This window comes from Sminthopsis crassicaudata, chromosome 1 (assembly GCF_048593235.1).
Source record: "Sminthopsis crassicaudata isolate SCR6 chromosome 1, ASM4859323v1, whole genome shotgun sequence".
NCBI classification, from domain to species: domain Eukaryota; kingdom Metazoa; phylum Chordata; class Mammalia; order Dasyuromorphia; family Dasyuridae; genus Sminthopsis; species Sminthopsis crassicaudata.
In genome coordinates, this window is record NC_133617.1 from 397,478,450 (window position 1) to 397,550,538 (window position 72,089).

Consider the following 72,089-nt stretch of genomic DNA (forward strand, 5'->3'; position numbering starts at 1 on the left):
CAAAGAGTCACTTGGCATTAAGGAATTAGCAGGTCCTTGGTGGGTCACTTAACTGCTTTCTGTCTCAGTTTCCTCAATTGTAAAATTAGGATAACAATAGAACCCACTTCCAAGAGTTATTGGGAAGATAAAATGAGATTATTTATTTATGTGTATATATATATATATATACATATATATATATATATATGTATATGTATGTATCTATATATATAATTTCCCCAAATATTTGGGTTTTCTATAATAGGTTTTTAATTTTCCAAATGGAAAGACAGTTTTCAACATTCACCTTCACAAAACCTTGCATTCCAAAATTTTCTCTCTGTCCTTCCACCACCTCCCCTAGACAACAAGTAATCAGGTTAAACATGTGCAATTCCATATTCATCACACTGCACAAAAAAAATTAGATCAAAAAGGAAAAAAAATGACAAAGAAAAACAAGCAAACAAATCACAACAAATGGGAAAATACTATGCTTTGATCCACATTCACTTTCCATAGTTCCCCTTCACCAATGAAATTGCCCTGAATCACCTCTTTGTTGAAAAGAGCCAACTCCAAAGAGGTTTTAGTTGTAAGTGCTTAATAACAGTAGATGCTTTGATCTAAAACTTTATTATAAAGGAGTGGTCACCAAAACCATTTGGTACTGGCTAAGAAATAGATTAGTTGATCAGTGAAATAGGTTACGATCACAGGACAAAATAGTCAATAACTATAGCAACCTAGTGTTTGACTAATCCAAAGATCCCAACTTTTAGGATAAAGAATTCATTATTTGACAAAAACTGCTGGAAAAACTGAAAATTAGTATGGCAGAAATTAGGTTTGGACCCATACTTAACACCATATTCCAAGATAAGATCAAAATGGGTCCATGATTTAGACATAAAGAATGAGATTATAAATAAATTAGAGGGGGCAGCTAGGTGGAACAGTGGATAGAGCACCAGCCCTGAATTCAGGAGGACCTGAGTTCAAATCTGTTCCCAGAGACTTAACACTTCCTAGCTGTGTGACCCTGGGCAAGTCACTTAACCCCAGCCTCAGAAATAAATAAATAAATGAATTAGAGGAACATAGAATAGTTTAACCTCTCAGACCTGTGGAGGAGGAAGGAATTTGTGACCAAAGAACTAAAGATGATATTGATCATAAAATAGAAAATTTTGATTATATCAAATTAAAAAGCCTTTGTACAAACAAAACTAATGCAAACAAGATTAGAAGGGAAGCAACAAACTGGGAAAACATTTTTACAGTTAAAGGTTCTGATAAAGGCCTCATTTCCAAAATATATAGAGAATTGACTCTAATTTATAGGAAATCAAGCCATTCTCCAATTGATAAATGATCAAAGAATATGGACAATTTTCAGATGATGAAATTGAAACTATTTCCACTAATATGAAAGTGTTCCAAATCACTATTGATCAGATAAATGCAAATTAAGACAACTCTGAGATACCACTATATACCTGTCAGATTGGCTAAGATGACAGGAACAAATGATGAATGTTGGAGGGGATGTGGGAAAACTGGGACACTGATGTATTGTTGGTGGAGTTGTGAAAGAATCCAACCATTCTGGAGAGCAATCTGGAATTATCCCCCAAAAGTTATCAAACTGTGCATACCCTTTGATCCCAATGAAATACTGAGGAGGGGAAAGGGACCTGTATGTGCCAAAATGTTTGTGGCAGCCCTTTTTGTAGTGGCTAGAAACTGGAAAATGATTGGATGCCCATCAGTTGGAGAATGGTTGGGTAAATTGTGGCATATGAATGTTATGGAATATTATTGTTCTGTAAGAAATGACCAGCAGGATGAATACAGAGACTTGGAAAGACATAAACTGATGCTGAGTGAAATGAGCAGAACCAAGAGATCATTATACACTTCAACAACAATACTGTATGAGGATGTATTCTGTTGGAAGTGGATATCTTCAACAAAGAGAAGAGCTAATCCAATTCCAAATGATCAATGATGGACAGAATCAGTTATACCCAAAGAAGGAACACTGGGAAATGAATGTGGACTACTTGCATTTTTGTTTTTCTTCCCTACATCCCTGAAAAGTGCTACCAAGAGAGCAATGGGGAAGGCCCAGCTCTAGGAGGGGACAAACTTGGACCAGAACTAGAACTCATTGCTCCCCAGGTTATCCTTCCCATCAAAAAAACATACACATGTGAAGACTGTGGCAAAGGTTTCAGCTGGCACTCTCATCTGGTGACCCACCAGTGCATTCATACAAGAGAGAAGCCCTATATGTGTTCAGACTGTGGCAAGTGCTTCGCTTCCACCTCCTCCAGCACTGGATCATCCACACTGGGGAGAAGTCCTATATCTGCCCTGTCTGCTGGAAAAGCTCTAGCCATCACTCCACACTGATACAACACCAGCACATTTACACTCGGGAGAAGCCTTATTTGTGTGACTGATGTGCCAAATGCTTCACCTGGCATTCAGACTTGGTGACCCATCAGGGTACCCACACAAGTGTCAAGCCTCATCGATGCCCAGAATGCAACAAGTGTTTCACCCAGAGCTCAGCCCTGGTCACCCACCAGCAGACTCATATGAGAGTTAAGCCCTACCCCTGTCCAGCGTGTGGCAAGCACTTCAGCCAGCACTCAAATCTCACTGCTCACCAGCGTACCATACAGGAAAAAAGCCCTACTCTTGTGATTGTGGCAAGAGTTTCAGTTATAGCTCCCACCTCACTGCACACCAGTGAACTCATGGTGTCCGGCCCTATCCCTGTCCCCTGTGCCACAAGAGCTTTAGTCGGTGTTTTAATCTTCTTCGACATCAGAAAATTCGCACAGGTCTCAAGGCCTGGTTGTGCTGATGTTGGAGAAAAGGGAGACTCTCACCTGCCCCAACCCCACTCATCCCTAATGGACCAAGGGATGAATGGTGTGAGAATATGGAATCCAGAGCAAGTGCTGATGAGCTTATTCTCAAGATAGGCTTAATCCAAGGGCCAGAAGCAGCGAGAGAGGGAAAAGATGAGAAAGAGGACAGCCATATGGAATCAGAAAGGAAGAGGGATGGATCATTATGGGGCTCAGGGTGGGAGTTGACAGAAATGGGATTGGGAATAGGAATGTGAGAGAGGAGCTAGGGCTAGAAAGAGTGGTACATCTTCTAATTAAAGGTCTTTGAGGCAGCTAGGTGGTGCAGTGGATGGAGCATTGGCCCTGAAGTCAGGAGGACCTGAGTTCAAATCTGGCCTCAGACAGTTAATACCTCCTGACTGTGTGATCCTGGGCAAGTCACTTTACCCCAATTGCCTCAGGAAAAAAAAAATAAATAACTTTTTTAAAATTTAAAAAAAAAAAAAAGCCTTTGAAACCAATCTATGACTCCAACCAATGTGGTCCCAACCTACTGTTGTCTGGAAGATAAAAAGATGTACTTTGGGGCTGACATTGTACTGCGCTGACCTGAAATCACACCCTCTGCAGTCATCCTCTCTCAAAGCACAGTCACTTTCTTCTTCTCTCTGGACTCTTTCCTTTTTAGCCAAAGGCACATCTTAGCAAGGCCACCATGCAAGACAATGAAGTCCTGAAAAGACAGAGAGAGAGAATCTTTGGGATAGTAGATACCAAATACCATAGCTATTCCCCTAAGATACATTCATCACTGGGAAGAAATCCTCCCTCCTCCCAACCATCACCTACCTGGATATCTCTTTCCTGCCCCAGATAGCATGGGCATCAACATTTCTGGATCTCTGGAATTCTCTGATTAAGGTTTTATAAAATAAAAATGGTCAGGAAGCCAAATAATTCAGTGTAACTCAACTTCACTTTAATACTAAAAATGAGGTCAAGGTTTAAGTTTTAACTCTGAAATGGTAAATTGTGTGACCCTGGGAGTTATTCTCTGTGCCTTGGTGATCATTCATCCCATTTCCTTCACTGACTATAGCAAAATCCAGAGATAAGGAGATAATAGCTCACATTTTTAGGTGGCTTTAAGATTTATAAGTCACTTTTTTCAGTTAAGCAATACAGGAATTATTATCCTTGCCTTATAGCTGAAGAAAATGCAGGTTTTACTCTCAGTCAAATAGCTGATATTACATTCAGGACTGCAAGAGAATATTTCTGACTAACTTCTCTGTTCTGTCTACTACACTAGAGAACCTCATGCAGACATCTCAGATTTCAGTCTTCCCTTGCACCTTTCCCAGTCTTTTCTTTTCAATGTGTCTTCCCTCTGGTGTTCAGACACAGAATTGCTCTAAGAGTGAAATTCAGAAGAGAGTCTGTACCTTGGACAGCAGCATTTACTTTACCAGCCTCTGGGCCCCAGAAAAGCGAGTCATCCTCAGGATACGGGGTTTCTGCTTTCTATTCCCAATTGTCTTTCCCTGCTTCTGGAGAATCCCTCATTCTCAAGTGTGAAAACCCCCCCAACATTTTTTTGTAATATAGTGTAGAGAAAAGAGCATGGAACTTGGTGCTCAAACCATGTTTAGATTCCTGGCTCTCTTATTTACTAGGGTCAGAAACTTGGGTAAAATTTTTGTATTTTTAAACTTATGTTCCCACATGTAAAATGGAGATAATATCATTTTACTAAATCGATTTGGTATTAGGAAAGTAACATATACATGTATATGTGTATATCTATATGCACATGTGTGTTATATATGACTATACACACACATGTGTATAGATGGATAGATGCTCTTTCTCTCATTCTGTATTGTTTAGCCCTGTAATCTCAACACTATAGGGAATTCTTAGAGAGGAAACTTCCTTTACTAATGAAGATTCACATTCTATAAATTTATAGTTTTAGAGAACTGCCTAAAACACCAAGAGATTAAGTACTTACTCATGGTCACACAACTATTTATATTTCAAAGATAAAACTTAAATCTTGTCCTCATTTTTATTCTTAAAATGAAATCAAGTTATCCTGAGTTGACAACTAAGCTTCCTAACCATTTTTATTTTATTAAGTTCTTACTTAATCAGACCATGCAGAATGGCTTGAATACTTGTCTGAATTTTCCAGGGACAAATAGAACAGGAGAGCCACAAAAATGGAGGAAATTTTAAAATAATGACAATAAAAATAACTAACATTTATATAGTGTTTATTATGTGCCAGGCACAGTGGTAATAATTTAGAGGCCATCTGAGAAGAATGAGTCCAGACTGAGCAGTTCCCACTCTCCTGTATTGGTGTTGCTAAGCCAACTGCAACTATTTCCTAGAGATAGAATTATGTGTGCCCTGAAATATCCCTCATTTCCCTCAAGGTCTTGGCTCAGAGGATACAGTACAGCTAGTTCTAAGACAGTCAAGGCATTGCTAGCTGTAGCAGCTTTAGAAAAGACACATTATCTTTGGACTTCAGCCTGCTCTATAAATGATGAAGGTGTACTATGTGATCTCTGAAGTCCTTTTCAAACTTAATATTATATGTGTATATAACATTTATATTTATTGTTTTATTGACATTTATTTGGCATTCATGTCTTAGTATTTCTCCCCTCCCACCAAGTCAATAAGCATTTATTTAGCTCCTAAGCTAGGCACTATGCTAAGCACTGAGGATGAAAAGAAAGTAAAAATGTTCCTGCTCTCATGGAGTTCAGCATGTAATGGGAGAGACAACATACAAATAACTATGTACAGACATAGTATCTATAAGATAAATTCGAGATAGTCATCAGAGGGAAGACAGTAGCATTAAGGCAGATAAGTTTCCTGTAGAAGGTATGATTTTACCTGGGAGAACAGAGCTCATGATAAATAGGCTGTCTCTTGTCAAAAAGGGGAAAAAAATTAAGTTAATTCAAACAGTAAAGCAATAAGGTCTGATTGCAAAATTTGTTTCTGTAGTACTTCTGCAAGCCTTTTGAAAAAGGTGTCTTAACATACTATATTCTAAATCTAAATCTAAAATTTTAAGTTTTAATACCACTTTCTCTATAGTCTCTTCCAGCTTTAGCTTTACATATAACACTATGTGTTTGTTAGAGCGGTAGCAACCTAAAAAGGAGGCAAGCCTGCTCCAAAACTCCCTGAATGGGATACTCTTCTCCTAGCCATGTACATAGCTACTTACAAGATGTCACTGCTATCTATTCTGCCATCCTATTCTGTTCCTATCTCTATTCCTATCAGCTAGATGTTGTAATACTTAGAATCAAGATCACCTAAATCCAAATATGATCCCAAACATTTATTAGTTGTGTGATTCTAGGTAAGACATTTAACCTCTGTCTGCCTTAGTTTCCTTAAGTGTAAAATGGGGATAATAATGGCACTCACATCATAAGGTTATAAATTTATATATGTATAAAATGATAACTGGACTAGATGGTCTTTGAAGTTAATAGCCGTGATGGAATTATGATCCTATGAATAAGGCAGGTTTTTGTCCACCATACTGTACTTTCTTTCCAAGAGGTAATTGTGAAATTCAAAGAAAAAAAGTGTATAAAATGCTTTATATGTGCATAAAAATGTGTATAAAGCCTTAACATGTTCTATAAGTTCTAACTATAATTATTATAATTAATCATATATAATTATAATTATTACATGTCATTAATATGTTATTACATATAGTTATAATTAATAACGATAATCCTCACTTTCGTCAATTCCCCACTGTGGATCTGAATCTCTTCTTTCCCTTGAGATTTCTACTTTCTAATATTTTTTTAATTAATTTTATAATTATAACATTTTTTGACAGTACATATGCATAGTTAATTTTTTACAACATTATCCCTTGTACTCCCTTCTGTTCCAAATTTTTCCCCTCCTTCCCTCCACCCCTTCCCCTAGATGGCATGCATTCCCATACATATTAAATATGATATAGTATATCCTGGTACAGCATATCTGTGCAGAACCAAATTTTGTTGTTGCTGTTGTTGTTGTTGTTGTTGCATTTCCCAGTGTTCCTTTTCTGGATGTAGCTGGTTCTATCCATCACTGATCAATTGGAATTGGATTAGCTCTTCTCTATCTTGAAGATGTCTACTTCCATCAGAATACATTCTCATACAGTATCATTGTTGAAGTGTATAATGATCTCTTGGTTCTGCTCATTTCACTCAGCATCAGTTCATGTAAGTCTCTCCAAGCCTTTCTGTATTATATCCTGTTGGTCATTTCTTACAGAACAATAATATTCCATAACCTTCATATACCATAATTTACCCAACCATTCTCCAATTGATGGGCATCCGTTCATTTTCCAGTTTCTAGCCACTACAAAAAGGGTTGCCACAAACATTTTGGCACATACAAGGTCCCTTTCCCTTCTTTAGTATTTCCTTGGGATATAAGCCAAGTAGTAGCATTGCTGGATCAAAGGGTATGCAAAGTTTGATAACTTTTTGGGCATAATTCCAGATTGCTCTCCAGAATGGTTGGATTCTTTCACAACTCCACCAACAATGCATCAGTATCCCAGTTTTCCCACATCCCCTCCAACATTCATCATTTGTTCCTGTCATCTTAGCCAATCTGATAGGTATATAGTGGTATCTCAGAGTTGTCTTAATTTGCATTTCTCTGATCAATAGTGATTTGAAACACTTTCATATGAGTGGAAATAGTTTCAATTTCATCATCTGAAAATTATTTGTTCATATCCTTTGATCATTTATCAATTGGATTTCTTACAAATTAGAGTCAATTCTCTGTATATTTTGGAGATGAGGCCTTTATCAGAACCTTTAACTGTAAAAATGTTTTCCCAATTTGTTAATTCCCTTCTAATCTTGTTTGCATTAGTTTTGTTTGTACAAAAGCTTTTTAATTTGATGTAATCAAAATTTTCTATTTTGTGATCAGTAATGATCTCTAGTTCTCCTTTGGTCACAAGTTCCTTCCTCCTCCACAAGTCTGAGAGGTAAACTATCCTATGTTCCTCTAATTTATTTATGATCTCGTTTTTTATGCCTAAACCATGGACCCATTTTGATCTTCTCTTAGTATGTGGTGTTAAGTATGGATCCATGCCTAGTTTCTGCCATACTAATTTCCAGTTTTCCCAGCAGTTTTTGTCAAATAATGAATTCTTATCCCAAAAGTTGGGATCTTTGGGTTTGTCAAACACTAGATTGCTATTTTTATTCACTATCTTGCCCTGTGAACCTAACCTATGCCACTGATCAACTAGTCTATTTCTTAGCCAATACCAAATGGTTTTGGTGACTGCTGCTTTATAATATAGTTCTAGATCAGGTACAGCTAGGCCACTTTCATTTGATTTTTTTTTTCATTACTTCCTTGAAATTCTTGACCTTTTGTTCTTCCATATGAATTTTGTTGTTATTTTTTCTAGGTCATTAAAATAGTTTCTTGGGAGTCTGATTGGTATAGCTCTAAATAAATATATTAGTTTAGGGAGTATTGTCATCTTAATTATATTCGCTCGGCCTATCCAAGAGCACTTAATGTTTTTCCAATTATTTAAATCTGACTTTATTTTTGTGGCAAGTGTTTTGTAATTTTGCTCATATAATTCCTGACTTTCCTTTGGTAGATGGATTCCCAAATATTTTATACTATCGACCGTTATTTTATTTTCTTTTTTTTTAAATTTAAATTAATTTTATTTTTTATTAATTTTTTTAATTATAACATTTTCTTTGACAGTACATATTCATAGGTATTTTTTTTTTTACAACATTATCCGTTGTATTCCCTTCTGTTCCAAATTTTTCCCCTCCTTCCCTCCACCCCCTCCCCTAGATGGCAGGCATTCCCATACATATTAAATATCTTATAGTATATCTTAGGTACAATATATATGTGCAGAACCGAATTTTGTTGTTGTTGTTGTTGCAAAGGAAGAATTGTATTCGGAAGCTAAAAATAATCTGGGAAGAAAAACAAAACAAAACAAAACAAAACAAAATAGTGTTCACAGTTTATACTCATTTCCCAGTGTTTCTTTTCTGGATGTAGCTGATTCTGTCCATTATTGATCAATTGGAATTGGATTAGCTCTTCTCTATGTTGAAGATATCCACTTCCATCAGAATACATCCTCGTACAGTATCATTGTTGAAGTGTATAATGATCTTCTGGTTCTGCTCATTTCACTCAGCATCAGTTGATGTAAGTCTCTCCAAGCCTCTCTGTATTCCTCCTGTTGGTCATTTCTTACAGAACAATAATATTCCATAACCTTCATATACCATAATTTACCCAACCATTCTCCAATTGATGGGCATCCGTTCATTTTCCAGTTTCTAGCCACTACAAAAAGGGTTGCCACAAACATTTTGGCACATACAAGGTCCCTTTCCCTTCTTTAGTATTTCCTTGGGATATAAGCCAAGTAGTAGCATTGCTGGATCAAAGGGTATGCAAAGTTTGATAACTTTTTGGGCATAATTCCAGATTGCTCTCCAGAATGGTTGGATTCTTTCACAACTCCACCAACAATGCATCAGTATCCCAGTTTTCCCACATCCCCTCCAACATTCATCATTTGTTCCTGTCATCTTAGCCAATCTGATAGGTATATAGTGGTATCTCAGAGTTGTCTTAATTTGCATTTCTCTGCTCAATAGTGATTTGAAACACTCTTTCATATGAGTGGAAATAGTTTCAATTTCATCATCTGAAAATTATTTGTTCATATCCTTTGATCATTTATCAATTGGATTTCTTACAAATTAGAGTCAATTCTCTGTATATTTTGGAGATGAGGCCTTTATCAGAACCTTTAACTGTAAAAATGTTTTCCCAATTTGTTAATTCCCTTCTAATCTTGTTTGCATTAGTTTTGTTTGTACAAAAGCTTTTTAATTTGATGTAATCAAAATTTTCTATTTTGTGATCAGTAATGATCTCTAGTTCTCCTTTGGTCACAAGTTCCTTCCTCCTCCACAAGTCTGAGAGGTAAACTATCCTATGTTCCTCTAATTTATTTATGATCTCGTTTTTTATGCCTAAACCATGGACCCATTTTGATCTTCTCTTAGTATGTGGTGTTAAGTATGGATCCATGCCTAGTTTCTGCCATACTAATTTCCAGTTTTCCCAGCAGTTTTTGTCAAATAATGAATTCTTATCCCAAAAGTTGGGATCTTTGGGTTTGTCAAACACTAGATTGCTATTTTTATTCACTATCTTGCCCTGTGAACCTAACCTATGCCACTGATCAACTAGTCTATTTCTTAGCCAATACCAAATGGTTTTGGTGACTGCTGCTTTATAATATAGTTCTAGATCAGGTACAGCTAGGCCACTTTCATTTGATTTTTTTTTTCATTACTTCCTTGAAATTCTTGACCTTTTGTTCTTCCATATGAATTTTGTTGTTATTTTTTCTAGGTCATTAAAATAGTTTCTTGGGAGTCTGATTGGTATAGCTCTAAATAAATATATTAGTTTAGGGAGTATTGTCATCTTAATTATATTCGCTCGGCCTATCCAAGAGCACTTAATGTTTTTCCAATTATTTAAATCTGACTTTATTTTTGTGGCAAGTGTTTTGTAATTTTGCTCATATAATTCCTGACTTTCCTTTGGTAGATGGATTCCCAAATATTTTATACTATCGACCGTTATTTTATTTTCTTTTTTTTTAAATTTAAATTAATTTTATTTTTTATTAATTTTTTTTAATTATAACATTTTCTTTGACAGTACATATTCATAGGTATTTTTTTTTACAACATTATCCGTTGTATTCCCTTCTGTTCCAAATTTTTCCCCTCCTTCCCTCCACCCCCTCCCCTAGATGGCAGGCATTCCCATACATATTAAATATCTTATAGTATATCTTAGGTACAATATATATGTGCAGAACCGAATTTTGTTGTTGTTGTTGTTGCAAAGGAAGAATTGTATTCGGAAGCTAAAAATAATCTGGGAAGAAAAACAAAACAAAACAAAACAAAACAAAATAGTGTTCACAGTTTATACTCATTTCCCAGTGTTTCTTTTCTGGATGTAGCTGATTCTGTCCATTATTGATCAATTGGAATTGGATTAGCTCTTCTCTATGTTGAAGATATCCACTTCCATCAGAATACATCCTCGTACAGTATCATTGTTGAAGTGTATAATGATCTTCTGGTTCTGCTCATTTCACTCAGCATCAGTTGATGTAAGTCTCTCCAAGCCTCTCTGTATTCCTCCTGTTGGTCATTTCTTACAGAACAATAATATTCCATAACCTTCATATACCATAATTTACCCAACCATTCTCCAATTGATGGGCATCCGTTCATTTTCCAGTTTCTAGCCACTACAAAAAGGGTTGCCACAAACATTTTGGCACATACAAGGTCCCTTTCCCTTCTTTAGTATTTCCTTGGGATATAAACCCAGGAGTAGCACTGCTGGGTCAAAGGGTATGCACATTTTGATAACTTTTTGGGCATAATTCCAGATTGCTCTCGACCGTTATTTTAAATGGAATTTCTCTTTGTATCTCTTGCTGTTGGATTATGTTGGTAATGGATAAAAATGCTAAGGATTTATGTGGATTTATTTTGTATCCTGCAACTTTGCTAAAGTTCTGAATTATTTCTAATAGCTTTTTAGCAGAGACTTTGGGGTTCTCTAAGTATACCATCTATCATCAATCCTAGAAAACTTAAAAGCATGTTATGGGCACTTACTTTTCCTGGAGAGTCCATTGTCTGGTTATTAAACCCTTACTAGCATTCATCTGGAATGACTGTTGCAAAGTTTTGGGTGGGAGGGACTCTGGGTCCCTGAGGAGGTCTCCAGGTTCAAAGGAGATTGTGATAGTTTACTGGGTTTTGAGGGGAATGCTGAATCTGTATCGAAAATGGACAACATTCTCTGGCTTCATAGGGACCAAATGCATGTCTTAGTGAATGGAGTAAGCGGATCTGAGTTAGGATTCATTTAGGCAGATATGAGGGCAGGACTGTGAGCTTTGAGGAGATTTAAGAGGTGATTGGGATACAGAGTTGGGGAAGAGAGGTACTGGGATCTCTTTTGATAGATGGACAGCGGATTGGAGCAGTTGCTAGAAGGTGCCTATTACATCTCAGCCTGGTAAGTTTGGCTACCAGTGACTTGCAAAGTTACCCTGGGCATTTACTTCTAGCTATGTCAGGAAAGGTTTAGTATAAAAGGAGACACTTGAACCAAGCTAGCCTTTCTGGTATACTGGAGTGTATGACAGAACTATTTTGTCTCTTGCGTCTGTCTGGGGCATACGTAAAGAAGAGAGTTGACTGGATTCTGTGTGATGATGCTTTTTGACTCCATACCTTGTTACCTGTGTCCTTCCCAATGTCTGAGTGTGATGTGATATGTGTGCTATGTTTATGTTCCAGAGCTTGGGGATATCCAGGAAGGTGATTGTCAAAGGCAACAGAGCTAGGTGGGATGTCTCAGTTAAAAGACTTGTCAAAACAATTTTCAGCCAATTTTAAGGAGGAGAGGTTTGCACTGTCATGTAGGTGACCTGATCCTACTCCTTAGGGTCTGGAACTGGCCAATCATGAAGGTCTCTTTCTTAAGGCTGATCTAGCCTAGGTTGTCCTTACTGTAATAGATTTTATTTCCACTTTATTCCCTATGACAACTGCACAAGGAAAGATGGGATCTTGTAGGACTAAAATTTTAAGATCCATTGATCAGTAATATGAGGATAATAGTATGGGACTCAGTGTTGTTAGAATCAAATTGAAGTAATATGTAAAGCACTTAAACCTTAAAGTGGTATATGAATGTTGATTATTATTCTTGGAAAACTGATAAATTCATTATATTCATATATCATAACTCATTCAACCATTCCCCTACTGATGGGCACTCCCCCTGTTTTTCAATTTTATACCACCATAGAAAATATATAAATATTTTTTACATTTTTGTATATTTTGTTCTCTTCCTCTTTCTTTGATTTCTTTAAACCAACACACTTTTAATAAATCTTGGTTAAAAGACTGCAAGTTGCAGAGAGGTAGGTTCTTGGCTTGATGGAAAAGAAAAACTTCCAAATCAGTGCTATCCCAAAAAGGGGTGAGTTGCCTTAACAGTGAGTTTGCCCATCACTGGAGCTCACCAAACTAAAGCTAGGCACTTGTTAGGGATGTCATGGAGGGAATGGATTGGAGAGTCACCTTCCAACTCCAGAAGTATGCTTCTGTGATCTCCAGAGTCATGTGATTGTTCCTTTCTCCTACCTCTTATAATATTTCAAAGGATCCTCGGGGATCTCTGCCCTTTGGTAACACCAATCTTACCCCAGTCTTACCAGGTGGACCAGATGGTTCCCGGTCAAACCACTGAGATGAGAATTCCTCCTGTAGCCTAGAGAGATCCTGGGTCTTGAGCAGAGGCCCTAAGGTGGGTACTTCCAGTCCCCTCCTTCACCTGCAGTTTTGTGACTTTGTTTTGGGGTCGGAATTGCTGGACTAGCTGCCCGTGCCACTCGTGTCTACAGTCTCCTGGCCACCTAACTTCCCAGTCTGAGTGAGTTTGAGAGCCAGGAAGCACCCAAGGTGGAGGGCAACAGGGACAGGGAAGTGACCGGCGTGAGTGGGCTTGGGGAGAGGTTGCCTCGGGAAGCCTGTGATCCAGCCGAGATGGGCAAGGCTGGTGCAGCTTTGAGAAGAGCCTTGAGCTGCGCCCAGAGACTGGTTCGATTCCCAGCACTGCTTGTAACTTGCAGTGTGGCCCCCGGGTCCCTTCTCTGGACCTTCCTTTCCTTATTTGTAATTATGTGGAAACTTAGACCTGCACTGCCTATTTCTAAGCAGGCTGTGGTGCTTAAGAATTAGTGTGCTGGATGGAGACAGGAGGAACTACCTACGGAGGCTCCCAGGAAAAGTCTTGGATTGATCCTATCTATGCCTTTGGCTAATTTATACCATGCAAGTGACTTTTTCTTCATCTGTAATATGGGAAGGTTGTAGCTCTAAAGTCATTTCAAGCTCAAATATCTTATGTTCTGTTTTTCTAAGGCTATTCTCAGCTCAAGCATTTTATTCTTATAATCTTTCGAAGGATCCTCGGGGATCTGTGCCCTTTGGTAACATCTAGGATTCGCCTCTCTCCTCCCCCCCCCCCATTCTTACTATCCTTTACAAAGGATAGAGATTCCCCTATCAAGGGAGCTCTTTCCCTTGAGATTGCCAAAATATCATGTCAGATTTGGATATAGAAAGTCTTTTGACAGAAAGAATTCCAGAAGATGTCATGGTTAGGATTGGCTACAGGGTTAAATAAGAATTTCATTTATAATACTAGCTTAGCATTTATGTTTAATTATTGCACTTCAGAACTTCATAAGACCTATTATTTCATTAACATGAGTTGTCCACTTTTTAAAGAATAAGAACCTTACTAGTTCAACTCTACAAGGTTAGTCAGGAAAGAGGATTTACCCAAATTTTGTGTGGGAGGGATGCTTTTAGAGTCTATAGCAAGGTGTCATCCTAGTCTAAGGTTTTTTTGTTTGTTTGCTTGCTCGTTTGTTTTTGCTGAGGCAATTGGGATTAAATGATTTGTCACACAGCCTGGAAGTATTAAGGGTCTGAAGTCAGATTTGAACTCAGGTATTTCTGATTTCAGGGCTGGTGCTCTATCTACTACATCTACTTGCTGCCCTAATGGTTCCACTTCTTAATGTCCCATGGTCTTCAATTATTTATTCTCAAGTGGCAAGGATTTTGGAAGATGTCCAACCAGAAGTAGTTCCATTCTTTGCCTCACAGGGTAGGAATAATTTTGGGAAGAATATGAGGAAGTGAGGAAGTAGCAAGGAATGATTGAGTTGGAGTCAAATGATCTTGTTTTGAATCACAGCTGTAGGACTATGCACAATTTATTCAGCCCTCAGTCTCAGTTTCCTTTTCTCTAAAATAAAGATTAAAAAAAAAACCCTTGTCTTTATGATAATATCTACGTATTCTTGTGTGAATCAAATGAGATAATGTAATGTAAAGCACTTTGCAAACTATTAAGTGATTTATAAATATTATTATCATGTGATACAACAGAATTCTTTTGTTAAAATTAAGTATCAGGTTGTGTTTGGTAAGGTTAAGGAAGGAAGCCATGAGCCAAGAGCTAAGAGCCATAGAGAGAATTTGGGGAATTTGATTGGCTAGGAGTAATGAATCATTACAATATATTCCCCATTTTCTGGAAAGGTTCTTAAAGTGAAAATCTATGTTTTGTTGCCTGGCAAAGAACAGCATTTAAAAATTATTTTCATGGCTACCATCACTCCTATAAACAATGATACTGTTCCTGGGGCAGCAGATGCTGAGTAAGGTCTCCTGATGTTCCAAATGCCAGTGACATTTAAGAATATCTATCTCTCTTGGGAAGAACAGGGGTAGCTGGATGTTGCTCAGAGAGATCTCTACAGAAATATCTTGCAGGAACACTATGCTAATGTTATCACATTAGTAATTCATTGGTCCCATAGAGGTGTTCTTTCTAAACGGTTCTGAAATATTTTCTGTCTTTGGATAAGTGAAGAAATTAAGCCCTGGAACTCTTTAACATAAATACTTATTAGGCTGAATCTGTGTGAGATTTTCATTCTACCATTCCAAATCCTTTGCTAGTCTCCATAAGATTCATTCTTTTAAGTTTAAAATATCTTCAATTGATATACTCTACATATACCTCTTTCGTCTCTCCTATTTCATAAAATAAAACAAATTCTCTTTTAATTTGTCTGTCTCTTTCCCACATTGCAGATTCTCTGCCTTCTTTCCTGCTATCATATGCCTGGAACAATCTCTTACCACCTTTTTCTCTTACAGAAAGCTGAAATCCTCCTCTCCCAAATATTTTAGTTTATTATCCATTCCATCCTGTTTTGTTCATATAAAATATTCTGAATAATAAAAATTTTAAGTAAATATTTGGGCCTGCCTCGAAATCTTCAGCTCCTCATGCACTTTAACTTATGCTGAAACTATGAAAGACAATATGCAAATGATATTTAAAATCAACTTTATTGTACATATTTATATGTGTTCTCTTAATAGATCCTTTAATAAACTATTGACTCTTAGAATAAATATTGCTGGGCCAACTAAGTCTAGATAAAGAAATAATTTTAAGTTTACTTCTGTTATTTTTCCTACAAAATAGTTTTACCTAATTGTCTTTACATCCAGAAAGCTTTCCTTCTGGGCTTATAGGAAGTTCTGGGTAATATTGTTCCTTCAGAACATCCTCTCTTCATTGATCTGTATTAGTGAGCTTTATCCAGCAAAGTTATTAATGCATTGTTTTATAAAAGAACCATGAAGTCTCTCTTTAAACTGTATTGTTTCACAAAGTCCTCCTAGACATTCTCTCATTTGTCCCCTTACCTCTTAACCAAGAAAGAACCTGAGGGAGGAAGTACTCTTGTAGTTAATACTAATTTTAACATCTGGGTTATTCTTTTTCAACAGGATACTCTATATTTAAGTTTAATGTGATTTCCTAGCAATTGCTAGGGGAAGATCCTAGATCTCAGCATTCTGAGAAGAAACCATTTCAGATAGATACCACAGAGCTAAGGATCAGGTAAAAGGTTATAAGCCAATCTGAGCTGTTTCACTTCACTGACTTGAAAACTAACAAGCAGATTTTTTAGCTCCCACTAGTTTCTTGATTCCCAACTCAATTAATTTTTCTAGCCTAGACATATTAATTTCATGTCCAAATCTGTGCTTCACTTTTTTTTTAAAATTTTTATGAGACTGGGATTAAATGACTTGCCCAGGGTCACACAGCTAGGAAGTATTAAGTGTCTGAGACCAGATTTGAACTCGGGTCCTCCTGAAATCAGGGCTGGTGCTCTATCCACTGTGCCACCCAGCTGCCCCCTGTCCTTCATTTTTTGATCTTTAAATTTCTCATCACTACATCCTTCACTTTTTACAATATCTCTTCTGATTATTAATAACTTTCTTTAGAATAAGATATTTTCTTGAGATGAAAATCAGATCATTATTATCTAAGCTAGAATTTGGGATATAACTACATTTACTCTAATATATAACAGCTTCCTGACTATCATTCTTTTTTATGGCCCATTTATAACATTTTTCTTCTAGAACTAACTATTGGTAGTACTGTTTCAGTTCACATGTTATATCATGTTTCACATTTTATATCATAATTCTTTGAATAATTGGAATATGCCTGTCATCTATTCTTTCTCCCATGACTTTCTTTCTTCATGTCAAAGGAAATGAGTTAACTGTATGCATACAAGTTCTTTTTTTTTTCTTCAGGTTTTGAGATCACCAGCTAAAATGAAGAAGAGGAATCCAAAGAAAAAATATCTGGGGAAGTGGGAACATGTGTGAATATATCACAGAAGCCTAAAGAACACTTTCAGAATTTGAAAGAAAGAGCCTATGAGAATGAGAATATGTTAGAAACTTCTCTATCAGAGAAATGGGGAAAACTAAATCTCTAGAAAAGAAGCTTCAAGGATCATCTTATACATATGATTTTCTATCAAAAAATTTCTGTAGAAGAAAATAGCTTTACCTGTACTGAATGTGGGAAGAGCTTCAACCAGAGTTCTGAGCTTACACAGCACAGGTGAACACACACAATGGAGAAACACTTACAAAAATTTCAAGTCTGTGAGAAAATATTCATGTGAATCTCATACCTTATTCAACACCAGAGAATTCATAAAGAAAAAAAAAAAGCCTATGAGTGCAGTGAAAACTTTCAGTTGGAGTTCCAATCTTATTCAACACCAGAGGTACCATATAGAAAATAAAACTTATAAATGGAATGAATGTGGAAAGAGTTTTCATGAGAATATAGAGCTTATTCAACATCAGAGAAACTACCTGAGAGAAAAGTCCTATGAATATAATAAATGTGGGAAAATTTTTAACTAGAGCATCAACTTTACCAATATGAGACAAACCATATAAGTGAAAAATCCCATAAATTCAGTGATTGTGGGGACAGCTTCAGTCAGAGCTCTGACTTATACTGGAAAGAAACTTCACAAATGGAGTAAATGTGGAAAATGTTTCAGCTGAAACTCAAACCTCATCATGTATCAGAGAACTATACGAGGGAGAAACCCTATTGTTAGGATTTTTAGGAAGTCACTTCTCTGGACAAGAGTTAACAGCAACTGCCTGGAGACAACGGTTCACTACAGGAAGAAGAATCTGTCTGAGAGATTTGAGTAGACACAGTAGATCTCTTCCCAGAGAGCGATCTGGCAGCTTCTGGAAACAACAGCTCGCTACACCCTATGAATGCAACTATTGTAGGAAAAGCTTTAGCAAAAGTTCAAATCTCATTCAGCATCAGTGGCACTATCATGTGGCACAGTCACTATGTACCCAACTTCGATACTTCTGGTCCTGATTTTTCTACTGCCTCACCTACTAGAAAGGAAAAAGTGATAGAGTAAGAAGGAGGCTTTTATTTGGAACATGAAGTGGAATTTAATTGGTAAGTAAAGGAAACAATTCTGGGAGCCTTGGTGAGAAATCAAATAATTTTGGGGGGTGGAATTGTAGAATTTTAAAGCAAGTGTCTTCTATTCTTGGCCAGAACATTCCCAGAAAGTTATAGTACAACATTGAAGTTCATTATGTAAGCATATTTAGAGCTCCCAGAACAAAAATATTGAACATCTGATCTAGATAAAGCTAAGGAAGTCTCCTTTTTCTCACTGTCTGATCTGTTTTTCACAATAACTTTTGGATTAGCAAACAACTTTGTGCCAGAGGAGGAATTTGGCTTTTGATGAGATTTCTTAAGTATCCATACTTTCACCTAAAGGACCCCACACTGTTGTTTCAGGCCTTTTCAACCATTTCAGAATTTCCAGAATTGTTCTTACCTTTGTAGAATACCAATCTACCTAATTTTAACTTCTCAATTAGACAACCTAACAGAGGTTGAGAAATGCTTTTTAAAAGTTGATATTAAAATACAGATCTTCATGTAACTCAGTTGTTGTATCTAATATCATTCATGTTTTTGTGTATTTTTATATACACAGAGAATTATAGATGCAAAGCTAAGAATATAAGTTGCATGGGAGTTGCTAGTCTGTATTAGTGGGAGTTCTGTAAACCATTAATTAAATCACAAGTCTGGACCAAAAACAACAACAACAAAATCCCTATATACCATGTAGACATATATAAATGTAGCAAAGAAAACTTTAAAAACAGCTTCATTCCAGTGGAGCACTTTTATACTCCCACAGTGACAATGATGGAAAAGGGAGCATGGGATTCTAAGAATCATAATTTTTCGATCATTTAGAAATAATAACTTCAGATCCTTTAAATGTGATATTTTTGGTGACCAGCAAATTGCCATAATGTTAGAAAAACTGAACTACATTAATATTTATATTCTTGCAATTAATAAAACAGCAAAACAAAAGGAATTTTCAGTTAATGGAAGAATGGCTCATCTATTTTGAATCAAAGAAAATGGTGAAGTTGATTTTTTTTTATATCCTAAGACAACAAAAAGTATTTTTTAAAGTACATGGTTGTGTCATCTTGCAGTGCTCATTGTAAGAAGTTACAGGAAAATCACCACAAAGATAATTGTCAATCATCATCATAGATTGCAGAACATGCAGAGAAATTCTGCCAAGAAATTGAAAAAATTATGCAAAACCCAACATTTACTTTGATGTTTGGTGATTTACGTGGAAAAGAAATATAGGAAGATATTGGCAAATATGCTCCAGTTTAAGAAATGCAAAAGACCAAAAGCTTTTAGATATCATATGCTTCATCACTATATATCAGAAATTTTCTCTTCCAGAAGAGGGTCAAAAGGTTCTGGACCTGATGAGCACTATACACAACAAAAAGGATGAAATAGACTGTGACTAAAGAGGAAATTATTGGTTATTTATATAGGAGCAGTATCTGAACTAAAATATCAACTAGTTAAGGTAAAAATCAGCATTACATTAGAAGGGAAAAGATAAAATATTGCAAAGATATTGCAAAAGAATTAGAATAGCTTTAGACAAGTTGTTAATAAAAATCAGAAATGGGAAAAAAGCAAAGTTAATGATTTTGAATATCATTAATTCCTGCAAAAGCTTAACCAATGTAAAACAGTCATGACAATGTGGAGACCAAAAGAACCCAAAAATTGCCTTATCCCACATTCTTCTCACGTACTACATCTGTACTTATTAAATCTTTACAAGAATTATCTACACATGCATTGAAAATATTATGAAGATATCTGAAATAAAAGGCAGGCTTTCTTGAGGTCTGGAAGGAGGCATACTACAAGTCTGCGGCAGATTACATCTTTGCAGTCATGAAGTTAAAAGGTACTGATAATGCACCAATAATCTTTAGGAAGGCTAGTATAATAGAATGGAAAATGTACTAAACCTGAATTTAGAGTATCTGGGTCTAAATTTGACTTTCTTTGGCAAGTCATTTAGCCCTCTGGGCCTATTTCCTTAACTAGAATAAAGAGGTTTAAATTGTCTTTAAAGTCCATTCTAACAATTTGTGAGAACATTAACTTTTTTTTTGATAATTCCTACTAAGGTCTAATAAACTTTGTTATCAGGAAGCAGTGTTTAAACTGCATATTACTACATTGTAAACACATTTCTATCTTCAATAGATGACAATTTGTAGTAATTTTTAATTGTCAATAGTCAATTGTGTATATATTCAATTTCAGCAAAGAATGTAGGGAATGATAGACAGTGATTTGGACCCAAATTAGATTAGGAGACTATTACTGGATTTAAGTACTTTCAGTTATATTCAGCTTGCTTCAACAAATACTATATTTTTAACCCTGTTCTTCCATTGAAGTGAGATGGCTATGAATTATGTACCATCACAATCTCAGAAAACTATTGCCAAAGAACAATGGATGGTAAATACATGGTAAAAGTAAGCAATGAAGCTGTATGGAAGTAGTATAAAAGATAATAATAAGGACATACATGACCTGAAAAGAAAATGAAGTGATAAGATGGCCAAAATGTGAATCATTAAATGGATAGCCTCTGTGTCACATTGGAACCCCCAGTTAAAATTTTTTAAATCAAGAGAAAGGCATTGTCCAGACCCTCTATAGAGTAAATATGAAAAGATATGGAAAAGAATTGCACAAGATGAGAAGGCAAAAGTCATGATTTCTAGTGTGAATGCCCACACTATGCAGTTGTTTTTAATAGCTTTTTCTTAAACAGATCAAATAACCCAACAGCTTTTATTTTTTCTTTCTTTTACTGTAGTTAATTTGTCCTAAATGTTCTTCTACTATTTTCCTCTGGAAACAATTTATAACTAATGAAGGATCTTACATGTCAAGTATAGTGGAGAATTTTCATAAAATTCTAGTTGTTTATGATAAAAGTCCACATCTATAATATAGACGTTACAAATTACAAAGAACTAAACTGCACTACTGCGAATTAATGCAAGTCTCTGTTCTGGTTAGACCTAGGCTAAGGGATTGTGTTAAGGAAACTATATTTTAGGAATGATGTTGACAATTTGATGTGCACCTAAAGATCAGTGACAAAAATGAAGAAATTGAGAAAATGGCATGTGGAATTGGTTGAAGGAGTTGAGGATGTATAGCCTGGAAAGAAATAGGCTTAGGAACATAAAAGTTGTTGTCAGATATCTGGCTTTTAGGAGTAACAGTTATACTAAGCAGTTGCTTATTAAGACTTCTGGAATTGTAAGTTTTCCCAAAGCACAACTTACTTTTGAAAATTAGTTCCTGGGCAGCTAGGTGGTGCAGTGAATAGAGCAGCCCTGAAGTCAGGAGGATCTAAATTCAAATCTGGTCTCAGATTAACATGTCCTAGCTGTGTGACCCTGGACAAGTCACTTAACCCCAATTGCCTCAGGGAAAAAAATTTAGTTTCCATATTCGGTATTCTTCAGTTAATAAAATCATGATTGTGTCCACATCTCTTCTCTCATTTTTCTGATATTCATAAGGCTACAGATTTAGAACTAGAAGGAACCTTAGAAACAATCTAATCCAATCTCCCTATTTTACACATGAAGAAACTGAGAGATTGAGAGACCTACCCAAGGTTACCACTATGAATATATATAAGTTTACTTTGGGTCTTTAAATAAAATTAGTTGATTAGGTTAAGGTAGGAGATACAGAAGAAGTAAGAAGACTGCCAGAGCCTATGGCTGATCTTGCTATTTTATTATTGGATTGATATGGGCATCTGACTTCAAATACACAAAGATAGTTGAAAAATGCTTCCATTTTTAGTAGAATTTGTGTAATTAGAGAATACAAATTATGTTTTACGTAAACCTTGTATCTCTGGTGTCTATGAGAACGTTTAGCAAATGTTTGCATATTATATTCTAAGTGACTTTCAGTAAATCTATATCTTTTAAAAAGGCATAATAATTCTATTACCTATGATACAAGGATATTGTATGAATCAAATGAGATTAGTATAAAGTACTATGTAAATGTGAGTTATTCCTCCATTAAGGTCTTAATCTAATGCCTCTTTGTGAAATCGAAAGCATCCTGATTACATGAAGTATAACTCTGGTATATCCTACCTAGTTGGAAAAGCTTTGAGTATAGACTTGATAATAGCTAGTGAGAAACTGCATATCTGCTGTCTAAGGATCAACCTAGAGTGGCTGGTTAGCCGAAGATTGATCGCCTGAGGATGAATGTTTTAGCTATAGCAATTTACATAGATATACAAGACAGAGATATTGCTAAACCAATCTTTTTTTTTTTTTTTTTTTTTTTTTTTTTTTTTTTTTTTTGACATGGTTTCTAGACTGATAAATCTGAGAAGTGTTGTAATATAGTTTACTAAGGTTTTAGCAAAGCATTTGACAAAGTATCTACTGCTATCACTATGGGAAAGATTAGATATATGTGGCCTGAAAAGTAGTACCTTTAGGTGAATTTGAAACTGGTTGAATGGACAGACTCTAAAGAGATCACAAAGTTTCGAAGTTGAATAAGAATTTAAACAGATTTTTGCCAGGCTGAAACTTTGCATTGAACTTAATAGGAAGAATATGATCTTAAACTTATGCTTCAATAGCACAAGAATGGGAGTAGAGTCTAGAAGGCAATTCATCTGATTTTAATTTAATATTTTATTTTTCTCCAGGTACATTTTTAAACATTTGTTTCTAAAACTTGAGTTCCAGATTTTCTCCCTTCTTCCCTCCTTCCCACCATTGAGAAAGCATTTGTGAAGTTATGCAAGACATTTCCGAAGAAATGATGTTGTAAAAGAAAATAGATTCCCCCCCCAAAAAAAAAAACCTCAAGAAAAACAAAATAAGCTTCAATCTGTAAGCAATTCATCTGAAAATGACTTTAGTGAATCATGAGTTCATAATGAATCAGTATGTGATTTAGCAGCTAAAAAAATTATTGCAGCCTTAGGGCTGCATTAAATGATGTGCAGTGTTCTGAACATCAAAATTCCAGGGTAATCTGTTCTAATCAGGTAACATCTGAAGTCTTCAGTTCTGGGCACTACAATTTACTTTAGTTTTTAAGTCTGTCTTCCCTTTACCTGTCCCCTTCCCATCTTAACTTCTTTAACAGTTACTCATTCCATTTTGGAAAAATCTCTGTCTTGAGGTTTCAGTGCTTTTCATAGTGCTTTCACATAGCAAATGCTTAATAAAGATTCTCTGATCCTCTCCTCCTATCCCCTCTCTACATCTCTGCTTCTGTTTTTACGTTACATTTTATATTACCTAAATTTCCCAATGCATCCATCCCACAGAACATTATTATTAGTAATAGCCAACGTTTATATAGCACTATCTCTCAGTGTGCTGAGTTCTTCATAAAGATTTCATTTGATTCTCAAAATAAACCTGGGAGGTAGGTGCTATTATTATCCCCATTTTACTGTTGAGAAATAGTTCAAGGGGAAACTTGGTTATATTTAATAGGGGATTCTTATTCTGTTATCACTTGGACTAGTGATCCCTTCTAATTCTGAGGTTCTATGATAATCTCTTTTCCTTTCATCTGAACCCCTACTTTAGTAACTCCTCCTAAACTTGTTCATCTGACCATGATTTCTATACTCTCCATTTTCCCAATCACACCTTTTTGAATCCTCACTTTACTGTTTTCAGTCTTTATTTTATGAATGAACATTTCTACTATATATTTATTTTTCTTTGTGAAAGCCCTTTTCCCTTAGTCCTACTCATACTTTATCATTCAATCCTATATCCCTCCTTTTTGTCCCCAGCCCTCTGCTTTGTGTTTCTCTACCACTAATTAAACTTAGAATTGAGAATGGGTGCACTAAAATTCATATTATCTAATCTCAATTGATCTTTTACTCTGGCAAAGCAATCCTTTTGTTTTTCTTTAATATAACTCTCCTTTCCCCCAATAGTATTTTATTTTTCCAAATTCATGTGATGATAGTTTTCAGTATTCATTTTAGTAAAAGTTTGTGTTCCTAATTTTTCTCCCTTCTTTTCTTACCTCTCCCTTCCCAAGACAGCAAACAATCTGATACAAGTTAAATGTGTAATTCTTTAAAAAAATATTTCCAATTACTATAACTTGGAGGCTATTTCAAAACCTCTTCTTTCTCTTCAATTCTTTTAAGTTTGCCCTAGTAGTCTCCTTCTAAGTAAACTACCTCACCAGTCACTTTACTGAGAAAATTTAAATGGTCATCCATCCAGAGTTTTTTTATCTTCTCAATCCACATCTCAAAATCTATATACCTCTTCAACCATGTTTTCCCTTTGCTACAGTACTTAAGAAAAAATGGTTTTTCCCCAGGTCAATATCAAGTCTTCCACTTGTGTCACTGATCCCATCACCTGATTCCACTGGGTGGTTTTGTCCCACTTTCAGTAAGACTGTTTCCCTCTCACTCATCTCCCTTTGTATCTGGTTGCTTATCAACAGCCATGCACTTCCTCCTCTGTTAGAATTCCTTTTTTTCTTTGACGCTCAGCTCAAATATCCCCACCTATATCTTTCCAAAAGCTTGTCAATGCTTCTCCCCCGAACTTACCTTGCAATTATTTTTAATATATTTAATAATATTCATGTTACATGCTGATAAAGTACAAACATTGAAAGTTAAAATTGTTTCATAGTTTTGTTTTTAAGAGTCCCATACCTCATAGTGTGCATCATATAGGAGGCACTTAATAAATGTTTGTTTTTGATTGATAGATTAATAAGTTCAGATAGATAGGCTGGGGTAAGTTTGCAGAGGGCCTTGGTCATGGCAGTTCCGTTCTTCTGAAAACAATTTCGGTTGGGGGATTATGGAAAAATGTAAGCAACTCGCTTTTTTTTTTTTTTTTTCAACAGATTGACAAGTAATACATACATACATATATATATGTATGTATATAAAATAATGAGGTCTGGAGCAATCAATGAAACATGAGATGGGGAGACAGAGATTATAAATTTTGAAAAGAAAGGGACGTGCTTCATCAGTCTAGCCCTAATCTTCCCGGTCGTCAATGGAGGCCTTACAGTACACGAGTTCTAAGATTTCACCCCCAGGGCAATGCTCCTACCCCCAGCCCAGACTACATTTCCCAGAAAGTTCCTCTCTTGTCTGGCAGACGTCCTTCAGGACACGCCTCCATCTCGACCAGACTACAGCCCCCAAGATCCTTCTCTTTTGAGAGCGTGATCAGGTCACTTAACCGCTCTAAACTTCCTTTTCTTCAGCTATAAACAAGAGACCCAGATAGTTCCAACGTTACTCCCAGAGCTCAGTGGAGGCTCATATGTGACTTTCTTCCCTCACGATCATTTAGCTCAGAAGAAACGCACCCCAAATGTCCATATTTGTGTCCAACCATGGCAGAGCATCCCGAGCTTGTACTGGTCTGATCAGACACAATCAGACACACTGTAGCTCGACTCTAACCTAGTGACGTCATTTTGGTCCTCTTCCAGAATGAAGGACAACCACCAATACGTGACTTTCTTCCCTCATAGACCATACCCTTCAGAAGGTTTCTCTCTCATTCCGTTGCCAGGGAAGTGCCTTCTGGGACTACATCTCTGGGAAGTGCCCCACCCCCAGGATAGTTCTCTCTCTGCCGGTTCTGACTATATTCCCCAGGAAGTCCCTCCCCCCAAACTAGAACTTCCAGTACGCTTCCACACCGTGACGTCAGAGGAATTAAGGAAGGATGTGGGAAAGATTGAGTTATTCGAAAGAGAGTTGTTTTCCCAGTCCCTGTCTCACTTCTATCAAAGCCCGGACAATGTTAACTGTCCTCCATACTGCGTTGGGCAATCGACTTACTTAATTTAGTGGCGCCTAGGTGGCAGGAGTTGAGAGAGGGGGAGGTCATCCACAAATATCCCCGGGCTACAATTCCCAAGACATTTCCAGCAGAACAGGGAAGGCTCAAAAAAAAAAAAAAAAACCTTTTCGCGGCAGGAACATTTACAGCTTCACTCAAGTTTTTCGATTCTAGAACTATATATGCTAGAATATAAAAGATTATAATTATAAAAGGGGGAGGGGTATGCTGCAGTTAGTGGTGCTCTGGTTTAACCATGAAGTTAAACATGAAGTTAAACTCTGATTGGTTCAGATAAATTGTCCTCTTGCCCATTGGTTATTCCAATTTCCGGATGGTGCTACGATGCATCCTGGGTGTTGCAGTCTCTATTCCTGACTGTCTCCAGGTCGTTTCCCAGAATGCTCGGCGGGAAAATCGGGCTCTGGGTATTGGCAGCTGAGCCCGAAGCCACCGCTTCCACAGCTGGGGGCAGTAAGTGTCTGCCGGGGTGCGGCGTCCAAGCGCGGCCGGGGCGGCTCGGCGTTCCCCGTGCCCGCCTCCGAGAGCCCCCCGCAGCGTCCCGAGAAAGTCTGTGCTGGTCCCCGCCACCCGCGGAGCCCCAGGGACTGGCTGGGTCCCGGTGAACGGTTGATGTCGGTTGGGTTCGGATCCCTGAGCCGCTGGGCAGAGCCCGAGGGGACGAAATGGGGACCCCGGCCGACTGCGCCCAGGCGAGGCTGGATACCCAGGCGCCGCCCTTTGGCGGACGTACTGATGGAGCTCGAAGCCGAGACAGCAGCCACGACAGCAAAAACCATGCCAGCGTTGCCACCTGCAATGCTCTGCTGTTTCCAGACACCGCTGCCCACGTTTCTGAGTGAGGTAGGGCAGGTGTTTCATATCGTACCCATTTTACAGATGTTAATGTCAAATAAATTATCTTCAGTTAGTCAAGCATTGATTAAGCATTTGGTGGTTGCAATAGGCTCTGAAAAGTTACAAAGCTTTTAGCTTTGTACATAGTATCTGTTCTCCCGGAGGCTACAATTCAATTACAAGGTGGAGTCGTGCCCATTGCAGGTATAATTTTTTTTTTACACAAGTATGGAAACTGACGTTGCCCGTTTGTAAATGAGTTTTTATCTCGTGAATTTCTCCTTGCACTCTGCCAACAAATTCTCCCTGGTGTTTTACTGAAGTGCTAGATGACTGTTTCAAAACTCTGGCTTAGTAGGGACTTAATAAATGCTTCCCTTCCCCATTCCCCCAATTCGACATTCTAACTGCCTTTGTCATGTCTGAATCGGACTCCTCCTCATCTCCACTTCTTAGAACCACCTCCTAACACAAGTCTTTGCTGATGCTTCTCTCCCTCCAGTACTCCCTTCTCAAATTATGTGTTTCTTTCTTTCCATGGGTGCCGAATTCCCTCCCCTAATAGAACACAAGTAAGCTCCTGGTAGTTTTTCCCTTCTCAAATTATGTGTATATGTGGAATTCCCTCCCCAATGTAATGTAAATAAGTGTCTTGTGAGCAAGGAAATTTTCCTCCTTTTGTAACACTAGTGCTTACTACTGTGCTTTGCTCATATAGCATTTAAATGCACTCAAATGCCTGTTGGATTGAATTAGAGGGAACTTCTTATTGTTAGAAAGTTCTTTCTTCAGTTGAACCTGTCTGTCTCCCTGTAATTTACAGCCATCTGTCTTAGTTTTATAAGGATTTCCCTAATGAATTGTAAACTCATGGAAGACATTGACTATATTGTTTTACAGCTCTGTATCCACAGGACCTTGCAAACAGTAGAGATTTAATAAATATTTGTTGAATTGAATTAAGATTTGGACAGGTGAGATGATTTGCCCACAGAGCAAAGCAAGTCTGAGAGATGACATTCAGAGCCTGGAGTCCTGATCAAGTCTTGTGCTCTTTCCATTATAACAGGGTTCCTGTCCAGATATGTATGTAGAGTCATCACATTTGATGACAGGTATACTTTGGCTCATTTTCTGGAGCCTTCAGGAAATTTCCTTTCCCACTTGGGAAGGAGGTAGACTGGTTGGGACCCCTTTTCCTTATCCCAATGTTGCATCCAGAACAAGATTATGAAAGAAAAAATATTGCACTTGCTTTGTGGAACCCTTTTTCTCTATGCAGATGGCATCCTAGCTCATTTTCTTTTTTATTAAGTTGGAGGAAAAACACTGAGACTAAAGTTTTTGTAGCTAAGAGCCAAAGAAGTTTAGATTTGGAAGGCCACTTCAAGTTAACTTTCCATTTGATGCAGGAGTCTCCTCTTTTAACATTTCAAAGTAGTGATCATCCAGACCAGAATGGGGTCTTCATAAATTTAAGGGCAGTCTATTCCTTTGTTGGATAGGTCCGTGTGTTAGAAAATTCCTTGTATGTTCAAACCTAAATTTGGCTCACAAACTGGCTCTCTGGGGGAAAAAATGTCCATAAGACACATTTTAAGTTTAATTTGCATTCTTAAGATTTTTATCTTATCTATCTATCTATCTATCACTTTCTTAACTCTAGGCAATTAACAAAACAGTTCAAGCCTTGATGTATGTATAGTGTTTGCCAATTTCATTGGTGTAAGTGCTCCCCCAGAAAATTTAACAATTGGCTTTTGAGCTGGTGTGAGCTGATTCTGGCATACCACTGTTGCCATGGTTGTTTTAGGGAAAGTACTGTGTAAATGTGAGCTGCTGTTATTCTTTTTGTTGATCCTGATCTAATCCAATGTAAGTTTGAATTCTGGTTCTTCAATTTTCTATCTAAGTGACTTTGGTTAAGTAACATTTTGATGACCAACTTTTCCAGTTCTAAATCTATGAGCTCCTGAAGCTACACAGGTAAATATGCTTCTGTTTTCACATAATTATACATCAGAAGTTTGAAAATATCAATCTCTATACCAAATTTTCTCAACTTAACTACTTTGATGGTCAAGGTCCCTTAAGGTTACAAAATTTCAATTCAATTCAATTAACATTTAGTAAACTGATATATTATTTTTACGAAATCCTTTGCTCAGCACTCAGGATACAAAGATGAAGTCAGGTGAAGACTCTGCTTACTAGTATTAAACAAGATAAGAGGTAGGATAAGTCATGTGTATAAATAACTATAATACTAGGCAGTGCAAGAGAAACTTGAAGAGGAATATATAATTTTCCACTGGAAGCATCAGGAAAGGCTTTTATGGTAGGTGGAGTACCTGAGTTGGGGCCTTGACAGATGTGTATATATATATATATATATATATATATATATATATATATATATATATAGGGTTAAGTGACTTGCCCAGGGTCACACAGCCAGGAAGTTTTAGGTGTCTGGGACCAGATTTGAACTCAGGAACTCCTCACTTCAGGGCTGGTGCTCTATCCACTGCTGATGCTCCACAGAGTATTTCTTTATTCCTAAGGCCCTGACTTGGTACCAAATGAAATAGCCTGAGTTTTTTAATGTGACACACATCAGCTAATACTCTGATTTTTTTTTTTCTTTCTTCAGGAGAAGTTCTCTCACAAGTCCCCAAAGGTGAGACATTGTTGTCTTGGGAAACACAAGTGTCCAGTATCCAGAAATACAACTGTCATTGTCCAGAAAGCAAGTCAGAATTAAATTGATATTGTGACTCAGAGTGTGGGGTAATGGCTGCAACTCTGGGCACACAAGTCCAGGCCTCAGTGGAACCAGAGGAACTCCTGATAGTAAAGGTGGAGGAAGATTCCTCCTGGGAGCAGGAAGCTTCTCAAGCGAAGGAAAACACCAACTCAGAGATCTTCCGTCAACGTTTTAGGCAGTTCCATTACAGAGAGGCAGATGGGCCTCATGAAGCTTTCAGTCAGTTGTGGGAACTCTGTTGTCAATGGCTGAGACCCGAGACCCGTACAAAGGAGCAGATTCTGGAGCTGCTAGTGCTGGAGCAGTTCCTGACTGTCCTTCCCAGAGGCATCCAGGGTTGGGTGAGAGATCGGTGCCCAACAAGTGGGGAGGAAGCTGTAGCTATGGTGGAGAACCTACAGAAACAGCCCAGAAACCCACTGCAGCAGGTAAGCTGGTAGACACTACCTGAGTGAAGAGAAAGTGGAAAAACTGAGGGGCTTGGCATCCTTGGTGTACATGTAGATTTTCTCACTGGATTCTGGTCTTCCGTATTTTTAAGCATCTTTGTACAGAAAAGTAAATGCTAAGGATGCAAAACTAAAACAATACTAATAGCTCATATTTCTCTAGCATTTTACAATTTACAAAATATCTTCTTAGACATCTTGAGAGCTAAGTAATACAAATATTCTTATCCCCATTTTATAGAATAGGAAACTGAGCTCAGAGAACCTAAGGTTCAAATAAGAGCTAAAAAATAAGAGCCGTAACTTGAACCCATGCCCATTGCAAAGAGGCTTTGCAATCATAGCTGTCCAGGAATGAGATTCATTACCTTGAGTGAGAGACAATTCAGTTACTGTTATACTTCAAGCAGAGGTTGGTTTGAAAATATGCTGGGGGAACTGCAGAGAAGATTTTGCAGAGGACCGGGGGTTAGGATGGTCTTATCCCTGATACTATGGTTCTGGGGCTGGTTCTGGTTCTAGTCAGCGCTTTTTGGTTGTCATTGGTCTCTAACTGGAAGTATAGTATGTCATTTCACATTGTTTTATGCTTCCAGGAAGCAGATGATTTGTTTCCTCATTCCCCTTTCTTGCAACCCTGATGGATGTACCCTCTGTTTTATTTTGGGGGTTTTAACTTAGACTTTCTGACCTGGACCTTGCACTGATGGGCATATATGTTGTGCATGGACAGGAAGAGCCCTCAGAGGAGACGGAGACTCAGGGAGGAGGACAGAGGTCCTCAGGCCCCACACTGGCACAGGGGGAGACCCAGGCCAAGGGGGTATCTCAAGAGGAAAAGGCATGGAGCCGAAACCCAGGAACAGAACCCCAGGAACAGAGGAGCCGTGGCTGTAAGTCAGTCTCCATCCTTATAGGAACTGGGAACATTTGGGCAGGGGAGAAGGGTTTTTAGCACAGACTTTGTGAGGAAGAGACTTTTTTCTTGACTCTAGATGAAGGTAATATGGTCAGTGGGATCTTTAGGGTCAAAGAAGGACTCTGTATAGTTACTTTAATGCTTCTAAGTATATGGTCAGTATTAGTTCTATAGGCCACACGACAGATGGTGTAGCCATTTATGGGTCCTATTGACCTCCAGGGACTCTAGAGGGAGAAATTCTAATTCTAGACATAATCCTGTTTCCTTAATGATTCTGTTTTTTGTCCACAGCTCAACCTGTTTCTCGGCTTCCTGCCCTTCTAAAGGAGGGGAGCACCAGAGAGATGGTGGATGCTTTCTTTTCTTCTGGGATCCATGTGAGTTATGTATATCTCAGGCTGATATGACATGACATCATATGATATTACTTTTATATTCTGAGAATAGCCTTGACTTTGATTACAGAGCATTTTGTTAAATGTTCAGGGAGTTACAAAGATTACAGTCTATTAATAATAATATATGATAAGAACTAATAATAATAATAATGATATTAGTCAAAGAAATATAAGGAGAGTGCTACATGAAGTGTAAGGGGAGGAGAGGTAAGTCCCAAATTAAGAAATAAGAGTATATTTCATAAAGAAAATAGTGTTTGAGTTTAGCTTTTATTCTTCTTTTTACTTCAAGTGGAAGGTTTTTATAAAGTCATAATCTGATATTTGCCACTATTAATATTAGCTCTCCCAAATATCTCTCTATTTAGTAAATTACAATGGTTAGTATGTTTAATATTAAGAGATAGCCTGTAGTTAAACCATTGTCAGTATAAGTATTTGATTATAACTAAAGAAACTAGTTATCTAATAATTTTTTTATATTACAGTATATTCTCTAATACACAGCATTTCTTTTGGATGAGAAAAAATATATTCTATACTTGGACTGCAAAAAATCAAAACACAATTTTAGAAAAATAATAATGCAAGAAAAAGCTCCTTTGATTAAAAGTAATCCTCCTCATAACATTCATCTACAATCTAATAACACATTATGTTCCATCAATCCAAATTAATCTTCTAATAATATACCAAACTTATGGAATAAAAATTTTGTCCAACATTTGAAGGGTAAGACTGTCACTGTTTTTGTAGGAATAAAATTTTTTGATTTTCCAAAAGAATAACCTGGTAACAATAAAATTCGTTGTTTTGATCCTTAAAATGATTCTTGGTATCATTACTTTAGAAACAAGCTTCATAGGATATAGTCTGAAGGCTATACAATATATCCAGACTTTTTTGTAACAGTTTGGTTTTTTTACTTAGCAAAGTAAAAGTTGACAACAGTTTTCCCAGTTATTTTCTTCTGCATTCATCACTTAAGACTCTTTCCTCTTTGCACATGAATGAATGGATTTATATTCTATTATCAAGGTAGCTACCTGTAGTAACAATCTGTCCTGTAATGACATCTTCTAGAACTTTAACATAATAATCCCCTGATTTCTTCATGTACTCAGATGATCTCATAAATTGCTTAGGGTTGACCACCTCAGTTTCTATCAGCTGACCAAGAAACTTTAAAACTTCTGTTTATATCTGTAATCCAAAGAAACATCAAAACCAAATTGTCTCCTTGATGTGTAGAGAAAATTGCTGGAGAAGATAGTGTAGTATTCTGGCTCCAATCCATCTCTGTCAGTAGACTTTGTTCATATGTAGGTAGGTGTTTCATGATTGCAATGAGAACCAATCATGAGGTGAGAAATCCACATCTGACTCCTTCTTCAGCTCCAGATCCTGAGTTTAACATTAAAGAATAGATGGGATCATTAAGGAGAATGATTATAATGAGACAACCTACCCAAATCTATGAGATGCATCCAAAGCAATATTTAAAGGAAATTTTATATCTCTAAATGCTTGTATTAATAAAATGGAGAAAGAGCAGATTAGCAATTTGGCCATGCAATTAAAAAAACTAAAAAAAAAAACAAAAAACAAAAAAATCTCTAATTAAATAAATTGGAAGATAAGGAAGGGCATTATATCCTGCTAAAGGGCAGCATTAATAATGAAGCAGTATCAATATTAAACATGTATGCACCAAGTGGTGCAGCATCTAAATTCTTAAAAGAGAAATTAAGAGAGCTGCAAGAGGAAATAGATAGCAAAACTATAATAGTGAGAGATCTCAACCTTGCACTCTCAGAATTAGATAAATCAAACCACAAAATAAATAAGAAAGAAGTCAAAGAGGTAAATAGGATACTACAAAAGTTTGATATGATAGATCTTTGGCGAGAGCTAAATGGAGACATAAAGGAATATACCTTCTTCTCAGCAGTTCATGGAACCTATACAAAAATTGATCATATACTAGGGCATAAAAACCTCAAAATCAAATGCAGTAAGGCAGAAATAGTAAATGCATCCTTTTCAGACCATAATGCAATCAAAATTACATTTAATAAAAAGCCAGGGGAAAATAGACCAAAAAATAATTGGAAACTAAATAATCTTATACTAAAGAATGATTGGGTAAAACAGCAAATCATAGACATAATTAATAACTTCACCCAAGAGAATGACAATAATGAGACATCATACCAAAATGTGTGGGATACAGCCAAAGCAGTAATAAGGGGAAGTTTTATATCTCTACAGGCCTACTTGCATAAAATAGAGAAAGAGAGGGCCAACGAATTGGGCTTACAACTCAAATTGCTAGAAAAGGAGCAAATTAAAAACCCCCAGACAAACACAAAACTTGAAATTCAAAAAATAAAAGGTGAGATTAATAAAATTGAAAGTAAAAAAACTGTTGAATTAATTAATAAAACTAAGAGTTGGTTCTATGAAAAAACCAACAAAATAGACAAACCCTTAGTAAACCTGATTAAAAAAAGGAAAGAGAAAAAGCAAATTGTTAGTCTTGAAAATGAAAAGGGTGAACTCACCACTAATGAAGAGGAAATTAGAACAATAGTTAGGAGCTACTTTGCTCAACTTCATGCCGATAAATTCGATAACTTAAATGAAATGGAAGAATACCTTCAAAAATATAGCTTGCCCAGATTAACAGAGGAAGAAGTAAGTAGTCTAAATAGTCCCATCTCAGAAAAAGAAAGAGATCAAGCTATTAACCAACTTCCTAAGAAAAAGTCCCCAGGACCAGATGGATTTACATGTGAATTCTACCAAACATTTAAAGAACAACTAACTCCAATGCTATGTAAACTGTTTGAAAGAATAGGGATTGAAGGAGTCCTACCAAATTCTTTCTATGACACAGACATGGAACTGATACCTAAACCAGGTAGATCGAAAACTGAGAAAGAAAACTATAGACCAATTTCCTTAATGAATATTGATGCTAAAATCTTAAATAAGATATTAGCAAATAGACTTCAGAAAATCATCCCCAGGATAATACACTATGACCAAGTGGGATTTATACCAGGAATGCAGGGCTGGTTTAATATTAGGAAAACTATTAGTATAATTGACCATATTAAAAATCAAATTAACAAAAACCATATGATCATCTCAATAGATGCAGAAAAAGCATTTGATAAAATCCAACATCCATTCCTACTAAAAACGCTTGAGAGTATAGGAATAAATGGACTATTCCTTAAAATAATAAGGAGCATATATTTAAAACCTTCAGTAAACATCATATGTAATGGCAATAAACTAGAACCTCTCCCTGTAAGATCAGGAGTGAAACAAGGTTGCCCACTATCACCATTACTTTTCAATATAGTACTAGAAACTCTAGCCTCAGCAATAAGAGCCAAGAAAGAGATTCAAGGAGTTAGAGTAGGAAATGAGGAAATCAAATGATCACTTTTCACAGATGACATGATGGTATACTTAGAGAACCCCAAAGACTCTGCTAAAAATCTATTAGAAATAATTCAGAATTTTAGCAAAGTCGCAGGATACAAAATAAATCCACATAAATCCTCAGCATTTTTATACATTACCAACACAATCCAACAGCAAGAGATACAAAGAGAAATTCCATTCAAAATAACGGTCGATAGTATAAAATATTTGGGAATATATCTACCAAAGGAGAGTCAGGAATTATATGAGCAAAATTACAAAACACTTGCCACAAAAATAAAGTCAGATTTAAATAATTGGAAAGACATTCAGTGCTCTTGGATAGGCCGAGCGAATATAATTAAGATGACAATACTCCCTAAACTAATCTATTTATTTAGTGCTATACCAATCAGACTTCCAAGAAACTATTTTAATAACCTAGAAAAAAATAACAACAGAATTCATATGGAACAACAAAAGGTCGAGAATTTCAAGGGAAGTAATGAAAACAAAATTAAATGAAAGTGGTCTAGCTGTACCTGATCTACAACTGTATTATAAAGTAACAGTCACCAAAACCATTTGGTATTGGCTAAGAAATAGACTAGTTGATCAGTGGCATAGGATAGGTTCACAGGGCAAGATAGTGAATAAAAATAGCAATCTAGTGTTTGACAAACCCAAAGATCCCAAATTTTGGGATAAGAATTCATTATTTGACAAATACTGCTGGGAAAACTGGAAATTAGTATGGCAGAAACTAGGCATGGACCCACACTTAACACCACATACTAAGATTAGATCAAAATGGGTCCAAGATTTAGGCATAAAGAACGAAATCATAAATAAATTGGAGGAACATGGGATGGTTTACCTTTCAGACTTGTGGAGGAGGAAGGAGTTTGTGTCCAAGGGACAACTAGAGACCATTATTGATCACAAAATAGAAAATTTTGATTACACCAAATTAAAAAGTTTCTGCACAAACAAAACTAATGCAAACAAGATTAGAAGGGAAGTAACAAATTGGGAAACATTTTTACAGTTAAAAGGTTCTGAGAAAGGCCTCATCTCCAAAATATACAGAGAATTGACTCTAATTTTTAAGAAATCAAGCCATTCTCCAATTGATAAATGGTCAAAGGATATGAACAGACAATTTTCAGATGATGAAATTAAAACTACTTCCACTCATATGAAAGAGTGTTCCAAATCACTATTGATCAGAGAAATGCAAATTAAGACAACTCTGAGATATCATTACACACCTGTCAGATTGGCTAAGATGACAGGAACAAATAATGATGAATGTTGGAGGGGCTGTGGGAAAACTGGGACACTGATGCATTGTTGGTGGAGTTGTGAAAGAATCCAACCATTCTGGAGAGCAATCTGGAATTATGCCCAAAGAGTTATCAAAATGTGCATACCCTTTGACCCAGCCATACTACTACTGGGCTTATATCCCAAAGAAATACTAAAGAAGGGAAAGGGACCTGCATGGGCCAAAATGTTTGTGGCAGCCCTTTTCATAGTGGCTAGAAGCTGGAAGATGAATGGATGTCCATCAATTGGAGAATGGTTGGGTAAATTATGGTAATTGAATGTTATGGAATATTATTGTTCTGTAAGAAATGACCAGCAGGATGAATTCAGAAAGGCTTGGAGAGACTTACATCAACTGATGCTAAGTGAAACGAGCAGAACCAGAAGATCATTATACACTTCAACAATGATACTGTATGAGGATGTATTCTGATGGAAGTGGATATCTTCAACATAGAGAAGAGCTAATCCAATTCCAATTGATTAATGATGGACAGAATCAGCTACACCCAGAAAAGGAACACTGGGAAATGAGTGTAAACTTTTATTTTTACCTTCTGAATCCAATTCTTCCTGTGCAACAAGAAATTTGGTTCTACACACATATATTGTATCTAGAACATACTGTAATATATTTAACATGTATAAGACTGCCTGCCATCTGGGGGAGGGGGTTGGGGGAGGAAGGGAAAAAATCTGAACAGAAGTAAGTGCAAGGGATAATGTTATAAAAAATTACCCATGCATATGTACTGTCAAAAAAAAAAAGTTATAATTATAAAATAAAATAAAAATTAAATAAAAAAAAAAAAAGTGGATTGAGAAAAAATAAATAAATAAATTGGAAATCCAAAGAGAGATTAATAAAATTGAAAGACAACAGTTGAACTAATATATAAAATTAGAAGATGGTTTTACATATATATAAAAGCCCAATAAAAGAGATAAACTATTGGTTAATTTGATTTAAAAAAAAGAGAAAATCAAATTACTAATATTAAAAATGAAAGAGGTGAACCTACTAACAATAAAGAGGAAGTTAAAATAAATATTGGGGGGGAAATAATATATATGTATAACCAAAAAATGTCATTTTTTTATATGTAACTGGGGAAAATCATAATAAATTTAAAAAAACTTAATAGAAGCTATTTTGACCAGTTATATGCTAATAAATATGACAACCTGAGTAAAATGGAAGAATATTTACAAAAATATACATTGTCAAAATAACAGAAAAGGAAATAGAATACCTAAATAACCCATCTTAAAAAAGGAAATTGAATAAGCCTTCAGTGAACTTCATAAGAAAGAAAATCCCTAGAACCAGGTGGATTCACAAGTAAAAAAAAGCAAAAGCAATTCTATATATAATCTGTTTGAAAAAATAGACAAAGGAGTCCTACTAAATTGCACGTATGCCACAAATATGATTCTGATTACCTACATCAAGAGAAAACAGGGAAAGAAACTATAATTCAATTTTTAAAATGAATTTTTATGCTAAAAATTTAAATAAAATACTTGCAAGATGATTACACCAATGTATCACAAGTATCATACACAATGGTCAGGAGGGATTTATACCATGAATGCAAGGCTAGATCAATATTAGGAAAACTGTCAGTATACTTGACCACATAAATAATAAAACCAATAGAAATCTCATGATTATTTCAAGAAATGCTAAAAAAGCCTTTGACAAAATGCTATACCCATTGCTATTAAAAACACTACAGAACATAGGAATAAATGGAACTTTCCTTAAAATTTATCTAAAACCATCAGCAAGTATTATCTGTGATTGGGATAGAAGCCCTCCTAGTAAGATTAGGATGAATATGCAAGGATGCCTGTTATCACACTATTCCATACTGTACTGGAAATTCTAGCTTGTAGCAAGAAGAAAAAGAAGTTGAAGTTATTAGAACAGGTGATGAGGAAAAAAAACTATCACTCTTTGCAAAGAATATGATAGTATGCTTAGAAAATTTTAAAGAATCAACAACAAAAAAAAAACTACTTGAAATAATTAACTTTAATAAAATTGCAAGATATAAAAATAAACCCATATAAATCATTAGCAGTTTTATATATTATTCAAGTACCACCTCACACCTATCAGACTTACTTAATTTGACAGAAAAGGAAAATTATAAATGCTGGAGGGGTGTGAGAAAACTGGGACACCAGTACATTGATAGTGGAGTTGTGAACTGATCCAACCATTCTGGAGAGCAATTTGGAAAACTGTGCCCAAAGGACTATTAAAAAAAAAAAAAAAAAAAAAAAAGGGTATGTGCCATACCCTTTGATCTAGTTATACCCTACTAGGTCTGTATCCTAAAGAGATTTTTTTTTAAAGGAGAAAGAACCTACTTGTATAAAACTATTTATAGCAGCTCTTTTTGTAGCGACTAATAATTGGAAATTGAGGGGATGCCCATCATTTGGGCTTAACAAGTCGTAGTATATGACTGTAATGAAATACTATTGTGCCATAAGAAATGACAAGTAGGATGATTTCAGAAAAACTGGAGACTTAACATGAATTTATAGAGTAAGGTGGGCAGAATCAGGAGAACATAGTATACAATAACAAGCAATAGTGTATGATGAACAACTGTACATGGGACTTATTCTTGGCAATACAGTGATCTAAAACAACCCTAAAGGATTCATGATGAAAAATGCTATCCTCCTCCAAAGAAAGGACTAATGGGGTCTGAGCACAGACCAAAGAATTCATTCATTCTCATTCTTCTATCTCTCTCTCTCCTACTCTATTAGTGAAATCAAAAGGAAGAATAAGTTTTGTGAGCAAAACTTGATTTTATCATGTTTGAAATTTGGGCAGATATATCTTATGGACAGTTGGAGATGAAGTGAACTTAGAACAGGATTAGGGATACAGATTTTGGAGTCTTCAATGTAGAAGGCTCTAAAGTAATAATTCACTGGGATTCATATACTTGGGTTTCTTTTAAAAATATATTATAACAACTATATTTTAATATAATGATTTCCTCTGTATTTTATTTTTTGCATTTAAAATCATTCTGAGAAGGGATCCTAGGCTTTTCAGGGTGCCAGAAGGGTAGAGGAGGAACCTAGCAGGCAAAGAAACTGAGAAAGAGCAAGTTAGTTAAAGGAACAGAGTAAGAAAGGACCCAGAGTTTATCCTTTTAGGTTGGGACTCCATTGTATTTTTCAGATTTATTCCCCTCCTTTCACAGCATAGTGAGCAAGAGTATTGGATAGGAAAACAGGAAAGACCCTCTGGCACTTATAAGCTAAGTGATAGTGGACAAGATGCTTCCTTTTTGAGCTTCATTTTTTTCTTCTATAAAATAGGGACTGTAGTTCTCACAGGTTATCATGAGAATCAAATTAGATATGTTTGTAAAACTCTTTGCATGGCCCAAAGCACTATCTAAAATTCAGTTGTTGTTATTGATATTTTGATCTTGTCACATCCCAGCCCTGTAAATCCAGACCTGAGGGGTATAATTATATTGAGGTCAATTTACACTGAGCCAAACTGTTCCACTGTTTCAGGGATCGATGACATTTGGAGATGTGCCCTTTTATCTCTCTCGAGAAGAATGGGGGTGTCTGAATCCTACTCAGAGGGACCTCTTCTGGGATATAAAACGGGAGAACTTCCGCAATATCTCTCAGGGTAAGGACTAGTTTTCATCCTTTTCTACACCTAGAGAGAAGACTGTGGGAACTGAGTGTGGAACACAACATAGCATTCTCACTCTTTCTATTATTTGCTTGCATTATGTTTTCTTTCTCAGTTTTTCTTTTTCTTCCTTCTTGATCTGATTTTTCTTGTGCAACAAGATAACTGTATAAATATGTATACATATATTGGATCTAACATGTATTTCAACATATTTAACATGTATTGGATTACCTGCCAGCTAGGGAAGGGAGTGGAGGGAAGGAGGAGAAAATTTGAAACAAAAGGTATTACAAGGATAGTATTAGAAATATTACCCCTGCATATGCTTTGTAAATAAAAAGCTTTAATAAAATATATATATATAAATAAATTTATAAAAAAAAAAAAAAAAGTTTTCATCCATAGTTAAATGTATCACGTTCAGTTCTCTGAACTCTATAGGCTGTTGAGCCCTCTGTCACTTAAAAGTGGTGACTCTTCACAATTTGGTTAATAGCAAAGAAAATGCAACTGGCTGACCTTTAAGCAAATAACTCCCCCCTCCTCCAATTCCCGAGAAGCTACATACATACACATATGCCATATATACATAGATATATACATGTATATATGTATGTATATATATATACATGTATGTGTGTATGTGTGTGTATGCTTTCTCTTGCCCATATAGTTTTCCATATGGTTTTCCAGATTCCATTAGAAGGATGCAAATCTTTCCTTGTTATGAAAGAAACTTCACGCTGGTCATAAAGTAGATGGCAGCATTCAAGAAGATGGCTCCTTCTTCAGTCTCCTGCCCTCACATGGTTTGATACCTTAGTCCTTCACTTTATCTTAAAGTTAGGTGGTTTAATTTATCTTCCCTCTATCAGATGAGATGCCAAATAATCTGTTTTTCCACTCAGGTTTGGGGATCAAGAGCCAAAATGAGAAAGCTTCCTCCCAGCCTAGTTTGACAGAAGTAGAGACATTGCCTGGCAGATCTGCAGGTGACTTGCCCTGGAGCACTGAGGAAGGTGAAGTCTGGGAAAGTGAGAATCGACCTGACAGAGAGTTGGGACAAGAGCGCCCCTTCGGGGTGAGGAGAGGTCGCCCTCCCACACGCCAGAGACAGTTCCGAGACTTGGCAACTGAGAAACCTCACAGCTGCCAGCAGTGTGGGAAACGCTTTCGTTGGGGGTCAGACCTGTCACGGCACCAGCGTACACACACAGGTGAGAAACCTCACAAGTGCCAGGAATGCGAGAAGAGTTTCCGTAGCTCCTCAGACCTTGTTCGCCACCAAGGTGTCCACACAGGTGAGAAACCTTTCACCTGTACTGATTGTGGCAAGAGCTTCAGCCGAAGTGCATACCTCACTGATCACCAGCGTATCCACACTGGTGAGAAGCCTTATGAGTGCACTGAATGTGGCAAGAGCTTCTCTCTCCGCTCCTACCTGCTAGACCACCGTCGAGTGCACACTGGTGAGCGTCCCTTTGGCTGCAGTGAATGTGACAAGAGCTTCAAGCAGCGGGCACACCTCATTGCCCACCAGAGCCTTCATGCAAAGATGGCACAGTCAGTGGGATAACCACTCTCCATGGAGGGGGAGTCCCCAGGTACAAAGGAGATACTGAAGGAAGGCAACAAAAGATTTCTTTGACCACCCAGCTTCAATGCTGGGGCCTGGGGCCCATCTGAGCATACTCCAAAATATCTGGACAGTTCCCTTTCCAATTGAAGGTCATTCTTCTCCCTTTAGGATATCATGAGGATCTCCTCATCCTTCATTTCCCTGATGGTTATGTTGCAACTTTTACCACCCATCTACAGCAAATAACTGCTTCAGTCAAACAAAGAAAACTTGACTTTCACAAGAAACTACTATTTCCTTGGTCCCGTTAAACTTCAACATATGCATTTATCCAAATTCTCCCAAACCAAGAAAATAATTTTACTATCTTTAAAAATTTATTTTTCCTTTCTCTTTTGTTTTGTGTTCTTTCCCATCTTCCTCCCTGGAGCCTGGGAATATATACTAGTTTGAAGGGATAAGTACATATAGAGAGATGCAGGGAAATTGAGAAAGATCCCTTACCTCTCCATATTTAGTACATTTTGCAGAGAACTGCTTCCCATACCTTTTTGCCCTTCTGTGGCTATCTTTTGTATCCCCCCTAAGTTCTCCATATCTTTCCCAAGTGATTAAGAGACCATGAGTTCTCTAGTAGAGTAATCCTTGCTCTATAAAGGGAGAGGAAAGTACACTCCAATTGACATTCCCAGGATCTTATTCCCCATGAACTCACTTTTAGAGTGTGTTGAAATTGTAGGAATTTTAGTTTCATTCTTCAGGACATTCCTGTTGCTTACTTGCTAGATGATCTGAAAGAATTCCTTTCCTCTCTTGCAGTTTTTTGATCTGTAAAATGAGAGGGTTAGATCAGGTAATTTTTTTTTTAATTTTTTTTTTTTTTTTTTTTTTTTTTTTGTAAAAGGTCTTCCAGGTCTGACATTTAGTAATAAGCTATCTTATGAGTAGAGAAGTAAGATACAAGATAGGGGGAAGAAGAGAATGAGGATTATAGCCCACAAGAATTTTGGGCCAATGCTCCTCAACCTGTATTGGGAGAGGGTAAACTTCTTGGATATAAGGAAAGGGAAAGAAATGGACTTGGATAGGCCCCAAGAGCTCTGTCTTTGTTAACATAGCAGAAGTTAAAGGCTGACCTCAGGAGCCTACTATAGTCCAAACCCTTGTAAAAACCAACATAGCTGCAGTGTAATGCCTGATGTAGGAGTCACTTGACCTAGGTGATCTCTGCCACTTATGCTCTGTGATCAGTGATAGGGTATGTCTTCATAAAGGTTTAATGCCAACTTGGAAAGAGGTATTTAGAAGTACGCCCTAGGGATTTGTGCTTGGTTTTGGACTATTTTTATCAGTGACTTAAAGTCACAGGTGATACATTTGTCAGATTTTCAGGTGATAGAAAGCTCAAAGAGGGAAGCATCCAACACTTTGGATTACAGATTTTAAAAGCTATTAAAAAGCTAGAATGTTGGGCCAAATCTGATGACATGACATTTGACGATTATGTGTATAAAATCTTATCATTGATTTTTAAATAGCAGTTTCACCAAGACAAAATGGGGCAAACATTTAGACAGCATTTTGTCTGAAATCTGGATGTTTTAACCTATGTTGCAGGTTCAGTATTAATATTATTGGTAGAACTAAAAAGGTAATTGTCCCACTGTCTTTGTCAGACCACACGTGCAGTTCTGGGCCCTATATTTTATGGGGTGGCCATTGATAAACTGAGAGAACAGACAGGATGTTGAAGAACCATGAAGTTGGTTGAAAAATGACAAGATGGTTATCTTGAAAATAAAAGACTTAGCAAGGAAATTATAACTGTCTACAAGTATTTGAACCATTGTCATGTAGAAAGGGCATCCAGCTTGTTCTCCTTTATCCCAGAAAGCAGAAGAGGAAACCCTCCTACCACAATCATGCTATTACAGGTGTAAAGGACTGGTTCTAGAGGTGGTGCATTCCCTCTCACCAGAGGGCTTCAAGCAAAGTCTTCTAAATAACCCATTGTAGGATATGTTATGATTCAAGACTCCATATGGAGTCTTAAAACTAACTGTGGGAGTTGCAAAATTATGATTTTCTGTCCGCAAATGTTTGATTTGTATATCTATTTTATAATCTATGTATACTCCAGGATCACATAAAAATTTCTCGGACAAAAGGGTTGCAGAGTGGAGAAAATGTAAGCAGTCCTGATGTAGAGAATTCTTGCTTAGGCACCAATTGCACAAAATGGTCTCTTAGAGCCCTTCCTTCTTGAAAGTTTCATATTGTCACAGCTGGAAGAGACACAGAAAATAGTATGTTTCCTTAGACAGAGCCTTAGAGGCTGTGTGATATTCTATAAATCCTACCTTGCTTGGAGTCAGGACCTGAGATGTAGATTTACCAGTCACTACCAGTAAGTACTAGCTTTGTAAATACTGCCAACTCATTTAACCTCTGAAACTACTTTACCTGCCTTCCAGGGTGGTTTATGAAGATCAGATGTGCATAAAGCATAGAAAATAGTTTAAGGACTATAAGAATTCATTGAGAATTATCAATTAATCCTTAGATTTAAATCCAGAGAGGAGAAAGCTTGCCTAAGATCAAGATTAATAGCAGCACCGAGTCTCGTATTTGGGTCATTGAATCCAGCAATTCTCACAATAAATATGTTATAGATGGAGCAAGAAAGTTAAAATTAATGAGAAAGCATTTATTATTTACTATTAAATATTTAAGTTTGTGTTAAGTGTTGGAAAGTGACAGTTCTTACTCTCAAGGAGTTTACGTTTTTTTAAAATATTTTTATGGTATTTTGTTTTTTTAAATGTATGCAAAGTTAGTTTTGCACATTCATCTTTGCAAAACGTTGTGTACCATATTGTTCTCCTTCTCTTCCTCCTTCCCTCTTCCCCAAGACAGTAGCAATCTGCTGTACATTTAAGCGTGTGCAATTCTTCTAAAAATACTTACATAGTCATCATGTTGCACAATAAAAATTTGATCAAAAAGGAAAAAAAATAAGAAAAAAACAAATGGTGAAAATACTTAGCTTTGATCCACATTCAATGTCCATAGTTCTCTCTCTAAATGTGGATGGTATTTTCCATCACACGTCTTTTGGAATTGTCTCATTTCACCTCATTGTTGAAAAGAGCCAAGTCCATCCCAGTTGATTATCGCATAATCTTGTTAATGTGCACAATGTTCTGTTGGTTCTGTTCACTTCACTGAGCTTCAGTTCATGTAAATTTCTCCAGGCCCCTCTGTATTCATCCTGTTGGTCATTTCTTACAGAACAAGAATATTCCATAACATTCATATACCATAATTTATTCAGCCATTCTCCAATTGATGGGCATCCATTTAGTTTCTAGTTTCTAGCCACTATGAAAAGAGCTGCCACAAACATTTTTGCACATACAGGTCCCTTTCCCTTCTTTAAGATTTCTTTGGGATATAAGCCCAGTAGAAACACTGCTGGATCAAAGGGTAGGCACAGTTTGAAAGCATTTTGGGCATAGTTCCAAATTGTTCTCCAGAATGGTTGGATCACAAGAAGTTTACATTTTAATTGTGGGTAAAATGATAGGAAGTTTCAGTGGTCAATCAAATGAAAAGACCCATCTTACATTACCTACAGAGCAATGAAACACTATAATGCCCTTTCCTCTTGCTGAAAGTGAGAATATACTCTGAAGTTCAACATAAATGGGATCTTAAAGTGTAACCAGATCAGGGAAGAGGAAGGCAGTAGCTAAGTATAACCCAGGGATAGGATTGGCTTGGGGAAAGAGATTGAAGGTCCAGGAGAAGAGCCAGGTGCTGGCTGACTGCCTGTCTCATTCCTGTAAGGGGAGTGGTGTCTGGATATGAGGACCAGAGCAGTGAATTGGATTACTGGGGCATCAGGAAATCGGCTCCCCATTCAGATCTCAATTATGAGGGCAGAGTCCAGCTCTGGGAAAGTCATAAATTGAGTTCCAAGGTGCAAGACCCAGGAATGAGGGAACTTGGGAATCAGAGCCTAGTGGGAGAACTAGAGAAACGTCGCAAGAGGCAGAGACACAGTGATCCTGCTCATGGCCTTTCTGATGGCAGGCTCTTTGCAGGTGGCAGTGGAAAAGGCAGAGGCTAGGAACTGCCTGGAGAGGAAGGTAGGTGAGGCAAACCTAATGACATCACCCTGATGTTAGGCTCTTCTCCCCAGTTCAAGCTGAACTTTGACCCCATTTCCCTTCTGGACTCCTGAGTCTCGAAAGAAAGGCTCTCCTCATGTCCCTCCCCAATTCTGTACTTGTCTTCCCAGGGGAAATATGACATGTCTGGGGCCCGAGTGGCCCTGACCCTTTGTGTCTTAGAAGGGCAAACTGGAGAGAATAGGGCAGTTGCAGCTCTGGAAGCTATATATCAAGCACTGGGCTTTGAGAACTACCTTAGAAGAGTGATCAAGACCCAGGTGAGTGGTTTTTGCAATGGCTTCTGCATCCTTCTGATGGCCTAACTTTCCTCCCAAAGCTCAAGCAATCTAGCCTCTGGGACTTTTGCTCTTCCAGTCTTTCCAGGAAGAACTGGCTCATTTCCGAGAGCTGCTGGATGCCCACGGGAGCCCCATCAGCTGTGCATTGGTTGTTCTCATGGCCCACCGTGGACGTCCAGGGTGGCTGCTGGGGCCAGATGGGAAGGAAATACAAGAGAAAGTGTTGGTTGGAGAACTGAACAGCTGCCAAGCTCTGTGGGGCAAAGCCAAGGTGTTTCTGTTGCTGGGCAGCAACAACAGTGAGTGAGAACCAGCATGGTCACCTGGGTCTGGGGAGAAGGGCAGAAACAGAGGTATTGGAAACATGTTCAGTATCTCCTAGATCCACTTATGTCCCAGCTTTTCTTTCTGAACTGACCCCACTTTTCTTTTTCTGTCTCTGGCAGGCTTGGAATCCAGTACTTTTCTTCCTATCCTGACAGACCTCTGCAGGCAGTCTCCCCCCTGGCACTTGTTGGAAGTGCTCACCCAGGTTTGGACCCCTTAGTTATAATGGATGAGTGGGTCCTAACATGATGTCTGGGGCTCAAATAATTTGCCTCATTTCTCAAATATATATGCAATAATCAATTTCATATATATATATATATATGTGTGTGTGTGTGTGTGTATATATATATATATATATAAAGGGGGCAGCTAGGTGGTACAATGTATTGAGCACTAGCCCTGAAGTCAAGAGGACCTGAGTTCAAATATGGCCTCAGATACTTAACACTTCCTGGCTGTGTGACCCTGGGCAAGTCACTTAACTCCAATTACTTCAGGAAAGATATACATACATATATATATATATAATATATACATATATATATATATATATACATATAATTGGTGTGTGAAACAGTGCACAGTGTGGTTTAGTGGAGAGTATCTTAGAATTGAAGTCAGTCAATGGACCTGGATTTTGAATTTTCTTTCTTTTTTTTTTTTTTTTTTTTTTCCCTGAGGCTGGGGTTAAGTGACTTGCCCAGGGTCACACAGCCAGGAAGTGTTAAGTGTCTGAGACCAGATTTGAACTCAGGTCCTCCTGAATTCAAGGTTGGTGCTCTATCCACTGCGCCACCTAGCTGCCCCGGTTTTGGATTTTCACTCTGAGTTGTGTGGTTTGACTTTCCTGAACCTCAGTTTACTCATCTGCAAACTGGTATAAACACAGAATTGTGGGGAAAGCACTTTGTAAATCTTTGGAATAAATTTGAGCCAATCTCTTTCATCCCAACTCAGAATTCTTTGGTGTTATTAACTAGCACTGTTTATTCAGCATCTCTTAGGAAGAAGCTTAAAGATCAGCTAGTCCATTTAAAAAAGACAAGGGACTTGTTCAAGGTCATATAAGCCAGGACCAGGACTTGCATAGGACCCCCCGATACTAAGAGAAATTTAAGATCAAGGCAATGGGAGTAGCTCAGGCAGCATGGCTTAATGAGGAACATATTGGATTTGAAGTTCATGTTCCTGAGTTCAAACATCTTGGCTCTATCACTATCTTGGGGAAGTGATTTAATCTCTCTCAGCCTCATTTCTTCCTCTGTAAAAATAAGAGAATTGTGCTAGTTTATCTCTAAGATCCCTTCCAGCTCTGTCTATGATACTGTGAATTAACTTGTTTAGTGAGATACTAATGAGGTCACAAAAGGCATATAAATAATACTTTATGATTGAATACCTTACAATACCTTTGAGGTATGCAGTATATGAGTTATTATTCTCATTTTGCAGATGAAGAAACAGGCTCAGACAATAACTTCAAACCCAACTAGGAAGTGAGAGCCATATAGTCCCATAAGATGGGGGCAAGGTGGGGGCAGGTGGAAACTTTTGAGTAGGAGAATCTGTGAAAGCTTCATGAATGGGTCTTGAAGATGGTTAGCTTTTGGTAGGAAAGAAAAATTAAAAGCATTGAATGATGGGGGGAAATAAAGGAAAACATTGTAGACAAAACTGGGCATTATGCAAAATTTGAGTTTAGAAAAATAAAATGGATAGAAATATGGGCCAGAAGTCACAGACTTGAGTTCAAATGTGGCCACAGCTATTTCCTGGAAGTCACTTAATCCTGTTTGCCTCAGTTTCCTCAACTGTAAAATAAGCTGGTATCCACTGCCCAACCTACTGCTCTAAACAAATTAAACACCTACAATGTGCCAGGTGCTTTACAAATATCTCATTTGATCTTCACAACAGCTCAGGGGGTAGGTGCTATTATTATAACCAGTTGAGGAAACTGACATTGAGAGACCTGCATAGGGTTACATAGCCAGCAAATGTCTGAAGTTGGATTTAAACATGGGTCCTCCTGACTTCAGGAATAGCACACCATCCATCCACAATGCCACTTGGCTGCTTCTTAGGAGAAACAGCTGGAAAGCTAGAGCAGCATCAGATCACAAAAGGCCTTGAAGTTTGTACTGGAAGCCAGGTCTAGACACTAGATTCTGTCTAGTGGTATATATGGGCTGAACCTCCTCCTTTCCAGATTTCCTCCCACGTTCCCTAATTTTATGATTACTGTAGTTGTAATTAAAACCAAGATTGATGAGAGTCATGCACAACTTCCCAAGATCCTTGAACCCAACATGTGCCATAGGCGTAGGTCCTACCATTGCCTTCATCTTTAGGCCATTCTTTAAGTTTTGAGAGAGCCTAAGAGTTACCCCCTGAAATTTGCTATAGTTTCCCCCCATCCATCATGAGCAAGTTTCATAATATGTCAGAAGTAATCTGTTCAGCTCTTATCTTAAGCAGGTACCTTTATAATATCCTCAACAAAAAGTTGTCTTCTACCCAAAAATTTGCAGTGTCTTTAAGCTCACTACTTACCCAAGGTAGCCCACTCCATTGCTGGCAGCTCTGATTGTTACCACGTTCTTACAAATATATCTTTCTGTAATTTCCACCCAGTGATCCCACTTCTGCCCTCTTGTGCTAAACAGAACTAGTCTACTCTTCATGTTTCCCTTAATACTTCTCCAGGCTAAATCTCTAGCTAAATCTCAGGTTCCTCTTGGCTGATTGCTCTTCCTCTTCCTATACAGGTCATTGGCAAGGTAACTCAAGAGATGCCTACCATAGGGCATAAGTGTCCCGTCTTCCAGAGCTCCCTTCGGGGTGCATTATACCTTGGGAGAGAAAGGTCACAGGATCTGGAGGTAAGAAGTGACTGGATATGTTATGGATAGGGATAGAGCCTAGAGAGAAAGGGAAGAGAAGAGAAACCTCAGGGGAAGGAAAAGAAGGTACTGATAGGCATCTGTGGTTAGAGCCCAGGACAGTGGGCTGGAATGTAGAGATACTGAGGAGGAAAGGCAGAAGAGAGAAGGGGGGAAAAGGAGTTAGGAGAATTAGGGTCACAAAGGTTCAGGGTTAAACCTGAGCTTAGACAATTCTTTCCCCTTCAGCCACTCTCCCCCAACCCTATTATGTTTCTCTCTTCTCTTCCCTTTTTGCTTCTCCAGCTCAGCCCCACTCATAAAGGAAAATATGACATGTCTGGGGCAAAGGTAGCCCTTGTCTTTTGTGTCACCCAGGACCGCCCTGGGGCTGAACAGGACCTTAAAGCCCTTAAGAGATTGTTCCAAACCCTGGGTTTTAAGAGCACTCTAAAGATGGATCCTACTGCCCAGGTGAGGTACTGGAAGGGTGTAAAAAGGATGGAGACAATGAAATGAGGAGTGAACTAGACTTACCCAGAGTTTCAAAGGCCCAGATACACAGGAAATTCCCCAACCTCCCTTGTTGGTAGACTCCATTGTTCAGATTTCAGTTCTATAGCTTATGTTCTGTGTGCTTTCAGAAAAAAAAAAAATCACTTTTTTTGCTTTAATTTTCCATATTTGTAAAATAAAAGGATTAGAACTGATGATATCTAAAGTCCTTTCCAGATCTAAATTAATGAATTAAATAAATTAATAAATGTAAATTAATGTCCCATATCCTTGGCACCTAAAAAATTCTAAGATCCTTTTCTATTCTTCCTTCTGCAGTAGCAACTAACCCTTTTTCCTTTGTTGGCAACCACATCTTCCATTTTGTTTCATTGTTCTTTCCCTTCTAAATTTTCTGGTGTCTAGATTCTCCTAGAAAATATGTTACAAGACACCCATTCCCTATAAGAAAACCAGGAAGGCAATAACTGTCTCCTTTTTCTTCTTATTCTTCTTTCAAAACTCCCAATTTTGGAATTGAGATTCCCTTCCACTGGCCCAAGACAATTAGAATCATTTTCACTATCTTCCATGCCTACAAGGCTTTCCCTCCTAATTTCTGCCTTTTGCCTTCCCTAGCTTCTTTCAAGTATCAGCTAAAATCCCACCTTTTGCAAAAAGCCTTTCCACACCTCGTACCCTTTAATTCTAGGGCTTTCCCTTTGTTGATCATCTCCAGTCTTTTATGTCTATATCTTGAGCATATAATTTGTATGTTGTGAATTGTGATTGTGTTGTAGATTGTGAAATATTTTAGAGCACTGATTACATGAGGGAACCCTGGGTTTAGTTCCCTACTATCTTCAGCATGTAGCACAATACCTGGAACATAATAGGTACTTAATAAATGCTTATTGACTTGAGCTGGAATCCAAGAATTATGGTGGTTTGCATGAGCAATCACTAAATCTAGGAAAGGGCATTTTTTAATTAATAGCGATTTCCCAATTTTCAACAATCAGATGGAGGGTAGTTAGGCAAACTAAGCAGAGAATTCACAAGTGATGCTTGTCTTATCCTGCTTGTACCTGAAGACTTACACACAAGGCAGCCCATTCTTCTTGTGAATAGTTCTAACTGTTAGGAATTTTTCTTACTTAGAGCTCAAATCTATCTACCTATAATTTCAGTCTATTGCTTTGAGTTCTTCCCTCCAGGCCAAGGAGAACTAATCATATCCCTCTTCCATATGATAGTCATCAAATACTTGAAGATGCCTGTACTATTGCTCCTATCCTACTTCATTCATGATGTGGTTGTGATAAGGTTTAGAATTAGGGAACCAAAATAAGATTAGGATGGTGAGGGAGTTAAATAAGATCTAGTGGCAGGTTCAGGGTTCAGGGAACCAGATGGGAGGTTTGGCTCCCCTGCAACCCCTTGGATTCAGCACAAGGGTAGGGAGTTTTGGGGACTCCCTTTTGGGGGCGCAGAGGTTCTCTGTAAAGGAATTTACAGACCCGAAAATCTAAATTGATAAAAGGATTTATAATGGGGATTGGAAGTAAGGTTAGAAATCCTGACAGAGAGGCATGAAGTCTGGTTAGGGAAATAGGTGAGGATAAAGAGAGGATGGCACTAGAAAGAGTATTCCAGTGGATAGAGGCATTTGGCATCCCAAGCATGGCATAGCTGGCATGTTTGGAACCTCAGCAAAGAGACGGTTTTAGTTTGTTTTTTTTTTTAATGAGAGATTTAGCTGAAGGGGACCCGTGGGTGGAGTCCCAAGTTGGCTCCAGCTGGGTTTCAGCTTGAGCTGAATTGAATTCAATGAGTTTCCTACTGAGCAGACCCCACCCAGATAACAAGGGTGAAACTGTTTGTCCCTCAGGGCAGGGTCCCTCTTTGTGGCCGAGTTGAAGACGATTTTCTCATTCAAGGATTTTCAGAGTTTTGCTACAGTTGGGGTAGCAATACTTAGTTCAAAATTAACATATGACAAATTCATAATTGCCCTTCTCTTTAGCAAAAGGCAGGTTTATTTAGGGAATTGAATACAGACAAAATGAACATTAAGTAAAATTCACCAATTGCATATTTTTTCCCCTCTCATATACTATCTCCACACTCTATACTTGTATCTGAGTATATTTATCCACAATGAATGGGATGAGTGAAGATTTCTCAGAAGACTATAGGATGAAGTAGATCAGACCTTAGGCCTAAGTTACAGGAAGTCATGTGACCTCCAGGTTATTGTTGACCATTGCTCAGTGGTTACTTTCTTTTCAGTCAATCCAGTGAATTTGGAAAGGGGGGATGTAGCCCCATCTTTTCTGCTATATAATCCAGTTTCTGCCTCTGCTCTGGACCACACCATGCTGGATTGCCTAATTGGTATGCTGGCCCACTTCTTGCAAGAACCAAATAGAAACTTTCTGTTTGTATCTGGAGACACCTCCAAGTAGTCAATTTGGGTAAGGAGTGTCTAGCACCCAGTCCCACACATACATTAAATTTCATTTTAGTAGAATTTCCTGGCTGTGGTGAGCAAAGTTGACCCTTGTCAAAATTGTGAAAGAGGCAAGAGTTTGACTTATATGACTCTTCCCAGATGCTAACCCCTGTTCAGGCTCTTTTTGTCTTCACCTCACCTCTTAAGTCTGTCCTATTATTGAGAAAATGGATCAGAAGAGAGTAACTAAATATGCTAATCTTCCTTGGAAGGGATGAATTTGAAATAAGGTGCCTGGAGGAAGTAATTGGTGACCAAAATAAAAAATCTTTAATGAGCCAGGCTTCATCTAAGGTCAGGGAGGTGAGAGTCAGCACTGGTATATGTGCATGGGAACTTAACATGATCTCAAAGAAAATACGGATTTCTTTTTTTTTTTTTTTTTTTTTTAAAGGCTGGGGTTAAGTGACTTGCCCAGGGTCACACATCTAGGAAGTATTAAGTCTCTGAGACCAGATTTGAACTTGGGTCCTCCTGACTTCAGGGCTGGTGCTCTATCCACTTCATATTTAGCTGCCCCCTGAAAATACGGATTTCTTATGAAAAAGATCCCCTACTTGTGAGGTACACTACAATTTTTCTCTTTGCTCGAAGGATTTCCAAAAGGAATTGGCTCAGTTCTGGGAACATCTGGATGCCTGTGGGACCACTGTGAGCTGTGCCCTAATAGTCCTTATGGCCCATGGGGAAGCTCAGGGGCAGCTTCTGGGGGCTGATGGACAGATGGTGAAAGTGGAAGAGATGGTGAGAGAGCTGAGTGCTTGTCAGGTGCTGCAGGGCAAGGCCAAGGTTTTTCTGCTGCAGGGTTGCCGTGGAGGTGAGTGAGGGATTCGACCCTCTTGTATCTTTGGTGGTAGTTCAGCTTCCAACCATCAGTCCTCCCTTTTGGGCCTACTTCTTGACTTCAGGCCCTCTTTTCTCTCTGATAGTGACTCTCACCCCAGCTGGTCCATCAAGTCTTCTCAGATCCCTCCAGCCCAAAGTAAACTCTTTTCCAAGCCCTTCTGGCATCATCTGTTTCACACATTATTTGTATTGTTTCTAACAGTTGCATATTTGCAAATTTTGACTCCTACTTGAAACCATATGCTTCTTAAGGACAGAGACATTCTTCTGTTTATCCTATCCCTCAGTAGCAATAAATTATATCATCAGGTTTTCTATGGAAGTAGAAAAAAGAACAATGAATTTGAAACCAATGTCTATAGATTATTGCTTACTTTAAAACTCAAGGCAATGGGACAATTCTAGCCCTGTTACTTAGAATTGAATGGCCTGGGACAGCCTTCCCTGAACTTCCTCACTCACAAAAGTATTCTCATTTCTAACCCCTTTTTACCGGCCATCAGGTAACAGAGACCCAGGCACGAGACCTAGAGCTTTGCCCTGGCTAGGACGATGGTTCCAGCACTGGCTCCAGAGGCCTTCAACTCTCCCCTCTCAAGCAGACATCCTTCAGATTTATGCTGACATGCAAGGTAAGTCATTCCTTCTCTTTTGAAGGGTCTTGATGTTAAACCTTGAAGGATTCTCAGAGATTATTTAGTCTTGGTCTATCTACTTCATTAACTGTCCTTCTTCCTCTCAATCCCTAAGGGTGAGTTTGTTGAGGAGTGAAATACCCTAACAGTGATGGGGATCTCAGAGGATCCCAGGCTGGCTCACAGTCCTAGTCTGCAAGTGAGGTTTGGCAAAAATGGGTTTATTTTCACTCTCAGAGGGCTGCTTCCTAATTAGGAAGATAGCAAAGTTTGGGATATAGAGTCTTATTTTTATTTAGCTTTCTATTGCTTGGGGCTAGGGAGTAATAGAAGGGCTAATTTTCAAATCAATAAGAATGGTGATTGTTTTCCTGACCAAAGTGATTGGAGGTAGGAGTTTCCCATGGGAACCAGGTAGTTTTCCCAGAGCTGACAGGGATTGAGATTGAGGGTTTTTCTAATCCAGGTCCATGCCCCCAAAATCAGGGGAACACAGTTTTATTACATCAAATTCTCTTCTCAGTCTTCATCTATCTATACTGTCTCTCTTTTGAATCTCACCCATTCCCATGTATTCATGGTGCGTAAATCTCATCCCCTAATGTGCCTGAGGCTGAAGTAGACCATCAGTCTATTGAAGGTGGGATCCTTTCTAGTTCTTAATCTTTGATCTACTTTTTATCTTTGCCTCTTCTCCAGAACAGAGTCCTACCTAGAGTAGACAGATAGATTTGTTAACTTTGACATTTATGAAAAGCTTTACATAATTTTTTACATCTTATTCTCATTATTTATTACTATCTATATTTTACAAATGAGGAAGCTGAGAATCAGAAAGATGAAGGGATTTGCTATAGTATCAGAGCAAATAAGTTTCAGAGACTTGGTAGAGAGAGATAGGCTGTGAATCCAGAGTGGGAGATTCTCTTACCAAGGCTTTTATCTTCTGTCCTTTGCTGCCTCTTCTAATATATCAGAATTCATAGAACTGCAGAATTTTAAAGTTGGAAAAGACAGCACTAATCATTTAATTCATTTCCATTATAATATAATTTACAAATCTCCAGGAATATCCAATACAATCTGCTTGGCAAATGATTATTCCAACCTCTGCTTTAAGACCTTAATGAGGAGAAACCCACCAACTCCTTAGGCAGGTCATTCCTAATTGTTAGGAAAAACTTCCTAAGTTTTTGCTGTCACCAAGCCTAAATTTGCCTTTTGTAAGAAAAAAATTTCTTACCTATCACACTCCTGATTCTATTCTCTAGCAAAGAAAACACTTTCATATGATAGCCCTTGAAACACTCCAAGAAAGCTGTTGTGTTGTCCATGAGTTTTTTCTTTGTCATATTGATGAAGTGAGAGAATGGAGGGAAAGATATCCCTTGATAGCACCTTGGCTGGTGGCAGGCTTTGCAAAAGAATTGCAAATGAATATAGACATGAGCTTCTTGGCAAAGAATAAGATTATTTACACCAAGAAGACAACTTGCTAGGAAGACATCCTTCTTGGTGGCAAGGTCCTATTAGGAATATAACACTGGGAAGAAATCTTCAGCATGGACAAGAAAGATCCTTTTAAGATTTCTGCAAAGATTCCGGGTTCAGAGTTATCTTTAATTAGCCATCTGAAACTTGGGGCTTTTTAATTCTATTCAATTAATTTAATTCAATTCAGATTAGTTAACTGGGAGTTTGAACCACTTAGTGTGATTATGCTGGAGGCCTAGATTTCCAACTGAAAAGAGATTATTTATCTTGGGAATTTCCCTTATGGACAAAAGGTTGTGGCCCCTTCCAAGAGACTGAGAGAATTTGAGACTCAGGATTCACCCCAAAGGGGGATGAAGTTTTGGGGCCCCCCAAAGGTTAAAGGAGGACAAATTTACATCATTTCCCCCCTCAGGCAGTTCCCTCAAATTCATTTGGAATAACAGGATGAAGGTCTAATTGTCTGGAGCTGCTTCAAGCTGACAAAGGTTGTAGAGTTATCCCCATGTTCAATGGGGGTTCAGGCTAGGAGGAGAAGTGGAAGATCTGAAGATAGTAGCAGCTCAGTACAGGAAATGTGGAGTGTTCCATGATCTTCAGGCTGAAGGAGTAGTTAGAAGTTCGTAATTTGGAGCCTGAAATGGACAAAAGATTGGCCCCTCCTCAGTCCTAGGTCAGGGGGGCCTCAGGCTTATAGGAAAATGTTGCTTAAACTAAATTAAGGGAAGGGTTTTACAAAGTGCTTGCTCAACTATATTCAGACAGAATGGTTGCCTAACAATGTCGGACATCCCGTAAGCCGTGTAAGTGGAAAGTCAAGTCACTATAACTGCAAGGCTGAACAAGGATGCTTATAAGCTTGTCTCTACTTCTGTTTGGGATGGAACTCTATCTACCGAGAGGTCCATCCTGGCCTGTAAATATACACTCTCTAAATTACAAACACTTTGGCTGTCCTGAATTTTATTGGCTGGGCTATATCAGAGCCTAGAAGAAACAAATCTCAGAAGTAGATTAAAATTGGGGTGTCATCCAGGGTGGAGATGCTGACCTTTGGGAATGGGGCCTTTGCAAAAAAACAGCATCAGGTCCCATCTGTGAGCTGCCTTAAGGATGCTGATGGCCCACCCAACAATCCTGAATTCCCCCACTGCCCACAGAGGTCCCTAGCTGAAAGACTAAGAAGGAATTAACTACTGGCAGGGACATCAAAAAAAGCTGAAGAGAAGATGCTAGGAGCAAAATTCTCATCCTTGGAGTGAGAAAAAGGTAGAAGAGTGAGAGTGAGGGAAAGAAGGAGACAGACACTTTTATCCTTCTTTCTCCAGAGTGCTCACAAGAGTTCCTGAGAAGTAAAAGCTGGACTATTTGTCACTTTGCAAGGAGCTAGGCAGGCTTAGGAGAGCTATGATCTCTTAGCAAGCGCCTTGTTACTCTCCTGAGCCTTCTCAGGCCTGCAAGGAAAAATTTCTATTCAATTACTAATGATGAGGGGGAACCCAGAAACTCTAAAGCTCCTTGAAGAAGAGATTCTCCTTGAACCCTGCTTTTGTGAGACTCACCCCAGGGAACCAAGATAAAATGGTTTATCTTGTTGGGACTAGTTGAAATAATCTCATTTAGCGGGAGATCTAGATTTCTATTGACCCCTGTTGTTGGCTCAAAATCACTCCCAGTAAGTGGTCTCATCTAGACCTAGAGGCAGTGACAGCATTGAGGGAATCTCATTCAGTTGAAACTTCTGTCTCAGATTTCCTTATAAAAGTGGCAATTTTAAGCTCAGTCCTTGCAGAAGACCTAATATGTTATTTCTGGCATAGCAGCAACCTCTGCCCTATGAATTCATAGTCTCTTTCAATATTACCCTCTCAACTCTCTCACCTATTTCCCTAATAAGACTTTATACCTTTCTTGTCGGGATTTCTCTACTAGAAACTTTACTTTTTTGCCAGGACCTTGCCACTAAGGAACTCAGTCTTTCTATTCATGCATAGCAAAGGCTGACTTCCCAATACCAATAATAAACTTCTTTTTACCAATCTAGCTTTTTGGCTTTGTAAATTCCTTTACGAAGGACCTTTGTGCTGCCAGAAAGGGGTTCCCATAACTCACTGCCTTGCACTGAATCCTAGGGGGATTTAGAGGAGTCAAACCTCTTCATTTGGTTCCCTGAACCCTGAACCCAGAACCTGCCACTAACCTCATCTTTTAACTTCCTGACCACCAGAAACCCTAACCTCTTCAGTAAAGGTGTTAACAAAACCAAAAGCAGTTTGAATCCTGGACGAGGGGCACATGTGCAGGCCCTTTTTAGAGTTTACTTGCCTGGGAGCTATAGGAAGGAATGCAGGAGTCAGGAGTTGGGGAATTAAAGTTGCCATGGTCAGGGGCAAACAATCAGCAACATGGACAGCTGATCCGTAAGCCTGCTTCCCTTCACCTGGCCTGAATTCCCCTTCATTTAAGAAACAACAGTCTCTATGAATAATATCTCCTGTTTTCAGGGAGCTAAAGTGGCAGGATTAAGAGTGTGACACACTCAGAGAGTCAATTGGGGGTGTCTAGTAGGAGAGCCTAATATGTAACCCTCCCACTAGCAAGCCACTGATGCCCTTTGGCTTCTAAAGTGCTCTGATGCCCTAAGGTAAATTTTGAAGCTTCTTCTCTAAGGTGCAAGAACCATTCTAGGGAAACTGAGTACAGTTTCTTTGAGATTTAGGCAATGGTCTGGGATTTCCCTGGATGTGAATCTGCCTATAGAGATAGCAGATCAAAATAAGACTGCAGATCAAGATAAAACTGCAGTTAAGCAGCTCCAAATCTCTTAATTCTTTAGCCAGTGCTAGTCCCAGTACTTGTGGGCTATCTCGGAAGCCTTGGGGCAGAACTGTTCAAGTTAGTTGATGGGGATGTTCCCCTGGCTTCGCCCATTCAAAAGCAAAGAGAAATTGCCAGTCTTTATGCAAAGGCATACAAAAGAAAGCATCTTTAAGGTAGAGGGTATGACTGCTTCATTAATTGCCCAAGGTCCTACACCATGGGAAACTCCCCATTCGGTTTTCTAACAAAAAGAATTGGAGTATTGCAGGGAGACTCTGGAGGTCTAAGAAGAGATAATTGGGTCCCCAATTTCACCATTAAATCACACCCCAATAAGGGAGCAGCATAGGAGGGAATAATAAGAAACTAATCTTTAAATAATAGGTCACAAAATTGGCCAGGCAGAGGGAAAGTCTCCAAACAATTCTTAAGTTCCCGTGTAATCTCCATTCTATGGGGGTAGGCAAATGAGACCACAGTGCCAGAGCCAGAAGGATGAAGGTATAAAGTAACCCCCATAGCAAAGAGGTTAGGCAGGAATGGGTGAGGGTCAGCTGTCCAAGGCACGAGTTCGGTTGAAGGAATTTCGCTAAACCCAAAGGCTATGGCAGAAAACCATTATTGTTAAAGAAATACCAAGAGGGATTTTCTTGGAAGGCATTTCATTCTCAAGAGAGAGGTGATCTACAAAGAATCATTTTCTGAATGATGAGGTTTAGATTTGGGGTACCCAAATGAAATTAGGGTTACTGGTAGTCAAGAGTTAAATGAGGTCTAGTGGCAGGTTTGGGGTACAGGGTAAGTTTGGCTCCCCTGCTACCCCTTTGGATTCAGTGCAAGGGTAGAAAGTTTTGGGGAGCTCCCTTCTGGCTGCACAAGAAGTCCCTTGTAAAGGAATTTACAGACCCAAAAACCTAGATTGATAAAGGAGGTTTATTATGGGAATTGGAAGTAAGGTTAGTCTAGTTAAGGAAATAGGTGAGGGTAAAGAGAAGATAGCACTGGAAACAGTATTCCAGTGGGCAGAAAGAGCCTGACTGTAAAGGGCACAGACAAGATCTATCTGCAAAAGCCTTAGCTGATGGAAGCTCATTATATTGCTTGTCTTAGTGGGAGTTGGGAAGCCTAAGCAGATCATCAGAATGGGGGCTGGGAGAGCTGAACAGATCAGAACTTGTGGGTGCTGTGAGAGCCCAAGTTGGCTCAGATCCAGTAGGGGCTGGGACAAGCCTGAATCTCCTACTGGAATTCAAAGGGATACTTTTGACCAGAATTGTGAATCAAAGGTGCAGACTTCCTAAATTGGTAATGCATCATCCAGGAGGGGCTGGGAATAATCTGAATCACAAATCAATCAGAAAGGATCACAAATTAGTTTCTTAAAGGGACCACAACCCACTTCATAAAGACCCATTTTTTGCATGAGTCTAAGGGGAGTCTGGTGAGTAGACATGAAATCTTGCTTGGGGGAGTCATGACTTCCTCCAAGAAAGCTTATCTTGCTCCAGAGGATGCAAGACCATTTGGGTTTGTAGATCAAAGGAAACATTTTGTTGGTGACTTTACATAATTTTACAGGGCTGACTCAAATCAAGCAGAGTTTTACTCTCATCACACATATATTTGAACATATAACATGTTTTAGACTACCTACCTTCTAAGGGAGGAGGTGGGAGAAAGGAGGGGAAAATTTGGAACAAAAGGTTTTGCAAGGGTCATTGTTGAAAAATTATCCATGAATACGTTTTGTAAATAAAAAGCTATAATGAAATAAAAAAATTTTTTAAATGGGTGTGGCTCCTCCTAGAGGCTGGGAGGGTTTGAGACTCCAGATCACCTGTAAAAGAAGGAGACTAAGTTAGATGTTTAAGATCCCTTCTAGTTATAAATCCTTTGATCTTAGAAATCTAAGAAGAACTGGGTGGAATCCTCACCTCCCTATTGCTTTATCAGAACATGTCTTTTTGAGCAAATAGACTCTGAAAAGAGAAAAGACCATGTAATATCTACATAGCATTAAAAGAGGAGAGTTTGCTCATGAAAAGAGACAGGAAAAAAAGGCTAAGGACAAGAAATGAGGGTAGTAGAAAGTCAGGGTAAACATCTGACATGCATAATAAGGCAATCATTGCCATGAATATATGGGTAAAAGAATAGTAGAGTTAAAAAGTTCCCCAAAGGCAAGGACTAAAATATCTTTTGATAGTCCTATATGACACTTCTTTGAGGTAGACCATAAGGATGGTAGTAATTATTTTCTTCTACAGTAAATAATATTTTTAAATTTACTCTAGATGTCTCCTCCAGGGAGTGCTTTCCTAGGAACTCAGACCAAGTGGACATCTTAAGAGTCTATTCAGCTGCAGAAGGTATGAGGAAAATCACAACTGTTTAAATTTTTTTTTTAAACAGCAAAAAACTATGGACAATAGGAAGAGAATTTGGATTCCTATCCCAGCAGACAACTGTAGGCAAGCAAGTTATTCTCAAATACTACTTCTCCCCTAAAAATGGGTGCTATATCTACCCCAAGGAAAAACAAAAGCTCTTAGTCCAGAAACATTTTCCTGGAATTAGGTTCTATGCCTGATCTGAAATCAACCAATGTTCAGAAGATCAAAATCTTCTTTTTTTTCAGAGGAACAGTATTTTAATTTTTTTTCTTGGTTCTGTTCATTTTTTAAAAAATTTTTATTAATTTTTATAATTATAACATTTTCTTTGACAGTACATATTCATATATATATATATATATATTTTTTTTTTACAACATTATCCCTTGTACTCCCTTCTGTTCCAAATTTTTCCCCTCCTTCCCTCCACCCCCTCCCCTAGATGGCAGGCATTCCCATACATATTAAATATCTTATAGTATATCCTAGGTACAATATATATGTGCAGAACCAAATTTTGTTGTTGTTGTTGCAAAGGAAGAATTGTATTCAGAAGGTAACAATAATCTGGGAAGAAAAACAAAACAAAACAAAACAAAACAGTGGTCACAGTTTATACTCATTTCCCAGTGTTCCTTTTCTGGATGTAGCTGATTCTGTCCATCATTGATTAATTGGAATTGGATTAGCTCTTCTCTATGTTGAAGATATCCACTTCCATCAGAATACATCCTCATACAGTATCATTGTTGAAGTGTACAACAATCTTCTGGTTCTGCTCATTTCACTCAGCATCAGTTGATGTAAGTCTCTCCAAGCCTCTCTGTATTTCTCCTGCTGGTCATTTCTTACAGAACAATAATATTCCATAACATTCATATACCATAATTTACCCAACCATTCTCCAATTGATGGGCATCCATTCATCTTCCAGCTTTTAGCCACTATGAAAAGGGCTGCCACAAACATTTTGGCACATACAGGTCCCTTTCCCTTCTTTAAGATCTCTTTGGGATATAAGCTCAGTAGTAACACTGCTGGGTCAAAGGGTATGCACAGTTTGATAACTTTTTGGGCATAATTCCAGATTGCTCTCCAGAATGGTTAGATTCTTTCACAACTCCACCAACAATGCATCAGTGTCCCAGTTTTCCCACATCCCCTTCAACATTCATCATTATTTGTTCCTGTCATCCTAGCCAATCTGACAGGTGTGTAATGATATCTCAGAGTTGTCTTAATTTGCATTTCTCTGATCAATAGTGATTTGAGATCAAAATCTTCTGATTTGGTTATATTTTTTAAGATTGTGGTCTTACTCTAGAGAATCAACTAAAAAACTGTCAGAAATAATCCACAACTTAAGCAAAATTGCAGGCTACAAAATAAATCCACATAAATCATCAGCATTTTTATACATTACTAACAAACCCAATAGCAAGAGCTACAAAGAGAAATTCCATTTAAAATAACTGTTGATAGCATAAAATATTTGGGAATCTATCTGACAAGGGAAAATCATGAACTATGTAAGCAAAACTACAAAACATTTTCCACACAAAGTCATATCTAAACAATTGGAAAAATATCAAGTGCTCTGGGATTGGTCAAATAAATATTATAAAGATGATAATACTATGGCAGAAATTAGATATGGATCCACACTTAACACCATATACCAAGATAAGATCAAAATGGGTCCATGATTTAGGCATAAAGAATGAGGTCATAAATAGATTAGAGGAACAGAGGATAGTCTACCTCTCAGACCTGTGGAGGAGGAAGGAATTTATGTCCAAAGGAGAACTAGAGATCATTATTGATCACAAAATAGAAGATTTTGATTACATCAAACTAAAAAGTTTCTGTACAAACAATACTAATGCAAACAAGATTAGAAGGGAAGTAACAAATTGGGAAAATATTTTTTAAAGTAAAGGTTCTGACAAAGGTCTCATTTCCAAAATATATAGAGAACTGACCCTGATTTATAGGAAACCAAACCATTCTCCAATTGATAAATGGTCAAGGGATATGAACAGACAATTCTCAGATGATGAAATTGAAACTATTTCCACTCATATGAAAGAGTGTTCCAAATCACTACTGATCAGAGAAATGCAAATTAAGACAACTCTGAGATACCACTACACACCTGTCAGATTGGCTAAGATGACAGGAACAAATAATGATGAATGTTGGAGGGGATGTGGGAAAACTGGGACACTGATACATTGTTGGTGGAGTTGTGAAAGAATCCAGCCATTCTGGAGAGCAATCTGGAATTATGCCCAAAAAGTTATCAAACTGTGCATACCCTTTGACCCAGCATTGCTGTTATTGGGCTTATATCCCAAAGAAATACTAAAGAGTGGAAAGGGACCTGTATGTGCCAAAATGTTTGTGGCAGCTCTTTTTGTTGTAGCTAGAAATTGGAAGTTGAATGGATGTCCATCAATTGGAGAATGGTTGGGTAAATTGTGGTATATGAAGGTTATGGAATATTATTGCTCTGTAAGAAATGACCAGCAGGAGGAATACAGAGAGGCTTGGAGAGACTTACATCAACTGATACTGAGTGAAATGAGCAGAACCAGAAGATCACTATATACTGCAACAAGAATACTGTATGAGGATGTATTCTGATGGAAGTGGAAATCTTCAACATAAAGAAGATCCAACTCACTTCCAGTTGATCAATGATGGACAGAAATAACTACACCCAGAGAAGGAACACTGGGAGGTGAATGTAAATTGTTAGCACTACTGTCTTTCTACCCAGGTTACTTATACCTTCGGAAGCTAATAATTAATGTGCAACAAGAAAATGGTATTTACACACATATATTGTATCTAGGTTATATTGTAACACATGTAAAATGTATGGGATTGCCTGTCATCGGGGGGAGGGAGTGGAGGGAGGGAGGGGATAATTTGGAAAAATGAATAAAAAAAAAAAAGATGATAATACTATCTAAACTATTTATGTAGTGCTATACCAATCAGACTCCTAATAAACTATTTTCCTGACTTAGAAGAAAAGAAAAGCAAATGAAGGTAGCCTAGATGTACCAGATCTAAAATCATATTATAAAGCAGTGGTCACCAAAACCATTTGGTATTGGCTAAGAAACAGAGTAGTTGATCCATGGAATTGGTTAGGATCACAGGGCAAAATAGTCAATTACTATAGTAATTTAGTATTTGACAAACCCAAAGACCCCAGCTTTGGAAATAAAATTCACTATTTGACAAAAACTGCTAGGAAAATTAGAAACTAGTGTGGCAGAAACTAGGCATTAACTTACACCTAACATCATATACAAGATAAGGTCGAAATGGGTTCATGATTTAGACATGAGTGTATTATAAGTAAATTAGAAGAACATAGGATAGTCAGATTGGCTTAGATGATAGGAAAAGATAATGACAAATGTTGGAGGGGATGTGGAAAAACTGATGCATTGTTGGTGAAACTGTGAATGGATCCATCCATTCTGGAGAGCAATTTTAAACTATGCTCAAAAAGTTTTCAAACTGTGCATACCCTTTGATCCAGAAGTGCCTTTGCTGAGTCTGTAAACCAAAGAGATCTTAAAGGAGGGAAAGGGACCCACATGTGCAAAAATGTTTGTGGCAGTCCTCTTTTTGTAGTGGCTAGAAACTGGAAACTGACTGGATGCCCATCAATTAGAGAATGGCTGAATAAATTGTGGTATATGAATATTATGGAATATTATTGTTCTGTAAGAGATGACTAACAGGATGATTTCAGAAAGGCCTGGAGAGACTTACATCAACTGATGCTGAGTGAAATGAGCAGAACCAGATCATTATTCACGGCAACAAGACTATAAGATGATCAACTCTGATAGATATGGCCCTCTTCAACAATGACATGATTCAAACCAGTTCTAATTGTTCAGTGATGAAGAAAACCATCTACACCCAGAGAGAAGACTGTGGGAACTGAGTGTGGACCACAACACAGCATTTTCACTCTTTCTATTATTGTTTTCTTGCATTTTGTTTTCTTCTCAGCATTTTAAGTTTTGTTGTTTTTTTTTTTCTAGATCCATTTTTTTTTTTGTGCAGCAAGATAACTGTATAAATATGTATACATATATTGGATTTAACATATACTTTAATATATTTCACATGTATGGGACTACCTGCCATCTAGGGGAGGGAGTAAGGAAAAGGAGGGAAAAAGTTGGAACAGAAAGCTTTGCAAGGGTCAGGTTGCAAGGTTATCATGCTTGGAACTCCCTCCTTTTAGCCTACCACTAAATGAGATAGAAAATTGATTGGTATCTATTGCTCTTAGGCTATGTGGCATACCGAGATGAGAATGGCTCAACCTTTATCCAGACTCTTGTAGAAGTTATCATAGCTGATCCTGACTGTGACCTTTTGGAGCTTCTGACTGAAGTGAGTAATTAAAGGGCAACTGAATTCCTTTCCTTAATTGTCCCAAATACTTGCATGTACTCCCCTTTGTTTAAAAACAATAATGTCATTAACCCTGGGAGCCCAAACTTGAGGGATTAGCTTAGATGCAAACTCTAAGCCCCCCAAAGAACTGTATATATATATATATATATATATATATATATATATATATATATATATATATATATATATATACTCTTATTTTTGCAGGTAAACAGGCGACTGTGTGAAATGGATGTGCTTGGTCCAGACAGTGATGAAATACGAAAGATGAACTTAGAGATTAGGAGCTCCCTTAGAAAACAATTAAGTTTAAAGATATGAGAACTGGAAAGGAAGACAGTGTATCTGGACCTTCAAAGACCCTAACCCTCAATTTTTTACTCCTTTTTTTTTGTTTTTCAGTCCCCAGTACTTGACACATAGTAGATGTCTAATAAATTCTTTCCCCCCCACTTCAATTTTATTTATTTGTTTTTACAATCATTTATTAATTCTACTTTCCATTCTATGTTGAACAATTTAAAAAGAAAACCCATTTAAATATATTTTAACAAATTTATAACAAATAAGTGCTTCTTCACATTGATCATGTCCAAAAATGCATCTCATTGTTACATTTTAAGACTATTATCTCTCTGCTAGGAAGTGGGTAGCAAAATTTCCAAACTTTCTAATAGAAATAATGGGAAGGGATTGCAAGTTGAGTGGCAATTCCATACACTTGGGCATCATCTGCCCCTCATCATTAATGGAAAGAATAAATCAGATTCTTTATTTTCTTATTAAAGCTTTTTATTTTCAAAACATATGCATGGATAATTTTTCAACATTGATCTTTACTAAACCTTGTGCTTCAAATTTTCCCCTCCTTTCCCCCACCCCTTTCCCTAGATGGCAAATAATCCCAAATATGTTAAACATGTTAAAATAATATGTTAAATACAATATATGTATGCATATATATACAATAATTTTGCTACACAAGAAAAATCAGATCAAAAAGGAAAAAAATGAGAAAGAAAATGCAAGCAAACAACAAAAAAAGTAAAAATGCTATGCTGTAATCCACCTTCAGTTCTCATAGTCTTCTCTCTGGGTGTATATAGATGACTCTCTTCATCACAAGATCGTTGGAACTGGCCTCAATCATCTTATTATTGGAAAGAGTCTCATCCAACAGAATTGATCAACATATAATCTTGCTGTTGCTGTGTGCAATGATCTCCTGGTTCTGCTCACTTCACTCAGCATCAGTTCATGTAAGTCTCTCCAAGACTCTTTGAAATCATCCTGTTAGTTGTTTCTTACAGAACAACAATATTCCTTAACATTCATATCCCATAACTTATTCATTCTCTAACTGATGGGCATCCACTCAGTTTCCAGTCTCTTGCCACTACAAAAAGAGCTGCCACAAGCATTTTTGCACATGTGGGTCCCTTTCCCTTCTTTAAGATCTCTTTGGGATATAAGCTCAGTAGTAACACTGCTGGGTCAAAGGGTATGCACAGTTTAATAGCCCTTTGGACATATTCCAAATTGCTCTCCAGAATGGTTGGATCCATTCACAATTCTACCAACAATGTATTAGTGTCCCAGTTTTCCCCCATCCCCTCCAACATTTATCCTTGTCTTTTCCTATCATCTTAACCAATCTGAGAGGTGTCAGTGATATCTCAGAGTTGTCTTAATTTGCATTTCTCAGATCAATAGTGATTTGGAGCACCTTCTCATATGATTAGAAATAGTTTCAATTTCTTCATCTGAAATTTGTCTGCTCTTATCCTTAGCCGTTTATCTGTTGGACTACAGTTCCTGTAGTGAGATGAAGGATATGACATATCAGGGCCACGCAGAGAAGTGTTATTCATGGGCTCTTCAAAGTTTTTTCCAAACAAAACTAATGCAGACAAGATTAGAAGGGAATCAATAAGCTGGGAAAACATTTTTACATTCAAAGGTTCTGATAATGGCCTTATTTATAAAATATAGAATTGACTCAAATTTATAATAGTTCAAGCCATTCTCCAAATGATAAATGGTCAAAGGATATGAACAGACAATTTCTAGATGAAGAAATTGAAACTATTTGTAGTCATATGAAAAGTTGCTCCAAATTGCTATTGATCAGAGAAATGCAAATAAAAACAACTCTTGAGATACCACTACACACCTGTCAAACTGGCTGAGAAGACAAAAAAAGATAATGACAAATGTTGGAGGGGATGTGAGAAAACTGGGACACTGATGCATTGAGTTGTGAATATATCCAACCATTCTGGAGAGCAATCTGGAACTATGCTCAAAAACTGTGCATATCCTTTGACCTACTGGGCCTATATCCCAAAGAGATCTTAAAGGAGGGAAAGGGACCCCATGTTCAAAAATGTTTGTGGCAGCCCTTTTTATAGTGGCAAGAAACTTGAAACTGAGTGTATAAATATGTATACATATATTGGATTTAACATATATTTTAACATATTTAATGTATTGGATTATCTGCCATCTAGGGAAGGGAGTGGGGGGGGAAGGAGGGAAAAATTTGGAACAGAAGGGTCAATGTTGAAAAATTACCCATGCATATGTCTTGTAATTAAAAAGCTTTCATAATTAATAAATAAATAATACAAGATAAAATTTAAATAAAGAAACCCCCCAAATCTTTGCTCCTTACCTTGGAGAATGTATGTGTGAATTCTTTTACCAAACCCACAACACAGACCAAGGGGGACTCTAATTTGTAGGGTATCTTTCTCCTCAACAAGCTGATGCTGAATGAAGCAAGCAGAACCAAGAGATCATGATACAAAGCAACAACAAAGTCATGTGATTATCAAGTGTGATGGACTTGGCTCTTTTCAACAATGAGATGATTCAGGCCAATTCCAATGATCTTAAGACCCATATGAATCCAGAGAGAGAACTATGAGGACTGAATGTGGATCAAAGCATAGTATTTTCACCTTTTTTTCATTATTTGTTTGCTTTTTTTTTTCTCTAACCTTTTGATATGATTTTTCTTGTGTAACATAACAAATATGGAAATATGTTTAGAAGAATCGCACATGTTTAGCCTATGTTGGATTGCTTACTGTTTATGGGAGGGAGTGGGGAAGAGGGAAAGAGAAAAATTTGGAACACAAGGTTTTACAAAGATGAATGCTGAAAACTAACTTTGCATGTAATTGGAAAAATAAAAAGCTATTTAAAAACACATTAAGAAACAGGCAGTTCAATTGTCTCCAAATAAGTACCTTTCACATATTTTAATATATCTGTGGTCTCATCAATCAAAACAAAACAAAACAAAAAATTTATTAAGTTAAAAAAAGAAAGGAATTGCACATATTTAACCTAAAGAGGGAAAAAAAATTTGGACACCAAGTCTTACAAAAAGGAATGTTGAAAACTACACATATTTGGAAAACAGAATATTATTATGAAGAAGAAAACAAAAGAAAAGAATTAAGGACCAAACCAACCCTCAAGAAACATACAACACAACAATAAAAACAACAAAATGCCCCAAATTCCTCCCCTCAGTACCCAATTCTATGGTGAATTCTTTGTATTGTCAACCTTTAACCTTACCTATTACACAATTAACTCAAATTCAAGTTGATTAAATCAAAGCAGTTGCAGACTATCCCTAAATCTACAAACTAATCTATTTACTTGAGAGGAAGTAATGGGGAGGAGCTGAGGTGACTTAACTCACCTCCTCATTAAAATGTCTACCTATAGAGCTTCTCAAGATGTAATGTCAATCCAATCAAAAGAAGACACACTTATTGTAAGGGAAATTTTGCTTTGTAATCTTGTTAATCATTATTTAAAAAAAAAACAAACAAAAAACTGCCAGCCTTCAGCCAGTGTCAGAGAGGCCATTGACCCAATTGATTGGTTACAGCTACCCTAACTAATAAATTTATCATGCTTGGACCTTTGTCTCTTACTTTGTGATTTCAATCATGAAATTAGTTTGGGAATAGTCAATAAACATTTATTGAATACCTACTATGTGCTAGGAACAGTTCCAATAAATGGGGAGACAAAGAAATGAAAAAGACAATGTCTGCCTTCAGAGGGCTTACTTTACTAGTTACTGGAGTGGGAAGAGGAAATGGTTCTTCCACTGAGACTTGGGGAATAAATGCTTAGACAAGAGAAAAAGTAAATATACTTATCAAAGCAAATAGTAAAACAGTCATTAGGAAGCTATATAGATTAGTTTAAGTGATAGAATGCATGAGTTCTCTGTTATCTAGGAGAGAGAAGAAATCTTAGCACAACCTGAATGAGAACAATTTTTTAAAACAATAGCTTTTTACTTTAAAATATATGCATAGTTTTCAATCTTGCAAAATCTTATGTTCCAAATTTTTCTCCCTCCCTTCCTCCTACCTCTTTCCCTAGACAGCAAGCAATCCAATATATGTTAAACAAGTGCAATTCTTATATATATGCATATATTTTCTTATATATGCAGCATGATAAATGTGGAGATATATATATATATCGACATTTATCATGCTGCATAAGAAAAGTCAGATTAAAAAGGAAAAAAATGAAGAAAAAAAAAGCAAACAATGAAAACCATGAAAATATTATGTTGTGGTCCACATTCATTCTCCACAATCCTCTTTCTTGAAGTAGATGGTTCTTTCCATCACAAATCTATTGGAATTGGCCTGAATCACCTCGTTGTTGAAAAGAGCCACATCCATCAGAATTGATCATCACATAATTTTTGTTGCTGTGTATAATGTGCTCTTGTTCTGCTCACTTTACTTAGCATCAATTCAAGTAAGTCTCTCCAGGCCTTTTTGAAATCATCCTGCTGATCGTTTTTTCTCTCTCTCTCTTTTTTTTTTTTTATATTTTTATTTTCAAAATATATGCATACATAATTTTCAACATTCACCCTTGCAAAACTTTGTGTTCCAATTTTTTCCCCTCCTTTTCCCTCACTCTCTTGGCTAGACAGCAAGTAATCCAATATATGTTAAACATGTATAATTCTTCTATACATATTTCCACAATTATCATGCTGACAAGAAAAGTCAGATTAAAAAATGAAAAAGAACAAAATCCAAGCAAACAACAACAAAAAAATGTGAAAATGCTATGTTGTGATCTATACTTAGTCCCCACAGTCCTCTGGGTGCCGATGGCTCTCTTCATCTCAAGACCATTGGAATTGGCTTGAGTCACCTTGATGAGATTAGGGTTCCTGATGATCTAGGAGTTAGATAATGAGGTTAGTGGCAGGTTCTGGGTTCAGGGAACTAAATGAAGAGGTTTGGCTCCCCTAAATCCCCTTAGGATTCAGTGCAAGATAGGGAGTTGTGGGAAACCTCCTTCAGGTGGTATAGAAATCCTTTTAAAGGAATTTACAAAGCCAAAAAGCTAGATTGGTAAAAAGTTTATTATTGGCACTAAGAAGTCAGCCTTTACTATGCATGAATAGAAAGACTGAATTCCTTAGTGGCAGGTCCTGGCAAAGAAATATAAAGTTTCTAGTGGAGGAATCCTGACAAAAAGCTAGAGAATTTCTAGCAGAGAATCCCAACAGAGAGGTATAAAGTCTTGTTAGGGAAATAGGTGAGAGAGTTAAGAGAGGGTAACACTGAAAGAAAATATTATTTCAGTGTGCAGAGGTTTGTTGCTATGTCAGGGAGAGAGTTTCCTTGGCATGGCATATTAGGTCCTCTGCAAGGACTGAGCTTAAAATTGGCTCTTTTTATAATAGAAGCCTTGGCTATAAGCTGGGATTTGCTCCTGATGGGGCCTGGTACAGCTTGAGCTAAAATCAGAGAAAATCTTGGAATTGAATTCGTCTTTCTCAACTAATCTTTAATTCAATAGGGTTAGAATTCTCCAGCTGGGGACTCAACTAGCCCTCACCTATATAAACCACTTTTATCTTGATTCCCTGGGGTGGGTCTTACAGAGGCAGGGTTCAAGGAGAATTCCTTCTTCAAGGAGCTTCTCAGGTGCTCCACCTCATGGATCATAACCATGGTCAGAGAGAAAGAGAAAGAGTTTTGGACCTCCCCTTGTTAACCTCATTATTGAAAAGAACCACATCCATCAGGATTGATCATCACATAATCTTGCTGTTGTCGTGTACAGTGAGCTCCTGGTTCTGTTCATTTCACTCAGCATCAGTTCATGTAAGTGAACTCTCCAGGCCTCTCTGAAATCATTCTGCTAATCATTTCTTACAGAACAATAATATTCCATAACATTCATTTACCATAACTTATTCAGACATTCCCCAACTGAGGGGCATGCGCTAAATTTCCAGGACAGTGCCATCACAAAAAGGGCTGCCACAAACATTTTTGTACATGTGGGTGGGTCCCTTTCCATTTCCATTGGATACACTATCTTGTATCCCATTTCTATGGGATACAGAACTGGTAATACCAGACACTGCGGGGAAAAAAAGGGTATGCACAGTTTGATAACCCTTTAGGCATAGTTCCAAATTGTTCAACAAGAACAAACTTACTTTTTTAGTCTCTTGGGGTGCAGATAGTGCAAATGAAGGACTATTGTGTGAGAGGACGAATATGTTTTGATTTGCTCTTTAAAGTTCTTGCTTTTTCTCCTTTACTTTCCCAACTTCTTTCTCAGATTTATCTCCACCAGTAAGGAGTCATTTTTTAATCACAGAGTACTGTCCATTCTAAAAACCACCAAACCAATTCTGAGCATAGGGTTACACAACAACCCTGTGACATAAATGCTATAATTATTCCTATTTTGCAAATAAGAAAAATAAAGAATATTGCAGGATTTGGACTCAAGTATTTCTGATTTCAACTCCAGTTTTGAATATATCATTTCATTTCATTCTTTTCTTGTCAATAAACATTTATTAACTGCTAACTATGTGCCAAGCTCTCCACATACAAATATGAAAAAAAGAAAAAAGTTCCTGCCCTCAAAGAACTTTTTCAGTGACTTAGCTCATTTAATTCTCGGAATTCTTTGGGAATCATGTAGCACAACAAAAAT

General features: G+C 37.5%; 3 protein-coding genes across 6 annotated transcripts; all 3 read left to right on the top strand.

Annotated features, from left to right (window-relative positions):
• Positions 1-226: 226 nt before the first annotated feature.
• ZNF205 (zinc finger protein 205) lies at positions 227-3,030 on the top strand. Its single transcript, XM_074286645.1, is given in 3 exon segments — positions 227-2,305; positions 2,308-2,664; positions 2,667-3,030. Coding segments are annotated over 3 exon segments (819 nt in total). The 5' UTR covers positions 227-2,037; the 3' UTR covers positions 2,861-3,030.
• A 23,520-nt stretch (positions 3,031-26,550) lies between these two features.
• Positions 26,551-42,115, top strand: ZNF213 (zinc finger protein 213). Of its 2 annotated transcripts, none has more exons than XM_074279951.1 (6): positions 26,551-27,355; positions 29,805-30,346; positions 31,101-31,260; positions 31,581-31,666; positions 40,013-40,136; positions 41,054-42,115. In XM_074279951.1, the coding sequence occupies exons 2-6, from the start codon at positions 29,945-29,947 to the stop codon at positions 41,719-41,721; spliced, it is 1,440 nt and encodes a 479-aa protein (XP_074136052.1). In that variant the 5' UTR covers positions 26,551-27,355; positions 29,805-29,944; the 3' UTR covers positions 41,722-42,115. The 2 variants fall into 2 exon arrangements, with proteins under 2 accessions (XP_074136052.1, XP_074136051.1); XM_074279950.1 differs by having other exon boundaries at positions 26,552-27,157.
• A 3,629-nt stretch (positions 42,116-45,744) lies between these two features.
• Positions 45,745-68,020, top strand: LOC141549902 (caspase-14-like). Of its 3 annotated transcripts, none has more exons than XM_074279947.1 (11): positions 45,745-45,875; positions 46,028-46,177; positions 46,275-46,497; positions 46,645-46,730; positions 49,297-49,410; positions 49,717-49,884; positions 53,015-53,237; positions 53,770-53,898; positions 60,510-60,584; positions 64,936-65,039; positions 66,170-68,020. In XM_074279947.1, the coding sequence occupies exons 1-11, from the start codon at positions 45,801-45,803 to the stop codon at positions 66,344-66,346; spliced, it is 1,524 nt and encodes a 507-aa protein (XP_074136048.1). In that variant the 5' UTR covers positions 45,745-45,800; the 3' UTR covers positions 66,347-68,020. The 3 variants fall into 3 exon arrangements, with proteins under 3 accessions (XP_074136048.1, XP_074136049.1, XP_074136050.1); XM_074279948.1 differs by lacking the exon at positions 66,170-68,020 and adding an exon at positions 65,271-66,152; XM_074279949.1 differs by lacking the exon at positions 49,717-49,884.
• Positions 68,021-72,089: the final 4,069 nt, after the last annotated feature.

Excerpts from the sequence above, each read along its gene's own strand:
- ZNF213 (XM_074279951.1), top strand. The coding sequence starts at position 29,945 with ATGGCTGCAACTCTGGGCACACAAGTCCAGGCCTCAGTGGAACCAGAG. Across the intron at positions 30,347-31,100 it reads CCAGAAACCCACTGCAGCAG|GAAGAGCCCTCAGAGGAGAC; the intron begins GTAAGCTGGTAG and ends GTGCATGGACAG. Across the intron at positions 31,261-31,580 it reads GGAACAGAGGAGCCGTGGCT|CTCAACCTGTTTCTCGGCTT; the intron begins GTAAGTCAGTCT and ends TTTTGTCCACAG.
- LOC141549902 (XM_074279947.1), top strand. The coding sequence starts at position 45,801 with ATGGCCTTTCTGATGGCAGGCTCTTTGCAGGTGGCAGTGGAAAAGGCA. Across the intron at positions 46,731-49,296 it reads TGTTGGAAGTGCTCACCCAG|GTCATTGGCAAGGTAACTCA; the intron begins GTTTGGACCCCT and ends CTTCCTATACAG. Across the intron at positions 49,411-49,716 it reads AAAGGTCACAGGATCTGGAG|CTCAGCCCCACTCATAAAGG; the intron begins GTAAGAAGTGAC and ends TTGCTTCTCCAG.